Source organism: Urtica dioica, chromosome 2 (assembly GCF_054948205.1).
Source record: "Urtica dioica subsp. dioica isolate 48M chromosome 2, U.dioica_male_clone48M_v1_H2, whole genome shotgun sequence".
Taxonomy (NCBI): domain Eukaryota; kingdom Viridiplantae; phylum Streptophyta; class Magnoliopsida; order Rosales; family Urticaceae; genus Urtica; species Urtica dioica.
In genome coordinates, this window is record NC_142757.1 from 47,271,294 (window position 1) to 47,343,382 (window position 72,089).

Consider the following 72,089-nt stretch of genomic DNA (forward strand, 5'->3'; position numbering starts at 1 on the left):
AACATAATACATGCTAATGCCAAGGCAAATGGTAGATATCTTCAACTAGTTGGATCGAAAATTCCACCAATGACCACAGATCAGTCTGAAACGACCAGTAGAGAAGAATGAAGAGGCTGGAGGCAAGGAAACTAGAAAACGATGTCTGCAGGGCGGGCATGTGGAGGAGGACCGATGGCACGTGATTGGTCAGCTGGATCAGTGGGCAGCACAAACTTGAATGAATTTTGATTCTCTTCGCTTCTAGGTGGGTGATGAGATTCAAATATCAACAGAATAGGTGGTTTTGATTCAAAACCCTAAATCTGTGAATGAAGTTGGGAAATTTATGGACTTTATAGGAATTTTTAGTGAACAAATTTTCTGGTGATAAGGTCGGATTTTGAACCCAAAACTAGGATTGATAAACTAGGACTTAAGAAGGCTAATTTCGGAGGTGCTATGATACTATGTAAACATAGAAGATTAGAGAGGAAAAAAATGTTTTTTCTTATTCATCGTTCATGGGTATTTATACACATACAATTCTTTCATGTATAAGAAAGTAATAACTGCGTAATAATCTCCTAATAACTACATAATTATTCTCTGTAATAATCTCCTAATAACTACATAATATTCCATGACATCTACCAATAACTACGTAATCTCTGTAATATTCTGTAAGAGATATCGGTGCCTAGCGCCATAACATAATTCCCAGTTCTCGCACACTATTGAGATATCGAGAGTGTGCCAAGATCTTTCGTGGAGAACACAACATCAAATCTTCGAATAACAGTCTAACCACAGCGGGATCGCTGCTGAGAAACAGTGCATTGTAGTCGATGAAGAATTTATATCGATGTATCATGTGAAAAACTCAAGACAAAATCATAAATGTGCGCAAAACATCATATCATACGTATCTCGCATTGCCAAAAAAGTTCCGAGATTACTAGGATGTTGATAGACGAAGGTAGAGAAACTGTGACAGAAAAATCAAACAACGAGTATGTGAGGGGGATTAACGCATAATAAAGAAGTGAAAAGCCCGTCTCGACGATGTAATGATATCATCATTTCGAGTAGTCGTTATGTTCAGCTGTGTGTGGTGGTTAGCTGAGATGGGTAATACCGTGGGTAGAGAACAACATCATATTTTAATTCTGTGGTGTAAGTAGTTTTCAACTAAGACCATATATATTTTTAATCGTGTCAAGATGTATTTAGTGAAACGATCGATATAAATAACATAATACTTATAGTCATTGACTGAGATGACTAGAGAAGTTATATATCAGATAAAATAACATCTAAGGCTTTGTTTGGTGGAAATGAAGAAAATATGGGTGGATGGATTAAATAAGATGGAAAAGAAAGTAAAAGAAATTGGTAGATTATAATTTTCTCAAATGTTGATTGGTATAATAAGAGGAAAGATTATTATCCATCCGTTTGTTGTTCAGTATAAATATAAAAGGAAGATAATAATTAAATTTATATATTAAAATTACTTTTATACCCTTATATGGTTAAAGCTTAATATATATGAACTTATCTAGACAAAAACATATATATATATATATATATATAATACACACACACACACACATATATATATATATATATATATATATATAAGACCTATGAAGGCAATCGTGTACACTGTGATATAAAACATACAAATGAAGTACATATAATATTTACATATCAAGCGCGTAATCAGTGTTTAAACAAAAGCAAATATTTTAGAAGAATTCTAAATACTACAACTTCTTTGTAATTTCACATTCAAAAGATTAATAATCAAGCTATTTAGATGTCATATTTCTTCAAAAGCAAAATGCATTTTTCAAATAAACCAAAATAAACACTTGCCAACCACACTTTACTAAAAAGGTCTACGAAATTCTATAGTCATCACTTTCACAAAAGTGTTACTCCTTGTTGCTTTGAGACATTATCTTCATAAGAAGGTCAAGACGACGGTCACTTGGCACCGCAAAAAAGCTCGAATTTTGGAGGAATCCTTGATTAAAAATAGAAAAGCATCGAGTTGAATATGATCTGGAACTTCAATCTTCAATAGTTCCGCATAGACTTCCTCCTCTGAATAAATTTTTTGGTCGTCCCCTCTCTATTCATCAACTCTTTTTCAGCTATGACGTTACTTTTTCGGATTATGAGATTGTCTTCTTTCATCGCATCAACAACGCCACTTATACTTGATTGCGTAGCCTGCATGTGTTTATCAAATGAATCCATCATTGTAAATTTTCTTTTTGTACCTTTAGAGGAGTTTGGAGTTTGAAAGACTTGTTGATGAGGCTTTGGTTGATAGATATTAGTTGTGGTATTCTCATCAACCTCAAGATCGACAAATTGATTGCCTTCATCTTATCTTGTCATTTCTTAGCTCTCTCTTTGGCACTCATTGCATGTTCTCCGGTAGCTCTATCTTAGGAAAATTACTCTTATAGTTTGTCATAGTTTTGAATTGCACAATATCTCCACTTGTTTGCCTTAGGATTTTGCTACACATGCACAATAACATAATAAGTATTACTTTATAATCTCAATTTCACAACAATAACGACAACAATAAAAGATCATAAATTTAGGATTACCTCTATAAGAGCATTACAAACTTTAGATTCAGCCTCAAATAGCTTTGTCGTCGGGTTCCAAGAAAATCCACTTTAACTTTAAAAGGATCATGAATGCCATTGAAATTATTTTTTAATGTTTTGTTTCTATTTTTGAGGTGATCTTTATCAAACGGATAACTAAGCTCCTCTTGACAAATTTTGAGAACATTATTATATGTTGTTGTTGTGAAAAACCATCAATCATATTTACATTAACTTGTTGCTCCAACAAAGTATCGATAAATACAACATCCATATGTTCCGTCCATTTCATCGATTCCCTTTTTGTTTGCTCAACATCAAGGGCACTCTTTCTTTTTTTGGTCATGGCAATAATCTGATCACTAGACATTGCAAAAATAATATAAAAACATACAACAAAAATTATACGTCTCATTATATATCAATAAACCATCATAATACTCACTAACTCCAAAAGTAGAACAATATAATTAGAACATAATGCACATAATATCAAACAAAATAAAAGACACAAAAGACATCATATCAAACAAAAAAAAAAGTCATGAAAGACACAATATCAAACAGAACATGAATATGACCTAGCATATATATGCATAAAATTATTCCATAATCATTAAATAGTCTTGCCACATGACTTGTGCTATATTATCCCTCAAGGCAGCCCATTTTTGGGCATCTTTTCCATCATTGGGTACATTGAGGTATTCATCTTCTTCCGATTCCTGGTTCATGAGTTCTTAATCTACTTGTCTAAGTAATTCATCATCCGGATCTTCACACATTAGATAGTTGTGCAAGATAAAATAAGCTAGTACTATTTCTGTGAGTGTCTTGATAGGATAAAATAAGCGGTTCCACTCGATATGATAGGAAAGCGGTTTTTTAACACACCAAAATCTCTCTCTATGACATTGCGCAATGATGCGTGTCGAAGATTAAACAGCTCTTCTTGATTTTCAGGACCATGTTGCGAGTACTCTTTCAATTGATAGCGCACTCCTCTAAATGGGATAATAAGTCGACTCCGTAACATATAGCCCGCATCCACTAAAAAATATTTTCCTATATACAAAATAATTTTATCTTTATTTTTGTTAGCATATATAATATATATATTATATAATATATATATATATATATATATATATATATATATATATACACATACATAAATGTGTGTATCTACTTTGAGGAACCTTTGGGAATTATAAGTCTATCCTCTCTTGTTAAAGCATTTTTAATAATTCTTGAATCCGAAGCCATTCCTTCCCATCCAGGCAAAGCATAAGTGAACTTCATATCGAATCCACATGCCGCCATGATATTTTGTGTATGATATTCTTTTCTTCCCCGATATCGTGAAGCCTCATTTCGAGTTACTTTCACTCGGACGTGAATTCCATCAATTGCTCCAACGCAATCTTGAAATCAATACTTCATTTCTGACTAAAGTATTCATAGTAATCATATGAATTACCTAAATGATAATAAATAACTTAAAGTAAGGGTAGAATATAAAATTGTCAAGTATTTCCTTGGGTGTTTCTTCTCCGTCGGGTTGCTTCATAAAAGTATCTTCCAATGAAATGATTGCTTGCAACACTTCATGGAAATGCCTACTTATTGTCTCACCACTCCGACTGAAGAAAAATAATATTAGGCGGTTTTTGGCATTGTGTGATATTATGATGAGAAATTTCACCATTTTTTCCTCTACTATAGAGTTTGTTATCCTTGAGGCGACCCGATTGTCGAAGTAGATCACACAACTTAGCAAATGCAAAGGGACTCATTGGTATAATATCACGGCATTTTTCGTCAATGCTAAGCCGGTGTATAAGTTGATTCCTAGTAGTTTCACTATCGACACTACTATTAAGAAAGCTCGGGTCTACGTAATTGGAGCAGTAAAACAATTCCATCATGCATATTATTTCCACTATGTAACACACGAGTTGACTAGCAGCTATACGTTTTTGTCTTTCTCATTCATTCTTGAATCTTCTAATATTTTCTCGATATATCTTAATGATGTTCTCTACTAAATTCTCATCTTCATTGGTTGAGTTTTCTTGTCCTTCCATCTAAATAGGAAAATAAACTTGTAACCATAGTGCAATACTAAACACACAAAATTCAAACAACGGAAAATAAACCAATAACCACAAAAGTGATAGAAGTGAAATGCATAAGATTTTCAAAGTTTAGTTCCACCAAGCAAATAGAAACATTAGAGTTTGACTAAAACCTAGCTAAAATTTATATCCATAGGTGAATAAAAATTATTGCCTAAAGCACAAATAATTAGAACAAATGTACACACCAATAATAATAAAAATATGAACATTGTAAATAACAGAGACTATAATATTGCACATACATATGAGGTGAAAAAAAAATTACATACTTGTGAAGCAATGTATTAAGAAGAGTCTTGGAGAAATTAAAAAAACTTGCTACCGAAAAAGACTGTAACAAGAATATTACATAACATTAGATTTTTAAATAAATATGGATTAAAAGAAATAATATTTATAAAGAGAAATAACATTACTTGTGTATACAAGTTTTTGTCAACGGTGGAGAAAACAATTCACCATTGTTGTGAGATTTTTTTAGCATATTTTGTGTGTTAAGAGAGAGAGAAGGTAAATAGTCAATGGACTTATATCAATTGAATATTACGATTTTGCCATCAATAATATGGCTATTATTGTAAATCTTCAAAAAAACTTGTTATCTCATTTTTCAATCCGTCCAAGTTTGGAAAATGTGAGTCCCATTGATTCAAATCCTTCCAAGGATCCTTCTTATCCATCATCTCTTGTGTAACAAACACAAAAAATTATAAATCCATCCACTCAAGTTCTCTTATATTATTTCATCTTTCCTAAACCCCTCTTACCAAACAAAGTGTAAAGGACACGAAGAAGTAATAGCGGATGTGAAAATAGAAGTTTGTGACTTTTATTGATGTGACACAAATTACACGAGAATGAATTTTTTTTAATTAAGATGAAAAAAAATGATGAAAAAGTAACAACATAGGACCTATGAAACAAACAACATGGAAAAACGTAGATCTCAAATAAGTGCTCAAACTGTACGTAGCTTTTGTTCCCAGTTCGAAAACATGTACACAAAATCAGCGAACCCTTGTAAGCGTTAGATCCGACTCAACTTTAATTTTTTTTTTTTTTAATAACTTGTATGAGAGTTTTACCTTACCTTGTATTTAATTGCTCCGTGGAACTAAAAAAAACGTGAATTTTAGATCTTCAGTATTGGCAACAACATGAGTTGAAAATCTTAGCTCAAACATTCAGAGCAAAAACAATCTTGGCTCAAACAAACCAGAGAAATAAAAACCATCACAATTTATTACTTGTTCTCCAAATTATTCCAATCAAAACAACATAACAAATCATACTATTTCTTCGTCTTAAAGTAGAGTTTTCTCCTTCTCTCATTTTGAATATAACCCACACACAACAGCTTATAGATAATATATAAATATCATGAAATGATTTTTTTTTTGTCATAAATAAATTTTCAAGTATTGATCCATAGTGGTGTAGTTGACCTCTGGATAGAGTTGTGAAGCTTCTTCTCCGTCTTCTCCAATTTCAAAGTTGGTCAAACAACCTTCGTAAAATACATGATAAAAGTGCCCAACTCCCACTTGCTGTGCATAATCCAAATCTGAATAAAGAAAAGAGTTTTTTTATTTAAAAAAAGACCAATTTTGAAGATCGGATTTCTAAAAATATCGAATAATTTCCGAAATTTCCAAAATACTCATATTTTTTGATGATTTTGAAGTAAACGGAAAAAATGAGAAAATGCATGGTATTCTTGAAATTAATATGATTGAAACGGTATCATGAGAATTGACGTAAATAAAAATGGGTACTAGAGACATGTATAAATTTATCAGCCTTATATAAAGCAAAACATCAAAATAAAATTATTCTGTCTTTTGTTACCTTTAATGGAGTCAAGGAAGTCTTGGTCAGAAATTGTAATTTTTTCCAATTTATTTCCGGTCATGTTTTCCCATTTCTCGACCAATTGTCGCTGCGTTATTATGTTGCTTTGTGGTCTAAGGTACACCGTTTTGTTCAGTGTCCGAGGGTCGTCGATTGTTTTGATTGTGTATGTTGCCACGTCATCTTCGTCCATCAAAATTACTGCGGACATGAATACATGTACATGTTAATTCCATTTAGTGAATCCCCTAATTCTGATACAAACCAGATTAAAAGAAACCGGAATTTTGGCCTAACTACAACCAAACTTCCGTCTAGAACTAATACAAAAAACAAAACAAAAAAGACTACTTTCAGAGGGAAAAAATATTGAAACCGAAATTCCAATCCGTCATTGTTTCAACTTCCAAGAATCATTCCGTTCCAAAATTTAAAACATAAAATTTAGTTCCAAAATTTGAGACATCAGAACTAAGAATTTCATTATTATGTTCTGTATAGATCACGTTTAGGAGCAAAGTACCATTAAGTAGCAAATTTTCTAACTACAAAATACTATTTTTTTTTTCTAATGCGAGAATACTTTGTTTTCATTTCATGTTAAATATTTTTTTTATGTATGATAATCCTTACAATATGTAGTACAAAATTGTCTTTCTTATGAAAGGATTAACAAATTAAACCGATAATTTCAAGTTTTTTCAAAACCCCGTTTCCGTTTATGGCATCTAGCTAGGTAGAGCAATTATCCAAACTATATAATTAATTTCTTTTTTTTTTTATTATATTAATAGTAAAATTAATTGAGTATGGATGTACCTTTTGCATTGCCATCTCCATATATAAAAACTTTTTCCTTGGGAGGAAGAAGAGATTGCATTTGGCCGAGATTTCCGGCGAAATAACCAGCAAAGCAATTTGCGGAAATATAAGTGAAAGGGATATTGGCGTCTTCAATCGCTTTCCTAATTGTCATTTTCTCGTCAAATGTCACTTTTCCTGGTTCTAGGGCATGTCCCATTTTTGCCGGATCCATACCAAACTCCGACGGCAAAAAGCGCTACAAACAAATTTATTTTGCATAAGAATAATATATAATGATTAGCTGTTCATTTCTCCTTTTAGTTTGGCGAGATATAGATATTTCAAACATATATACTAGATCTACCAAAAAAACAAAATCATGATCTTGCACAAATTATTGACACTTTTTTAGCCATCGACTGTGATGATGATCAAGTACTACAGGTCCATAACTACATGTTTTATTCTATGTATGTATGTAATAAGTATTTGCATATAATCTAGATAATAGATTGTTGTCAGTTTCTTAGTTCCCGTCATCGGCCTAAATTGTATGTGCATTGTTTGTATACATATTGCTCTGTTAATAATAGCTTTTTTTTTCCGTCGCATTTTATATCATGTATTGATTTATTATATATAGATTGTTTTGGGGAATTTTTTTGGACGGGAGTGTTGATGGACTTGTGAGTTTTTGTACTAAAAAGTAAAGAACCAAGCTATTGCAATTTCGAATTATTCTGTGATGGATAAAAAAAAAAAAAGATAAAAAAAAAGTTCGAACAAAGGTATTTGACATTCCTTTTCAGGACCATCCTCTAAGTCATGTAGGTAATTTAGATTAAAATTTGAAGAATTTGTTGCAATTAGTCAATTTCTTATCTTATTTTAAGATTTTAGTCAAAGTTTTATTTTAATAAGAAAATAGACCATCAGCTCGAAGTAAATTAATTTAACAAAATCAATGAATTAATAAAAAAATTAGCGATATAAGCCACATAAACATAAGAGTTTTCGTTTTAGCCAACGTTTTATAAATGTTTCGTAAACTAGAAATTTACTTTGCGTTTTTTGTTATTTTAATGGCGTAAATAGATTTACGTGACTATTTACAAACAAATTACGAAACGTTTACTGCTTCAAAATTTATAACGTTTCATATGGCTAGATAGTCACTGGACTTTTAATTAAATTTATTTTGGTCAGACTGAAGTAAATTAAATTAACTAAAACAGTTAATTTAATTTATTTCGATTTAGTGGGCTATTTTTTTTTAATAAAATGCAATTTTAGTTATTTTTTTTAAAGGAGGGTGAGTTAATTGACTACTAATTGTCCTTTATAATTGTAGTCTAATTATATTAATTAAAAATTTTAAATTAAGATAAAACATATGACGAGAGACTAAAATTAAGTTATATATTTAATACTATAATTTTAATAAAATTATTAAATTAATTTCGAAAGATCAATATTATTTAAAGTAAATGTGGTCCCGAAATTAATTTAATAGGGTTTTTTTCTCTCTGAAACTTTTTCAGATCTAGATCCAGATCTAAGCCTTCCTTTCTTCCTCCAGGGCTGTTGCTACTGGCAGTGGATCTCAGCCACTCGCCGTCCAGCGTGCGGCTCCGGGGGAGGATAGACATGGACTTCGATGAACGTGTGACGTGGTCTTTGCGACCGGAAAACCCGAGAAGACGGTTTAGCGAGGTGTCTCCGGCGACTAGGGGGTATTGCGGATTGTGGCGGTGGTGCGATGTACAACGTCGGCGATGACGGTGTTGCGGCTTGCAGTATCGACGGCGATGTTGCGGCGTGCAGTGATAGTGCGACGTGCAACGTCTTCGGTGGTGGCGTGGCGGGGTCCTCTACAGGTGGTGCGAAGGTGTGTGTTTCTGTCGTTGGTGGTACGGAGTGAGTCGTCAGAGCCGGTGGTGCTTTGCAGGGTTCCGTCTTCGGAGGTGCAGAGCAGGTCTTCGGTTCCGTTCCCGGAGGGGTCACTGCCTAAAGTGTCTCCACTTTCAATGATCCAGCGTCGGTCTTTGTTAAAGATGGCGGGGGCTCGGCGACGGTCACCGAAAATGGAAGTGTGGGGACTTTCTCGTTTGTTCGATTGTCTCTCGCTTTCCGCGAGCAAACACGTAATACCAAAGTTGATTTCTAATTGTATTTCTGTTTTTTTTTTAGTTTACTGTTTTTTAAGACTCTGTTTGGTTTTGGTAATATGTATGTTTTGTTTTTTTTATTGGAGGCGGAATAGCCGTCCTTCACCATGCCAGTGTGGATTTCCTGTTAGATTCGTGTCTATGCAGGCTGAAGAGTCATCTTCTTCATGGTCATCGGACCGCGGTAGTTTGGATCTCTCCATCAACCATTGTAGGTTTATCGAAAGAGTCAAACGTGTGCTCAATTTTGAATGTGCTCTTTATTATTCCTTTTGTCGGAAGTATGCACAATATGAGCGAACACCTGTATTAGTGTTAGATTCATTCCGATCTAAGTCTGTATCGTGTAAGATGTTATTCGTCTGTATCGATGAGTGTTCTACCCGTTTTTTAATGAAAGCTTTGTGCAATTCTCAAAAAAAAAAAAAAAAAAAAAAAAAAAAGATCAATATTATTTGACATTTTCCTTGATGCCAAACGCTAAGCATAACTAACAATTTATTTCGTGCAGAAGGGACGTAATCTTTCTTTATTCAGCATTACAGGAAATGAATTAGTAATATACGTATTTTTTTTTTTAATGTAAGAGATATATGTTAGTGATGTTAATTCAGTTGGCATCCAACTCAATGACAATTATACTATTTATAATTATAGGCACCTAACCTCTACAAACTTTGGATCCATTAAATTAACAATCAAACAGAAACACCCAAAAAATTTAAAATTACGAAACAAACTATTCAACAAACCAAATTGAAGATATTCGATGGAATAATGAATCATTGAAACGCTTACGTTACAAAAGGGGAAAAAAAATCATAATTGTAACGCAACATACAATTAGGATAAAATACGATCAATAATGTGGAGATGGGACGAGGCTCCTTTTCAATTAAAAAACAAATAAATAAATAAAATTAACAGGGAACGCAAAAAGCTTGGCATGTGAAGAAAGTATATGGCCGCATTATAAGACCCCATTATTGTTGAACCTTTTTAATTTGGTTGTCAATAATATTTTACACAAAAAGCATATCGCTTTACAAATGGGTGTTCTTTAATTTGTATTATTATTAGGAAATAGAAACCAAAAACTGTCATTACGCAATCCAACATTGAAACGACCGATAAAGTATGTCAGATCTATATACTATTTTATTGTGATTTTACGTTAAATATAGTGTAAATATTTCACCAATTTTCATTTTATTTTACTAGTATTACATCATATTTTACTCTAAATAAATATACTAAGAATTAGATTAAGATTTTCATTTATTAGCGACTACTTACATGTCTAATTATATATATTATATCATTATAATTTATTTATTAATTATTATGTGTAATGTTTTCTATAAATTGAATATAAATTATTTAAAATTAACAATGAAAAAGTGAAAATTTGATAAAGATCAAATGCAACATCAAATAGGAAAAAAAAAACATAAGTATGGAGATCATATATAGCTGATAATTAAATTACTACTAATATACTCATTCAACAATTGAATTAAACTCAACAATAAAATAATAAAAAATACAAATAATCATAGTAAATATTATAAGTTGTAATGAAGAAAATAATTTATAAACGCACATTTTTTAATTAAAAACATATTAATTAAACTTGAATGAACAAAAACATATATCTTTAACTATGTATTATGAATTAGTTAGATCAAAATAATGGGTAAATATTTGATGTAGTTTTTTTTTACATAGAATTAACATTACACAAAATTTAGTGTAATATTATTTATTTGGTGCAGAAATTACACCGTTTATGAAGTTTTTATGTTATCATTGGAGAAACTTCATTTGGTAAAAAAATTACACCATGTATGAAATCTTATGTTATCATTGGAGAAACTCATCTTGATTTATGAAATTTTAGAGTTTTATTTTATTTTATTGAAGATAGTCTAAAAACATATCAATAATATGGTAAGTTTAAATGTATATATATTTTCCGATATTTTATATTTAAAGGTAAATTTTATATAAACAAATTTATATAAAATGGTCTAAGTTTTAAAACTAAATAATCATTAAGACAATGGTCAATATTTTTAAGATTTTTTAGGCAAAGTAGTTAATTTTTTATAGTCAAATAACTAAATTAGGTTAATCATATAAATAAAGATTTATGGACACATGATGCTTTTAAATTTTTTTAAACTTAAATATTTTACAAATTTTTAATAACTTCTAAGTTCTAACTATTTTTCTAAATTTACTATATGGATACATGATGCTCTTAATTAAAAGCAAATCATTCACAAGCACATCTTAAAAAAAAACACTCAATTTTAAAGAGCGCCAAAAATCATATAAATTTAAGACCAGAAAGTCTGACTTTCTTTACGACTAAAAAAAAACCTCATGCACAGTTTTGTGAGCAGAAAAAAAAATGATTGCATAAAAAATGAATTTTGATCCCCTAAATATTCCAATACACGGATAGAGTATCTTGGATTAGTCAACACAACAATAGTATAAAAAGAAGAGCAGAGCATATATAGCTTACCTTGACATTTCCGGCTTCTTTAATGGCTTCGACGAGCTCAAGCTGAAGCAGAATATTATGGCTCCGGAAATGAACGCCTGATATGGCACAGATAACGACGTCGGCGAGTTTCACGGCGGCGACGAGGCTTTGGCGGTCGGAAAACGAACCTTCGACGAGGTGGGCACCGAGCTTCTTGAAGGAGAAGAGAGTCTGAAGCTTGTCGATGTCGAGACCGATCTCTGCTCGCCGGAGAACGTAGGTTTCGTGACCTTGTTCTAGGCTTGCCATAACTATCCTCTTCCCTATGTACCCTGTACCACCAACCACCAGAACCTTGCTCTTACCCATCTTTTTTTTATTACTTTTTATTTGTTTGTGATCTTTCTAGGATTGGGAAAATGTTGTTGATTATATAGTGGCTTTTTTTTTTTTTTTTGGGTGGTGCTGCTGAGTAATATTAGAGGTTCCTTGGAAGGACCAAGGATGGGTTTAATTGTAGCGAAAGTCACTCTTGATATGTTTGTTGAAGGATATACTCGTAACTTCTTTCATGAGGAACGGAATGATATATATATATATATATATATATAGGACAAGTGTCATGGTTATATTTAAAAAAAAATTGAAAATGGGGTTGGTGTGAGGTTTTAGAAAATAGTATATTAAAATACAAGGAATAATTATGTCGCTGCCTTATAGATTATCACAACTCTTTTTTTAAAACAAAAAAAAAAAAAAAAAAACAAAAAACAAAAAACGTCACGTGAACGTTTTTATATACGTCCATGAGATTTACTAGTTGTCTTATATTTGTTTGTTACTTTATACCGTATAACTAAATTTATATCGTATAACTAAATGTTCTGTAAACTATTATTAGGGACTTTAAAAAAAATAAAAAAATAAAAAAGGAGCGCCACTTAAACTTTTTTATAATATCAAATATGTTGCAACTAATCAATTATCTATTTCTTTTTAAGATTTAGGTCAAGTTTCATTTTATTAAAAAATAGTCCATTACACCTAAATAAATTAATTAACTTAATCTGATTAATTAATTTACTTTGGTTTGGAAAATTATTTTCCGAAGTAAATTAAATTAACGTAATCAGTTAATTAATTTATTTCGGTCTGATGAACTATTTTTTTTAATAAAATGAAACTTTGACTATTTTATATGAACTATTTTTTTAATAAAATGAAACTTTGACTATTTTTTATAAAAGAAAGTGAGTTATTGGAAAGTAGTCCTACTTAATTGTCCCTTTATATGATTGCAAATACATCCGTGAGATTTACCCGCTTATATTTGTTTGTTACTTTATATCGTATAACTAAAAGTTCGTAAACTATTATTAGGGGCAGAATGAGAAACTAAGTTAATAGAGGGTCAAGTGTGTATGATGAAATTTTAGATGACAAAAATAATTATAAATTTAGGGGACTCAAAAATTGAAATTAAAAGAAGTTAACAGTTTTTTTAATTTGTCATACAATATTACCTAGTTAGATTCTTAATTATGTTAATACTATTAGAATAATATTGGGAAGAATTTGTTGCAACTTCCCTAATTTTTTTAATATTTGAGCCAAAATTTTATTTTGTTAAGAAAATAATCCATCAAATCGGAGTAAATTAAATTAATTAAAATATTTAATTTAATTTATTTCGACCTAATGAGCTATTTTCTTAATAAAATTAAATTTTGAGTATTTTTTAAAAGAAGGGTGGACTATTTTCTTAATATTTGTGGGAGCTTTATAGACAATTCGAAAAGAATTTTTTTTTCTTTTATTTCAAAGAAAACTAATAAACAAAATTAGGAGACAATATTGGAAGAACAACAATTACAAACAAAATTAAAACCGGACTTAAACCTTGACCAATACTACAAGATCATAGTAGATGACATTGATATCTGTAAGTCGTTTATTACTCTTTCATCGGGTTTTGGAAATATGGACAACGGCCACTCAGGATAATACAATGACGATGAGAAGGAAATAGAGGTAATATGCTTTAATCAATAATCAATCTTATACAGATTACAGATATGTCTTAATATTTTAAATTTGATAAGTGGCCTCATTTTAGCATTTGTCACAAATCAGCCACTTATTTAATTAGAAATCATCTTTATTATTTACTTTTCCGTCAAATTATAGAGGTAATATGAAAGGATGAAGTTTTAAAAGTGGTGTTTACGTACTTGCACTCGAATTTGAGGTCGTGAATTCATATCACGACTGAGACAATATTTCCCTTAAAAATTGGTATTAAAACTGTTTCTAAATAAAAGTGGTATATAATTACCACTTTTTACATATACAAACCACTATTTATAGATTTATACGATCTTGTTTGGTCTCACCTATATCAAAATAATCCTCTTCTATCAAGATTTTCACGTGGATATACCAAGTTTCAATATGGTGGTCTTTCATTCGTTGTAATTTTTTTTTTTTAGATTTAGTGATCATTAAACGAAAATCGATTGTTTAGTTAAACTATCATTGACTAGATTTGGTGATTTATTGACTATTTTACTAAACAAACATAGGGGTGTAATCTAGTGTAAATAGATTTTTTCATGTGCTATCAACTCGAATCGTTATATCTTTCAAACTCAAACCAATCCGATTGAAATGTACAACCAAATCAAACCAAACAAAAAACAATCGATTTGGTTTGAATTGATTTCTTTGGATTATTTTTCTAGACACACAACTTTATAATTTACATAGTACGAACGAGATCGATAAATGATAAGAGAGTATTTGTAAAAAGATCAAGTGATTTTCATTTTCTGATTGAAGAATTACAAAAGGAAAATAACAGTATTTATACTGTAGAGTTCCGTACTCAACAAAGAAGAAAGCCAATGTGGATTTATTACAAAAAAAAATATAAAAGGAAAAACGACGGAAAGTAATAAACGACATAAAACAAGTGAAGCGAATGATAAGAAACGACATAATAATCAGTCCTAATACGCCCCCGCAAGCTGGACTCATGGTGGTCGAAAGACATTCAAGAGGGAAAGCTTGGAAATCAAGAGGCAATGTTTATCAAGAAAATTGATGTGCGAACGCAATCAAACCAAAAAGAGATTGGCACTCGTGATTGAAAATACAAGGCTCTAGCTAAGTTGAGTATGTGCTGATGTTTTCTTTCTACTATAGAGTTTTGCTGCGGAGTTTCAACACACAAAAATTGATCTACAATTCCTTGTTTGTGGAAGAAATCGGCAAATAAGCTCTTTTGCATTATCTGGTCTGAAAGCTTTAATCACTTCATCAAACTGAGTCTTCACCATTGCTCAGAATCTCGGAATCAAGGCATGAACATCAGACTTAGCTCTCATAAGAAATATCAAACAAAACCTTGTGGGATCATCGACCAACGTGAGAAAGTACTTATAACCTTCATAAAATGACACATCATATGGTCCCCACGCATCACAACGAATTAAATCAAAAGCATGATCTGAGAGCCTATTATGAGCATGATCTGAGAGAAATTGCTCAAACTACCACCTTCTCACTAACTTTTTCCAATAATCCACCAAAACATAATTTTGGCCAAAAATACAAGTTGGCTCATTGTGAAAAACCAATTTTACCCTCCACTTGAAATTTTCTTTCAATCTCACACATACCTCTCCAAACTAATTAATAACATCATTTAATACCATTTTATTATATCTATAATTAATAACCTCATTTAATATCATTTGTTCATTTATCATTTAATATAACTTGTTCATCTCATCTCTCTCTCGTCATTCACTCTGCAGCTAAGAAAAAAAAACCTCAAAACCAAAAGAGAACCAAAACCCTAGATTTGAGCTCACTCAATCCTTACCAAAGTTGAGCTGACCCAAACCCTTGGATTTGAGCTCCGACACGCTCAAGGAAGCACGACCAAAGCTCATAGATCCGGTCACGACGAAGAACGTAGCTCCGACCAAGCACGTAGCTCCGATCCTCGTCCAAGGTTAGTTTTTTTTTTCAAACTTTTTCTTGGTTTTTGGGTGTGTTTATTATGGGTGTGTTTGAGATTGGCCAAAAAATTAGACTCTTTTTGTTCTGGGCAATTTTTATTGTTTTTAGGCGAAGTTCATCAGTTGTTGACATCAGATGTCAACAGTTGACGCAACACTGAGGTGGTGGTGGTGGTGGTAGGTCTTGTTCTTCTTCCTCCTCCTCCTCTTCTTCTTCATTTGGATTTTGGGATTCACGATAATGTTGCTCGAATACTTGAAATTCTTGAAAAGCCATTTCGGATGGCGGAATTTGAGCTTGATAGGCTTGCTCGAGATCCATTTCAGGGTAGTATGGCACTTGGGTGTTTGGAATTTCGGTGAATTCCGAATGGTTGAAAGTAGGAGCAACATAATTTGGATCGAAGGAGTATTGGGTGTTTGGGTCGGGGGCGTTTTGAGATAAGTGCAACCAATTTTCTTCAAAACGGTGCATTTGTTGACCTCGGGAAGCTCTTCCCCTTCGACCTCCTTGGTTGCGGGATGATGAGGCCATGAAAAAATGAAAGCGTTAGAGAGAATTTGAGATTAAAATCGAGATAGTGTGAGAGAATTTGAGAGAGTTTGAGAGAATTTGAGAGAGTTTGAAGGAAATGTGTGAAGAAAATGAATGAAATTGGGGGGGGGGGGGGGGGGGGGGGTTATTTATAGATTTTAGAAATAAGTGGGTAAAAAAAAAAAAAAAAAATTCGGCCGAAACTCTTTAACGGCTCTATTTTAAACGGTAAAAAAAAACGGCTCTTTTTTTTTTGCCGTTGGATCTTTGCCGTTGGATCAAAGATCCAACGGCCGAGAATAAAAAAAAAAAAATAACGGGACTAACGGGATCACCGGATCCCGTTAGCCAAAGTAACGGGACGGGAGTCCCGTCCGTCATCCTTAACGGGATGTCCCGTCCCGTTACTGTTCATACCGGTAGCGGGGATTCCGTCCCGTCCCGCTACCGGTAAGCCAGGTTTAGTTGTGACCCACGATTTTATGCTCAAAACTGAGTTACCAAGTTTATGCGTCCTTTATTAGCTTTACTATATGCATTAGTTGCTTGGCTGATTGGACTTGCATATTATAGTTACCTTTCAACTCGTTATTATGCCAAATTAGTTGAACAACCATCTTAGTATACATTTAGTAATTCTCAAAAAAAAAAAAAAAGACCAATTTACAATTCATTATTGGAGATGGAAAGGGAGTCAATTTCATTATTGGAGACGGGAAGGGAGTCGATATGGACATAGATACGTGGTTGGGAAATGGAGACGTGTTAATCAGGAATTTAGAGGAGGGGGAGTTCCACCTCGATGATGGCTCCTTTCTCAGGGATACCTTATGGAAATCAATGTGTGCTATGGATTCAAGTTCATTCATTATAAAAAAAAATTATTTGTTTTGAATACTAAAAAAATCCAATATCATGATTGTTCTCATGATCAAGTTATTGAGATAAAATAGGATAAATATGATGTATGTTACACTGATTATTGATCATTTTTAGATCAAAAGTTAAATTTTCCCTATCAGAAGTACTACCTAGCTAGGCCGTATAGTTTTATCAGTTTATCTTTTATGAAGCAATATTTTATGTTTAATTACTTGAAAAGACATTAGAATTGATATGCTAAATACATCTTGTTATAGCTCTGATATAACAATATATTAATAAAATTGAACATGGTCATGTACAAGGCCAGCCCAAGGGGTTATCTGGCCTAAGCAAAAATGAAAAAATTAGGATTTTTAAATACATATAAAATATATTATAAAATAATTGAGCCTTTTACATAATAGTTCCATTTCTGGTTTTTTTTTTTCTTCTAAAGTTCGGGGCCTTTTTTTATAGTCAAGAAAAATAATTGGACATTTTTGTCACTAAAAATTTGAGGCCCGGCCATGGCCTAATGGCCAGGTGGCCATAGTCATGCATGAAAGTCGGTCAATTAGAACTATAGGCGGATTTTTTTTTTTTTTTTTTTTTTTTACAATGTGTACAAAGTCTAAATGGTTAAAGAGTTAATTTTAATCAAGATATGTATTGCACGTAATAGAGAAACAACCAAAGGTAAAGAAACCGGTGATTATGAAATTAGGAGAAGTTTAACCAAAGTTTGCACCTTCGTCCCTATTACATGTTTTAGGTCCCCTTTAGTTTTATATAAAGGGTTGTTAGAGGTTGCCGTTTTATGATGTGAGTGTAATCTTACAACAGTATATAGGGGAAACTGACCATGGATTCGTTTTAGTTAAACTCTTGGTTGGTACCGAGATCTATGGGATGACTCGACTAATGGTTGTGCTTCGAGACTTGTCGCTCTCAAGCCGATTATACGCTCGTAGTCAAAGTGTTAACCTCTTGTTCGAGTTAAGTTCATCGATCTCAATGAGGTTGACTTTATCGACCACCCGATGACAAATTGGTTGTTGCCATAATATATTTAGTGCGTTTCTTAGAGTTAATTACCCACAATTCAGGTTGTAATTGTGTGATACAATCTTCGTCAAGTTTTGAATTTTTCTTTGAGCTTATTTTTATTTAATATTTTTATCAATACATTGAGCCTTAAAAAAAAGCAGCAGGATCTCTTCATCACTTCATATTTTTTCCTTGGAATAATTTAGGAACGGGTCGGAGAAAAGTGAGGTTTTATTATAAAAAAGGGAACAATACAATTATCTTTAGATGAAGTTAAATTTATTTGTGTATGGTTGAAATTTTGGGAACTATAATATTTTTCTTTCAGTGGTATAAATAGCACACAATTATTTTTGGGATTTGGACTTAAATATTAGTGAAATTGGAGATTTTTTTTAAAAAAAATTAACCGAAAGATTAATCACGACAAATATAATAGTTGCCCATATATATGTCTGTATAGTAATAAATCCACGATTCAATGACTTTCATGTCAATAAGTTCTGAATCTAATGATATATATATATATATATATATATATATATATATATATATATATATATATATGGGGCCACTAGTCTATTTGTCACTGTTTTGGTTGAAAAATTTCAATTTTACTAACATTTGAGTCCACCTCATAATTTTTCGACTACGCAGATTATCATTAATAGTTTGTTACTATTTAGTCTAAAATACATTATTCTGAGTTTCTGACATAGATACCCTTTGGAAGCTCTCGCTCCCGCCAAAGGTCAAACTCTTTGCGTGGCAGGTTTGTAAAGGGTGGATTCCGGTGAAGGAGTGGCTCTACCGTCGTAAGATCTCCGACTACTCTCGCTGCCATTTTTGTCGTGGCGGACCGAAAACGGTTACTCACGCGATTTGGGGGTGTCGGTGGGTTCGTAAGATTTGGAAACTTACTAGCTTCGGGGAGGTGATTAGAGATTCTCACGGGGAGGACGCCATTAGCATCTTCTCAAAAGCCATGGAGTCCGTTGAGATTAGTAATCTTGAGTTCTTTGTTATTTTGGTTTGAGAAATTTGGAACCATAGAAATAAAACCCTCTCCGAGAACACTAAGTGGTCCCCCGAGGCGCTTGTGGAGTGGTCCGGAGATTTTCTCGAGGCGTTTAGAGCAGCGAATAGGAGTCCTTATCCCATGGGCAGCAAGAATCCGTACGAGATTTGGCTGCCTCCGACTCCCGGCGTCATTGCGGTGAGTGTTGACGCAGCCATCGACAACAAAAGCAACCGATACGGGACCGGTTGTGTTCTTCGAGATCTTAAGGGGGTGGTTGTGGCGTCGGAAGTCTCGGCCAAGCCCATGGGTTCACGCCCCCTCTTGCCGAGGCGTCCGCCATCCTCCGGGGTCTCGCACTTGCTAAAGACTTCGATTGTTCCCGAGTGGTGGTTCAATCCGATTGTTTACAAGTGGTGCATGCGATCAAAAACGGAGCCTTGCCTACGACGGAGCTAGGCACCATCTTGGAGGACATTAAGGCGAGTTTACTTGACATTCATGATTCTAGTATTATTTTCATTCCTCGTTCTTGTGATAATGTTGCTCATAATTTGGCGCGGTTTGCTCTTATGTTAACTCGGAGGTGCGTTGGACGGGGCTTATCCCGTCATGTGCCATCCGTGGAGTTCTTAATGATATTCCCCTCGATATAACCACGGTTTTCCTCCGCCATATGTGAGGGCTTTAATATATTTGCTCGTGATTCCGTCCACGATTAATAATAAAAAAAAAATTAAAACTGTGTTTGTTAGCTGTTTTATATTTGAGTATTATAGCAAATTAGTCATTATAAAATATTGATTTTGCAATTTAGTCAACGTTTGGTTAATATTTCAATCTATCATATTTTGCAAAAATAGAGTCAATATCAAATAAGCTGCTTTATACTACCAACGTTGACTATGAATCTCATATAAAATGCCAGTATAAGCTCAAAATAAACGTAAAATATACATTTTTTTAATTTTGAAGGAGAATCAATGAGTATGATGAGACAATGAAGAAATCTTACATCATAAATCAAAATTAATTCGAAGCGGTTGTAGAGTATTTTAGTTATTGAGAGAGAGAGAGAATAAATCAGTAATTTAAGGATAGAATCAAGGAACCCAAAGTCAAATAAACATATTTGCTACTTTGAAAATTATTTAATTAAATACACATTCAAGATTATAATAGAGATTAAATTTGTAGTTGGATTATCAGTTATCACATAAGTAAAATTAGCTATTTTTTAAATAAAAAATTAAAAACTGTTAATTATTTATCAACTTAACGTTTCACGTGTTCTGGTTCATATATATTTTTGTTATGTTTTTATTTTATGGTCTATAGACTCTCTATACTCAATTCAACCCGAGTTTTCTTTTCTGACTTTAAATCAATTAAACCTATATTCTAGATAGTTAGGTGCATAAAGTCGTTAGCTAAGGTGAGATCTTATATAATAAAAAGGAATAATCATGAAGAAAGTGTTCTAGACTTCTAGTCTATGATTGACTATTTAGATATTTTAAAAGTCGTAACAACTACATATCGAATAGTTGGAGTGGTTAAGTTCAGCAGGACACTTGTTTAGAAGATAATAATTTCATTTCTTTATTTTTTTTATGGACTATAAGAAATTCATGCATTCACACAAATGTATGATTAGTTACGTTTGAATATTTAAAACACAAATTATATATAAAAAAAATTAAAAATTTAATAATGACATTTTACTATTTTTGGGGATTAAACTTACACCTTCATACTAGACAAGACATTATAAATGTGGGTAGTGTCACCCAACTGAGTCCCTGTGAGAATCTGTTTTTATTTCTTGAAATTTAAGTCACGAATGTGTCATTCCTTTTTTAGCTCCATATTGATAAAATGTCATCTTCATCATTAATATATAAGAAGATAAACTGCATTTGAAGAAAAATCCGGATCACAGTCACTCACTCGTGACTATGTTGCTGCAAATTCCTAAATTAATTTACTGTTGGTGTTGTTGCTGTTAAACTTGTGTGTTTGAGAATATAAAAACATTCATTTTAATATAAAAACTAATGTGAATTTTCTGGAAAATATCGAAAATTCGTTACAATACAAAACATTTTCATGTTGTTGTGTTAAACACTCATGTAATTCCTAAGACACACAATCAAACCTCCATGTTTTACCAATTTATTTAATTAGCCGAATTAATTCACACATAAAATATAAATTGTAAAAAACATGCTTTTAAAGCATGCACCGATTATTTTGACTTTGTCGAGCTGAAACCAATATTGTGCGCGACGATTGTATATTATTTGAAAGACAAAACCAGCTACGTACATACAAACCTTTTCAATAAAGAGGAAAGGTTTGTTCAATTTATTAACAAACTAACCCTAAAAAAATGTTGAGGAAATGAAGAGGATTTATTTTCATTAATGGACTGATTTATAACAAATAATTGAGTGCGCTCTACTCATTGTTTCTAAGATTTAAGAGCATATATGTAATCCTCATTGCGAGAGGTATAAAATAAATTATTGATTTGCCAAAATCAAAGATAAGTGAAAAGAAAAATTTATGTTCAAAATATCTTGAAAATGTCAAAAATGAAAAAACTTAGATGTGTCGTGGTTAGATGTATACATATATATATATATATATATATATATATATATATATATATATATATATATGTGAGACATGTAAGAGCTATGTAAACTTTGTTGTGCTTATATAAACTGAAAAAGTGTATAGATTGTTTCGTGATGTCTCTTAATAATGTTCTTAATAAGTTATGTAACAACGGTTAATTTACCAAATTAAATAATTAAAGCCTGTAAATCAAGAGACAATGAATTGGTACCCAATTCGGCAAATCGTACCTACGTATGGAGGGATGCAATCCCAATGGTAAAGAACTTCATCATCTATAGAATAAGTACAACTGGTCCAATTTAAATGATAATCTTTCAGATAATGTTCGTGCAATTGACAGAAACTCTGTCAATTGCACGAACAGCGACAATAAAGAACAAGACAAAATTAAACCACACAAAATACAAAGTGTTTTCGCTCAAGAACTCTCACAAAAACTTTAAGTGTGTAAAAAACACTCCTATGGAAAGACTTTCTCTTTTATAGGAATTGAAATCTAGCAATAGATTATAAGGGTTAGGATATCCCAATTTGATCGCCAAGTTTTGATTGGTGGAGAGAAAATCGGAAGAAATGGAGATGGAGAGGGAGAGACACGGAGATGAATTAAGCAATGAAAAAAAAAAAACAGATTGAGAGAGGTTGATCATTAAGAAAATCAAATGAAAATCAATAAACATTAACATCTAAACAAACTAAAAAACTGCTCATAGTAGTATATGATCTTTTTTTCACACGTAAGTCTAACATTCCAAAACAAACGGAATATACAATCGGGATTGATATTTTTCTTAGATTGCCACGTAATTAAGAAACCGTAGTTCTTATTGATGAGAACTGTAATTATTTGTAGTAATATGTTACTACGGTTTTTTTTGTTTTGTTTGAATAAACTAAAAAAAATGCAAAGTCATATATATAAAAGGTAAAGACTCCGTCGTCTGAACTACAGACATGTCGCCGTAGTCGTTTTAAAATAATTACGGTTTTCGTTGTGGTTGCTAAACGTTTTTCTGGTAGTATTATTTTGTTAATTTTTTTTTAAATGTTGGCTATTTCACAATCACAACATTACAAATGGCCTTATTCTTGTCTTGTTTATTCAGGTTGGGTCATGGTTAAAATTAAATGATACCCAAATGAAAATTTTGACAAACATTCATTCTATAAATATAGAATACAAAAATCATCACTGGCGCGTTAGCGGTGTGACACTGGCAATAGATCCCACTTATGTTCGACGTAAACAAGCATCTGAACAAGACCTCAGTGCTTCGTCCCGAGCTGACACTGATTTTGACCAAATTCTATCATTTCAGCCTTCGAAAAAAATAATTCGCTAAAATGTGACACTGCTAATTCCAGTGGCGATTATCATTATTCATAAATATATAGGGGTGTGCATGACATAATTTTCCGTCATTCAAGCCATTAAAAAATGGATTTTATTTAGAGTTTTCAACGAAAAACTGTTGTACGACGGTTATAACTACGGTTGTGAAGTTTGTGAAAGGGAACCAACGTCTTTTGAAGTTCCTTTTATACCAAAAATAAATAAATAAATAAAATAAAAACTTGTCTATAACCATTATCCATTCATTCTAATTCCTCAATGAATTGCATACAAATTATTAAAGAATAATGCAGATCGTAAGTGGATATCTCGTTTGAGTTCCCAATTTAGGAATATGACAATTAAATCACATAACAATCATGAAGCAGTCAAATTCAAAAATTTGATGAAACAGTCCATGTATGTTCTAGTCTAAACCTCATTTTTTTGCCCAGGAAAAGGTAACCTAAGAAATTATACAAACCTTGCCTCAGCACGTGAGCAAAGGTTTTTTTTTCATCAACATAAACGGGCATCCATAAATAAGGAAAGTGCATTTATTGGTAAAAGTAAAAAAAAAAAAATCACAAGGTAAGTGGTACAACCGTACAACCCTCTATAATTAACCATACATCAAACGTTGGGTTTTCTTAGAAAACTTACTAGGTCCATAAGTAGACGTGAAAATGTCGTATAGGAGCGGGATCTGAATGAGCGCGAACAATGCAATCGGAATTACGGCGAGTATAGCGGATGGAATGACGATCCACAAACCGTGATGAAACATGAGAGAAAGGCCGGCACAAAAAGCCGTCAACATGGCGACTATAGAAAAGAAGAGAGTAGAAAGGCCGAATATGAGCTTCTTGGGCAAAGAGGTGAGAAAATCCTCCTCCCCATAACGGGAAGTTAGGATTCCCAAAAACATGAGCACCGAAGAGGTCGCCGCGGACAAAGCCATGGAGTTCGATATCATGAAGACTCTGAACAACGTCTTCTCAGCGAACATGGGATATCCACGAGTCTGTTCGTTTCCTCCGGGGAACGTGAACGCCGCAGCAAACGTGACTGTGATGATGAGAGCGCCGACGACAGTGCAAGAGCTCGACGTGCCTTTCATCCATTGCTCTCCTGCGATCACCAAATTCTTGTGACTGTCTGTGAATATTTGGCGCGCTGTTAGGAAAACTACCTTGTCCACAGTTGAGCCCGGATGGTCCGCAGTGGTCACAGTAGTTGCCTCTTGGGATGCAAGCGCTTCTACTTTCTATCAAGTAAACGTGCAACGGTTAAAAACTCAGCTTTATCGGTACATCTTCAAACATATTAGGGAGCAAAATGATTTCATTTTGAAAAATAATGATAAATAAATTTTTTGAAAGTGATAGATTGCTTATATAAATCGTCAAAAATTTAATGATAGTGAAAAAAATTTGTGACAACATCACTTTAGCTATTCAGCTAAAAATTTGAAACATTGATTACTTTACCAATCAATTAATTTCAAATGACTACTATGTATAATTTTTCTAAAATTTAGAAAAGTTAACGATCCAACATTATCCAAAGCAATTGGCTAAAATTAAGGTCATGAATTACTCCTATCGCGATTGTCAAGGGTTTATTCCCTTATTGTCAATTTATTTTGAGATTGGAGACCATGATACTTCAAATAAACAAACTTATGTTACCTTAAACCACTTTAGTTCACTTTGCATTTGCAAAGCTGCTCCGGGTATGCGATTGAGCACCATAGGATTCGCAATTATAGCCGCTTTGTGCAAGATGTTGCTCTTGTTCTCATCACAATAGTTAGCCATTGCCACTTTTTCTCGGAGCCCGTACACTAGGTTGAATATCTCGGGCTGGCGGTGTATGATGGCGGTCTCGATCACTTTTCTTGAGACAAAAGGACCCCAAACTAATTCCGGATTAGCCTTCATGATTCGGGTTATGAACTCAATGTTCCCGTGGTACGCGGCCTGAACCATGGCGCTGCTCATCCCCGCGTTCTTTAGTCTTTTCCTGTCCGACATCCCTTCTATCACTCGGCAAACGTGCTCTAGGATTTCCCTCGTCTGTTCGCCCACCACTTTCAATTTGTATATGCTCTTTATATCTGTGTACGCATATTTTTAGCCACTAACTTTGAGTGAAAAAAGAATCATAGAATGAGACACAGATTGGTGAAGGCACTACAACAAGTTATAGACTCATAAGATAAGGTGTTGAGCTATAGCTACAAACTTGTGACTATTTTCTATTTCCCCTCCATAAGATAAGGTGGGTCAGAATATAGACCCGACAAATGGCGGGGGATATTATAGCCGCGAGTTAGCAGTTACAGTCGCGGGTATCTGAAATAACAACGAGGCTTCAGCAACGACTTTTATCGAGGCTGAAGTCACGGTTAAAGCATATTTTGCCGCAATTTTTGGGCTTTGGGCTTCAGCTGCGACAAATGTCACGGCTAAAGACCTCATTTATTGCAGTGAGAAGTCTTGTATGCGTACCTAGAGGTCGGAGAAGAACTGAAACCGCCCATCCCAGCATTCCAAAGCACTACATTCAAAATGTTGATTGGCATAAGATGTTTGTATCATTTTCTAGTAGTTTAATTCACATGAAAATGGCAGTCTTTTTACTATTTTTTTTTTTTTTGTACATTTGCTTTTACTTGTTAAAAAAAAAAATTATGTTCCAACTGAATGATCATAGATACAAATTTTATGAATACAGATTTTCGTAGTGGAAGTAAACTGATAGACAAGAGAAACCAAATCTGCTGTTTGAATTCAAATTATTTCTTCTGAGTTACTAATATAGTACAGGTTTTAAGTTTTAACTGCTAAATGACCATTACAAGTGAATAAAACATACCAAATCGCCATTAAAAAAAGTCCAGTGGCTATCTAGCCATATGAAACGTTAGTCAACATTTCGTTAATTTTTTATAAATAGCCGCGTAAATTTATATACGCAGAGTAAATTTCTAGTAAATATGTGTAAATAACGTTAGTTACGTCATATTTTTGACTATTTACAAAAAATTTACAAAACGTTAACTAAAATGTAAATTAGCAAGTATATGAAATTGGCAGATTTTCTGCCTCCACGTTACAATTTTTTTAGTGTAAACTGTGACACAAAAAGAGTAAAATTCTTTAGATAATACAGTGTAAACTTTACCTTCCTCCCAGCGACGGAGAAAGAATCGATAGCTTTATCAGCATTCATAGCTTCTTTGTCACTTTGATTGTCCTCTAGATTTTCAATTTCCACCGATACGTGATTAATGACCCCACTGGATATGTGAATCCCTATGTAGTAAAACAAGTATTATAAACACCTAAAAAAAAAAAATCCAACAAATAACAAAGAGAAGAGGAAGTTTATATACGCTCATATATCCATCTCCGCCAGAATATCAAGGTTGATGCATTGTCAGTAAACAGTTTGGAAGAGGCCAACGCCCACAACGGCGATTTTCCCGGATCATCCACTGTGACCACCAACTGCGGGGCTACCCGTAGCAAACTCAAAGCGACATCTAATTTTTTTTCAATACAAAAAAAAAACAAAAAAAACAGTCTTTGGGTTGATTAGAAGATCCTTTCAATCGGCTATAATCCATTACTTGAACGAACTAGATCTTGTGGAATCATATTGAATATTCAAGTAATTAGCTAACTATCCAAATTTGCTAATTAGCCAATATTTGTTAAATTTTTAGTTAATAGTCAATATTTGGTAAGTTTTTGGTAAATAATCAACAGTAAATGAGCGTAAATAGGTATTTACATGCAAGAAAAAAAATCAATAACTATAAATAAACATTTATAACTGCTCGAATTATTAGCCACTTTAATTAATAATGTAAGTGCGATAGGGTATTTCAGTCAATTTATTTGTGTAAATAATTGGTCATGGCTATTTACTACAAATTTACCACAAATTGGCAAAATGGCAAAACTTAAATGTAAATATGGCTATATATCTAACGGACCATTGAATATTTGACGATACATTATGTACTTTGCTAAAAAAAAATAGATCATTGTTTTCTAACCACACATTGTCTTAACCGAATTCAATTTGCATACCGTAGTGTTTGGAGTAAATAGCCTGGGAAAGAAGGGCGGCGCAGTGGATGCCATCGTCGACGTTAATTAAGGTCTTGATGGGCGTGACGGAATAGAGAAAGGGGACCATATTCCTGCGGCTGCTGACCATGGCGTAGCGGACGGGGAGGCCCTCCGGGCGCATGATGGTGGCGAGCTTCCCGTGTCGTCGGACGAGGCACCGGGCGATGGGGAGGCTCCCTATCTCGATGGCCGCGGCTAGAGGCGTCAACTCGTCCACGCGCCTCGTCTCCATCTGCTCGTCCGTCATCCGACCCACTAGCTTCTCCACGATGTGGAGGTGGCCCTCGCTCACCGCCACGTGGAGGGCGTTCTTTCCCGAATACGAGATCTTGGCCTCGATTGCCTCCGGGTTCTCGTCCAGGATTGCCCGCGTCTTGTCCCAGTCCCCGCGTTTCACGGCCTGGAGCATCTTCCAATGCAGCACTGCTAAAAAACACCGTGCTTCGTGATGGATTGGTCTCGAGACGAAACTATTCTTAACATTGTAAATTAAGTCAACCGGTTAAAATTAATCGGTCGATTAATTTAACTTTGCTTTGTTAGTTATTTTAATCTAGACTTAGAATTTGTCTTTGTTAAGAAAAAGAAAGAAAAAAAAAACGTGTGTTAGTCGTTAATGTTACTTTGTTGTGGCATTTGAAACATGGGTAAGTGGTTTTATTAGTAGTGGACTTAGTGGTTTAGTAGATCCTCTTTTTTCTCCTAATTTAGGGGTTAGTTATTAGTGGTTAACGTATTTATTATGTTGTTGCTATATATATATATATATATATATATATATATATATATATATATTTCAGAGTCTGTATTAACATCTCTCACTTCAAAAAAAACGTGAATTGAATAGAAAATTATTTCAGACTCTATTTTCTTTTCTTTTCCATGTACATGTTGTTTTTCTTTCTTTATTTTTTGATGTATTGTTAGGGACCATTTCCAACACTTTTTAGTCAAAATTAACCGGCGAATTATGTTAACCGGTTACGGTTAACCAACCGCCAAGAAAATGAAATATTGAAAGTAATAGTTAATCGGTTAACCGTTCTAAAATAGTTAACCGTTGAAATTAAATGGTCAAAGGTTTAACCGATTGACCAATTTGTCCAGGACGTCCCACGTCGAATCGGGATGTACCTTCCTTATAAAAGTTTGAGGCGAAACACTATAATACTTTTACACGATAAATTACTTGGTGATGGTATTTTGAACTTACTTGATTCCGTTTGTCTATCCTCGGCCCTCGGCCTCGTGGGTTTCTTGTTGTACTCAGCTTGCAGAGCAGCCCAAGCCTGCCTCGCTGAGCTTATGTCCTTTATCACAAGAAACGGCTCTGTCGCGCAAGATATGAGAATGGCGTGACGAGCCAACGCATTTTTCTGCTCCGACAAGAGTTCAGCTTTGCCGTCTTTGACGTCGGAGTCAACGACGGTGTCCCAAAGATCCCGACCCTGCAAGTAAGACTGCAACTGAATACTCCACTTCTCGTAGTTGCTTTTTCCGTCCAAAAGCTCGTTGACGATCGAAGTAGGTGTTTCCATTATATTCGCTCGCCAGATCAAGTGAGAGAGCTGAAAATCTTACTAGCACTGCTTATATTGTCAAGGACGCTATATAGAAACTATAATTTGTTTTATTTACTTGACCCGTATAGTTAGGCCATGCTATTATTTTCGTCAATGCTTTTAAATTGAAATAACGATGTTAATACGCTTCTCGAGGTGGGTGAAACTCTATTATAAAAGAAGCTATATTTTGTTTTATTTACTTGACCCGAATACTTAGGCCAAGTTATAAAGATCGTCCACTCTTTTATAATGATAATACGTTCCTCGGGATGTGTGAATGAAACTGGGTTTTCTTTCCACGTGATTTCTTTTGGAGTCTTGAGTTAAGTGTAAACTGTAAACGTATAATTCGTCTTATATTTGGAGAGAGAAGAAAATTTAGGAAAAAAAGAAAGGGATGGGTAAAAGACAATACTGAGAGAGCGACAGAGTAATTATGGTGCTTACTTAATTTAATACAAAATTTACTTTGTTTTTTGTTTTTTTTACATAAAGTTGACTTTGAGATTATATACATCTTTTATATAAAAGAGATTTGTAAACGACCAGTCTACTTATAGAAGAGATTTTTAAATTATAATCTAACTATCAATTTATTTAGGCAAATAATTCATATTTCTCATACTTTCAAAATTGTTCTTGATTTTATAAAACTTCATTCTTATTTGTTTGTTAATTCCAAATTTTTTTTTCAGTTATTCATCATCGGATTTGAATCATGGAAATCTTTTGTCAAATTGGAGACAGATATTTTCTTTTTCGAATGGTAAATAACATTTACTATCGAATGGCCGGATCGTAAATATTATTTACGATTAAAATTATCTTGCGATTTGCAACCAGGATATTCGACGACTCATTTGGAATAAATGGCTTAGGATCGTCGATTTCATACATGTTCTTCTATTGTTCTTATATTATCTGTTGTCTACATTAGTCATTTAATCCTTCTTAGTTTCTGTTTGACTAGTGTAGGTGTTTAGGTTCTTTGGTTTCATAAAACTTCGTTCTTATTTGTTTGTTAACTCCAAATTTTTTTTCCAGTATTTCATCATCGGATTTGAATAATAGAATCGTTCGCAAAATCGGAGACATGTATTTTTGTGTTTCGAATGGTAAATAATATTTACTATCGAATGGTCGGACTATAAATATTATTTACCATTAAAGTTTCAGAGTTTCGGTTATGCTGCTCTATGGGTTAGTCGAATTGGAAATAATATTTACCGTATTTTATAGTCAATCTAAGAGAGAATTGATCGGAGATGCGGGATAGGGTTTAGATTATGGTGTTCTATGGTTAGTCGAATTGGAAATAATATTTATTTACCATTTTTCCCAAGTTCTGAGAACGGAGACGTCTTCGTCGGCTTCGGAAGTGGCGAAATCAGAAAATTGGTGGCGGAAAAGGATTGAAGGATTCGAAATCGACGGAGAGTTCGGATGCAATATCAGAGGATTGAAGGATCGGAGTCGTAAGCGAAAATTTTTGTGTGTATTTGATGAAAGGTAAGATAGGAATATATTGGTAGTGGATTGGGCTAGTTACCTAATTTAAGTGATAATTGGTTAGAATTTTAAAGGACATGGTCAATTAGATACCTAGTCGGCCCCATATAAAATCGTATTTATTAAACAATATATATATATATATATATATATATATATATATATATAAATAATAGTAATAATAACAAAAAAATCTAGGAAATATATAACAAAAACATCTTCAGTTTTAGTTAAATATTGTATTATTACTCCGTGGTTTACATTTTATTATTATAAAACCCCAATTTTAATTTACTGACACAATTCTCTCATTTGTTTTTCTTTCTATCACAAAAAACCTTCACTATTTATGTGATTTTCAATTCCCATGATATTTTCACATTTAAAAACTAAACAACCATATAACTTTCAACTTTTAAATTTTTTGTAGATAAATATTTTACAATAATACAAATTATTTAATTAACAAACTCTAATTTTTGCTGACTTTATTCATAAATAATTTTAAAATATAAAAGTCAAATACTATAAATCGAAAAATTCCTATGTTCCTGTCATGAATAATTGTTGGTGTAGAAGTTCTTTTTTTTAGAGGAAATGGCGGCAAAAAAATCCAATGTTTACGGTTGTAACACTTAAGTACTCATGTTATCACGGGAAAAATACCCAAAGTCAGGAATTTGTTCCTCCGTTAGTACCCGAGCCGTTAAATTGGATGAAATGGTATGTGTCACCATCTCAAAATAAAAAATTAATTTTAATTATGTTTAAATTAAAAAAATGCTCTCTATTTATTTATGGTGTGACTTTATCATACATATTAGAATTAAGCTCTAGCAACAACTATTAACGTCTAATATATATATCTATATATATATATATATATATATATTTAACACGTCTAATATAATAAATATTTATGACTTTGAAAAATTAATGATAGTGAAACGCAAGTAATGACAAAATAAGATTTTGTTTTTTTTATTCTTTTACATATATGCACTTAAATACCTGTAAATATATCAGTCTAGCCTCATGTAAAAAAACAAAAACAAAAAATCTTATTTTGTCATTACTTGCGTTTTACTGTCATTAATTCTTCAAAGTCTTAAATGTTTATTATATTAGACATGTTAAATATATATATATTAGACATTAATAGTTGTTGCTACAGCTTTATTTTTTAATTTAAACATAATTAAAATTATTTTTGATATTTTTAAATTTGGAGATGGTGACACGTGTCATTTCATCAAATTTAACGGCTCGGGTACTACGGTTGAACGAATTCTTGACCTTTGGTATTTTTCCAGTTACTTTTAAAGAATAAGTATTTAAATGTTACAACCCGTAAACATTGGGTTTTTTTGCCGTCATTTCTTCTATTTTTAAATAAGTGTTTTTGGGCCTCGAAGATTAGAGTTCGTAGCCCGAATCTACTGAACTGAGCGTGATCGGCCCATCCCATTCTTTGCTGTAGTGAGGTCACTTTGAGGTTAGCTTGCCAAATGTCCGAGCTATATCATTCTAGCTCAGCTCAGACCATTTAACAAATTGCTCAATATATATATATATATATATGAAGATGAAGACCGATCAAACACTTCTTCATCAACCGCCCCACTCATTCCAAATCGAAGAGAGACATGCGCCGCGAGCTCCGCAACACATGGAGCTAGGAGAATCGATTTTTTAGACTAAAAATAGACAATGGATGTGACAAAATTCGACACTTATTGTACATGTTATATGTTTTTCTCTCTTTTCCAACCTTCAAAATTATTGTCTTCTGTTCCTCAACTGTATCGAGCTCATGAGCTCCACCCGCAAAGGGTATTTTATTCCGATCCAAATAGAAAATTTCAATTTTACATTAAATTCATTTATATTGTGATTATATATTTCGCTTCTTCTTTTCAAATCATCGAGGGGATATGACATAAATTAGTTTGAGGTGAAGAACTAATTAAAACCGGATTTTCATTATTGAAAAGTTGAGACTGTTTATTTCTCACATCAATAGTTTAGTGCCGGTTGTGGAACACATCAGGCTCTGTGTCGTTGAAAAGCTCGATTTAACTCCTCGAAAGAGTAACAAAAGATATATACATATACACACATTGCTACTTGATCAAAAAAAAAAAAAATATACACACATTGCTAAACACGCCATGATGAATAACACCACTACGACCACAAAACTGAGCTCATAGATGTCTTCCAAGATGAAAAATATATCAGACGCTCTTCTTAGAAGAAAGCCCACCATTTGCAATTGAGCAGAGATCTCACATGTCATCCTGAGAATTTGGCTGCATCATGGCAAGCCAGGCTAAACAGGAATCTCGCATCAATACAATCCACGTTTTGACGAGCTCGGCGTGGAACACTTAAAATTTAAGGCAGGCATAAAGAATGCTCCCTAGGAAATTATTTGAATTTTTCAGAGATACTAGTGTCACCTGGAGCTAGAATCTAGAATATGATCCCCCTTCTCCATGATAGAGTCTATGGTATAATGTCTTGAAAGAGAGAAGATATTAAAAAAATAAATAAACATGGATGTCTTTGTGTGTTTTGGTCGTGGCTATGGAAGGATATTGATAGCCTTCCAAAACTGGTGTCCTCAAACCCATCAATCATATAAACAGGTCAACGTATCTCATCAAGGTTGAAACTATATCTTCTCTCATTGAGTCGCATACCAATGAGTGACATTTAAGCAATAAGAATAAAGTACGTATTTAAGTAATTTAAATTACAATTAATTGAGTAACTAAGCCAAAAAAAATTCGGAGACTTGCTAAATAACCAATCTTTCGTAAATTTTAAGTAAATAGTCATTATAGTCATATGATGTTATTTGGACGTTTTTACCATTCCATTTATGTCATTGGAGTCTGATGATCATTTATAATTAGTAACAGATATTTACAACTATTAATGTCTTTTTGACTTTGTTAATAAAATCTCGTGACTATTTACTTAAATTTATCAAATGTTGGTTCTATGGTAAAACTTGAGTTTTTATATGATTATATATCTTGAGAGCCCTTCGAATTATCATGTAAGATATAACAAAATCATGTGTGTTTTCTCTAGCCTTGACGAAACGCTATGTCATCTAAGGGACTCATAGCCAAGACTTAATTCTGTTGATGTTGTCATCAAATATATTTTTACATTTCATTCATCCTATTTAATTCGTTAAAGACTAAGAGGAAAATAATATGTATAAAATCAAAGATTTCTAATTAAATGCCACAACCATATTCTCAAATATAGTCTATGATATTTATTTCATTTAGCATTTTAAACCTCAAAAATTATACTTTGACGACTCGAAAATGTTAGTAAAAAAATACTGATTTTTGCACTAAGTGACTTTTTTTGTTACATTTCTCAAAGTGAACTATATTCAACATTTGAATATTATTATTCTAATTTACCCAATTCAACATATCAAATTGTTTAGCCTGATAGAGAGATCTTATGGACCATGTGAAGAATGCTTAAGACTGAATTATTAGACAAAGAAAATTCACAAATTTTGTTATATTAGAAATGAACATGAAAAAAGTTTGTGGTATTGTACAATTCCTAATATCCTAAGACTGAAGTGGATGTGGTATGGTACTATTCATGTTGTTTCGAAGGCCGAGGTGATATTTGGGATCTAGGCTAGTAATAAAATTGGAAAAATTTCGTAATATGCATCAAATTCGTATTGAAGGAGATAACAAGACATTGCTCGATAGCGTAAGAGAGAATTTTTAAAAGAAAAAAAATAGTTATCCAATTATTTATTGGGTAATCTAGCAACGTAGCCAATTTCAAACATGATTTTAATTATATATCCAACGTTTGATAAATTTTATAATCTAGTCATTTACATAAATAAACGGTTAAAAAATATCGGAAATATCCTTACGTAACATAAATCATAGAAATCAATTGCTAATCAACGTTTCAGTCAGTCAAAACTTATCGCGTGTAAAATAAATAAAATCAAATGAAATTAACCTAAGAAAACTTGATATCGCAACTAAATAGACTTTAAAAAAAAAATATTATGAAATAAATTAAGTTAACGTGTACTAAATCTGTATTATTTGACTGTGATCAATACGTTGCCTACGTGTTTATGTTCAGCCGATTTTAATAAAGGTTAATGTATTAAATGAAACGTCGGTTAGATTGCAATATTAACGTTTCAAGCGATTTATTTCGCGTAATTTTTTTTATTTTTTATTTGATTTTAGTTTTGCTATTTGTATTTACAAACTCCTAGATTACTCTCTTGAAAATTGGCGATTGATATTCACGAGTGGCTTGCTGTTTTTGGTCGTATACACTCTCTCTCTAAAGAAGCCATCAATGGAAGAGTACCCGGAGGAGATCCGGAGTCCGCCGGTGAGCCTTGTGGCGGTTGCCGGAGGCGGCGATCTTCAGCCTGCGATTTCTGCGCACCTGCACTCTCTCCAGCCTCCGATCAACTCTCTCGCTCTCCCCAATCTCTCCGACATCTCTCTCCTCCTCTCCGGTCACCGCTCTGACACAGAGCAGCCGAAAAATCCGGACGGGATTCTCCGCCGCGATTGGCTCCTCAAGCACCGCACCAAGATTCCCTCCGTCGCTGCCGCGTTCTTGTCCTCCGAGTCCGTCTCCGGCGACCCCGCCCAGTGGCTACGACTCTGCTCCGATCTCGACTCTCTCAAGTAATCTAAAACAAGAAATCAATTACGTTCGATTGATTGTATGCTGTTGTGTCGTGGTTACGAATTATGATAGATCACGAATGTCGATTTCTCATAGGAGTTAAGACTCTATTTCGGAGAGATTAGCTCGCAAATGCTCGATTTAAATTGACCTAGCTCAGCATTCAGACTGACTAATTTCAGTTCAATTCGTTTCAGAGTTCGCATTTCGAGTTAAATGTTTGATTTTTTCCTTGAATTATAATGAACTCCGTGAGATGATCGAATTTGAAGATAGAACCGAAAGGGTTGACCCATGTCTGTGATGTTTGCTCTTTGTTTTCATTGGGGGTTTGAATGAAATGTCTTAACTTATGCATTTGGTTGAATTGCAGAGCGGTGATTAGTGCGAAGAACATTAAATTGGTGATTGTGGTTGTGCATTCTCATTCCAAGGGTCAGTTTATGTATTTACTTATTTATATTTCTCGTCATTTTGCTGATGCTGTTAGGAGTACAATTTCATGAAATGGGAAACTGCGTTGATACAGATGACATAACGGAAGATCGAATGCTGGCACTGCGGAAGCGGGCTGAAATTGATCCCAAGTATTTCATTACCTTTTCTCAAAACGATGAGAATGAGATTAAACAGTCTCTGCAAAGGCATGCCATTTTGTTGGTATATCAATTTATTTTTGTTCAAAAGAGAAATGTAATGATAGAGAAACGTCTTATCCGGTTTTACTCTGTTTATTTGGTGCAGGCTGGGAAGCATTTTTGCAGAGCTTGCGAGCACGTATTATAAGGACGAAGGTCGGAGGATTAAGTCGCGGATTGAGAAGAAAACAGTCGGATCAATTGAATTGCATGTTCGCTATTGCTTCAAGGTTAGCATTTTTTCGTTCCAGATTAATATTTTTGTGCGCTCAATAAATTTAGTGAAGAAATATTAGATAAAACCACTGAATTAGGAGTACATTGATATTCGCTCAACTTTTCTGATGCTAATAACGATGTCTATTTCTGCAAAAACGTATAGATTGCAGTGTATGCCGAGTTTCGAAGAGACTGGGCTGAAGCTCTCAAATTCTATGAGGAAGCCTATCTGGCACTGCGTGAGGTATATGTTCACTCTTCACTGTTTTCAGTTTTACGATCTTTATCTGTAAACACGGTTTTGTTTATTTATTTAGATGTTATGCTGAACTTTTAGCCAACTTTCCTTCTAGGCCTAGATGAAAGTTAGCTTGACAACTGTTTCAAGTTTTAACAAATACTCTTTCTGGATAATGAAAATAAAATAAAAACTGTTTTTACCAATCTCTGTTGTTCTTGTCCATGTTAATGTTGTGTACAGATGATTGGGACATCAACTAGGTTACCTCCAATCCAACGGTTACTTGAGATAAAAACTATTGCAGAGCAACTTCACTTCAAGATATCAACATTGTTACTACATGGTGGAAAAATTGCTGAGGCAGTTGTGTGGTTTCGCAAGCACAATGCTTCCTACAGTAAGCTGATAGGAGCTACAGAAGCTATTTTTCTCCATTGGGAGTGGATGAGCAGACAGTATTTGGTATTTGCGGAGTTGCTTGAGACAAGTTCTGCTTCCGCTCAGAACATTTCATCTCTTCCTCTTGACAGTGGAGAGAGATCGTTGACCGAGTGGGAATGTCGCCCAGCCAACTACTATCAAGTAAGTATTAACATGTATGTATTGAATCGCTCTACATTCACAAATCTGTGTCTTCTTTGGCCAGCAACATGTAACTTGCTTTCGGGGGGAAAAAGGAATTTTATCCATTTCCATTTAATATGGTTGATAGTTATTAAAATCGTTTAGAGTTTGTATTATAACATAGTATGTTAATATTGGAACAGTTAGCCGCTCATTACTTGAAGGAGAAAAGATCTTCGTTAGAAATCGCAGTCTCAATGTCAGAAGCATTTAATGGGACTGACAGCAGTGCTGACTCTGTAGAGCCTTCAACGTATGTGGGTCAGTTTGCTCGACTGATTGAGGAAGGAGATGCACTCATCACTCAACCGTAAGCTTTAGTTAATGATATCTTGGATCTTTAATATCTTTTTTACTGAAATATGTTGGAACTGGGTTTGCTGTCTTTCAGCATCACGGACGAAGAGTACATTCATTACGCAATTTCTGAAGGGAAAAGATTCCAAGATTCCTTTGAAATCATCGCCTTGCTCAAGAAGTCTCATGAATCTTTTAGCAGCCTAAAAGTCCAAAGGATCAGCGCTTTCTGTGAAATTGAGATGGCCAGAGAATACTACAGCGTGGGCGATTTCAGCAACGCAAAACAACTCTTCGATGGTGTTGCTACTCTGTACAGGCAAGAAGGATGGGCAACTTTGTTGTGGGACGTCTTGGGTTATTTGCGAGAGTGCTCAAGGAAACAAGGTGTAGCGAAAGATTTTATCGAATACTCTCTTGAAATGGCTGCGCTACCTGTATCATCTGATACAATCGGCCGTTCTTCTGGAAAAGAAACGGGCCCGGCGGGGTCTGCTAGTCTTCAACAAAAGGAAGCGATACACAGAGAAGTGTTTGGGCTTATTGGAGGAGAGTCGGAGCTCAAAGTGTCTGGAGACCATCCGATTCATCTTGAGATTGATCTTATCAGTCCCCTTAGAGTTGTTCTTCTCGCTTCTGTTGCTTTCCATGAACAAGTAATCAAGCCCGGTTTGTCCACCCCAATGACGCTCTCCCTTCTATCTCAACTACCCATTAACGTTGAGGTTGACCAACTCGAAGTCCAGTTCAACCAGTCTGCGTGTAACTTCACTGTTGTCAATTCTCAACGAGCGTCTTCACTGTCTGATGGTAAAAATGGCCTTGAAGTACAAACTGCTCCTTCGTTGACCCTTTCTTCGAATAAGTGGCTAAGGTTAACGTATGATATCAAATCTGGTAAATCTCCATTTTTTTTGTTATATCTTATTGTTGTTTTTGGTTGACATATAATGAATTTGATAACCTTGTTCATTGATTCAGATCAAAGTGGGAAGCTTGAATGTGTGTTCGTTATCGCCAAAATAAAGCCCCACTTTACAATCTGTTGCATAGCTGAAAGTCCAGCGTCAATGGGCGATTTGCCTCTTTGGAAGTTCGAAGACCGAGTCCAGACTAACCCCACCAAAGACCTCGCTCTTGCATTCACCGGACAGAGAGCCATCCAAGTCGAGGAACCGGATGCACAAGTGGGTCTCGAATTAGGTGCCATCGGCCCCGCTTTTGTTGGAGAGAGCTTTATCGTACCCGTCACCTTAACCGCTTTGGGCCATTGTGTCCATTCTGGCGAATTAAAGATCAATTTGGTGGACGTCGGAGGCGGTGGCTTGTACAGTCCGAGGGAATCCGAACCCATTTCCATGGATAACCCTCACGTCGAGCTTCTCGGCATATCAGGATCGGACGGCGAAGATGAGTATGGTCCGAGCGCCGATCGAATCAAGAAAGTACGAGAATCGTTCGGGTTGGTTTCCGTACCGTTTCTCAAACCAGGCGAGTCGTGGTCTTGCAGGCTGGAAATCAAGTGGCACACGCCGAAACCCGTGATGCTCTACGTGTCGCTGGGCTATTCCCCGGAGAGCGACGAGTCAACCGCTCACAAACTCAACGTCCACAAGAGCTTGCAGATCGAAGGGAAAACGGCCCTATCGATAAGCCACCGTTTCATGCTTCCATTCCGGCGGGACGCGTTTCTACCCTCGAGAATGAAACCCGTCTCCGACCCCGATCATCGTCCGGCTCTACCTTCGAACGAGGAAACCATACTCATTGTCAGCACCAAAAATTGCACCGACGTACCGTTGCAATTACTGTCCGTCTCGATCGAACCCGACGATCACGGCTGCGAAAGCTCCTTCTCTCTGAAACCCGATGGCGAAAACTTAGATCCCGATGCTGTCGCTGTCGCTGCCGTGGTCGTACCGGGAGAAGAGTTCAAGAAAGTTTTCGGCGTCACACCAAAACCGAATGTCTCCAAGCTCAGGCTAGGAAGCGTGTGTATACGTTGGAAGAGGGATTCTGGGTCAGCCCGATCTCCGGTCTCGACCAAACAAACGATTCCCGACACGAATCTCGAGCCATCCCCGTTGGTCGTGAGCCTGGAATGCCCGCCCTACGCCGTATCGGGAGTCCCGTTTATGTATCACGTCAAGATCCGGAACGAAACCCCGTTGCTTCAGGATCTCAAGCTGTTGCTCGCGGACGCGCAGGGTTTCGTATCGTCCGGGTCCCACAACGATACGATCCACGTCCTCCCTAGATCGGAAATCCGTCTCGGCTACAAGCTCGTCCCGCTTGCCTCGGGCCCGCAGCAGCTCCCGAGGTTCACTCTGACTTCGGCAAGATACTCGGCCGCGTTTCAGCCTTCGAACGCTGCTTCGACCGTTTTCGTGTTCCCTTCGGAGCCGCGATTCGATGCCACTGCTGGTTTGGCTGGCAAAAGGGTCGAGCCCGTTGCAGCTGAATGAACTGTTTTAATGGGTTTTCTGCAGCGAAATTTACTGTTGCGCGAGTGAAGAAAGAATCGCTTGGTTTTTTCGAAGACGAGTTTTTGTAGCAAAATTATATGTATGGGAATGAGGTGTGAGAGTATAATTACTAATAATTGCTATACAGTAATATACACACACACAGAAACTAGAAGGGCAATGGGCTTCACTGAGGTGATGGCAATTAATTAGCCTAAAATAACAGTGGTTATAAATTACTATTATGTTAACTTTATTATTATTATTGGTTTATTATTATTACTTTTTAAAGAAACAATATTAGAAGTTTTTTTTTTTTTTTTTTTTTCGTGAAGGGACAAAAAGTTGATTCACTTCATATCAACGTTCTCTTATGTAGTAGCCTATTTTTGTGTTCTTTTCTTTTGGACCGATCTCTTATTGTTGTTGTGATTATGAAGATCATGGAGTATTCTATCACTTTTGTCCCAAGGATTTAAATATGGTTTTTGATGCCGTTTCGAGCTTCCTGATTTATGGAAAATCGACACGCCGACGGAAAATCGAACGGAAAAATGTGGAAAATGACAAATAAAATACCGTTTTCGATGGAAAACCGACGTGCCGATGGAAAACCGAACGGAAATAATGTTCCCTAATATATTAAAAAGATAATACACACACACACACACATATATATATATATATATATATATATATGTATCTTTTGAATTTTTAAACTTGAAAAATATATTCCATATAATATCTATAGATTCAGTACGTATTTATATATGTATTTGTGTTTATTTTTTTTTTTTGTTGAGAGTAATATGTATAATAATGTTTTGGGTTTAATATCTATAATAATTTTTATGGGTTTAATTGTAAAAGTGATTATTTCATTGGTCGTTATGCTTTTATGGTGGTTTAATATTAAAAAAAGCCAATTACTTTTATTTAGTTATTTATATTTGCTCTTATTTATTAGACTCGAGTACATATTTTTGGTATTGTTGTAAGTCACAACTTGTATTTGGTATTTAAAGCTAAAAATTGGGTATCAAATTTGGCATTTGAATGTTAATGAACTGCATTTATTTTGCACAATATCTTATGATCTTTAATAGTATTAATATTTTATTTCTTAAATACGATAAGTAAAGTGCATTAATTTTAAATGGTAATATTTGATATGTCATTCATTATGCAATAATTGGCAAGTTTTCATTAAATGCAATGTGTCAGGTTTGATATTGACGTTTACACTTTATATTTAAAAAAAAAAAACCAAAGAAAACTCTAACTTTCTCTCTCTTCTTCAGTCATCTTCATACACCACGCCACCATCACCATCTTCATCTCTTCTTCTTCAATACTCAGCCAATTTTAAAATCCAAAACTCGTCCAGATTCACGCCGAAACTCGTCTCATGTTGCCGAAAAATTGTGGAAACCCTCAGTACGTCCGATTATCGACGAGGACGAGCGAAACTCGAAGAAAGTCGCCGAAAAATTGTCTTCTTCTCGCTTGCTTGTTCTGGTCCGAAACTCGCCAAATCGTCGCCGTTTTTTTCCAATTTTCTGAAAATTTCGTCGAGTGAATGAAGTTTTTACTCATTAAGCTGACCGAAACGACCGGTCATTTTAAGTGGAAACAGCGTGTCGTTTTCGGCGATTGCAGAACAACAAATAGAGGAAAAACGACTTCAAAGGTACCGTCGGCCGTTTACTCATCGGAAACGACATTGCCGGCGATTATCGGAGAAAATCGCCGGCATTTGAATCTTTGCTTTGTACACAAGAGTCGTTTCTTTGTTTTGTGAAGGGACAAAAAAGTTGATTGACTTCAAGTCAACGTTCACTTATGTAGTAGCTTTTTTTTTTCTTGGACCGATCTCTTATTGTTATGATTATGAAGATCATGGATTATTCAATCACTTTGTACACAAGAGTCGTTTCTTTCTTTTGTGAAGGGACAAAAAGTTGATTGGCTTCAAGTCAACGTTCACTTCTGTAGTAGCCTTTTTTCTTTTCTTTTGGACCCGTCTCTTATTGTTATTATGAAGATCATGGAGTACTCAATCACTTTGTACTTGATACTTGGAATTCGATAGTTAATATATTAATTCGCGGGTTATAAGATCATGGAGTACGCAATCACTTTGTACTTGATACTTGGAATTCGATAATATATATATATTAATTCACGGGTCATAAGATATGAATTCTTGCAATTAAAAAAAAAAAAAAAGTTTGTGTCTTCTATATTTTCCAAATTGATCAAAGTTCAATATATGTACCTGTGATATTGCTCTGTTTTCTACAACAAATGAAAGACACTCACACACACACACACACACACATACATATATATATATATACATATATATATATATATATATATATATATATATATATATATATATTGGAAATGGCCTTAGTATTTTTATTTTAAAAAACTTATTCAAAATATAATGTGCCTACTATTGTAATTGGAAAAATAACTTTTGAAAATTGTGAAACAATCATTTATTTTTGTTTACAATTTTTTTTTTCAAAAATTTGTTTATTGGGTTTCATTTAATTTTATTTATTATTTATAATTTTATTAATAAGAAAATAATTGTTTATAGTAAAAAAAAGTAATAATTGTTTTAAACGTTGGCTATATTTTGAAATATTACATCATCTTTGTAATTTTTCCTATAATTTTTATTTTTAAGTTTGAAACTAAGTAAGTAAAATGTAAAATTTGGACCATCTTCGATGCCATCATCAGATTGATACAAGTTTTGACCCAAAAGTGGTGCAATTCTTTCAACATTTTGAAAATACCCTCCCAATCACAATTCTTTATGTCTTGCACTTCGATTTTTAACGTACCAGATTTCATTGCATATATTCTACTATTTCGATACACATAACTCCAATTTATTTCCAAATTAGAAGTAACGTAAGTAAAAGGTAATACTAAATAATATTAATATTGTAATCAACCAAAAATGTTGAACTTTATATTGTGCTGGAATATATATCAACCAGGAACACTGAAACATCTGGCAAAGTTTAGATTCTGACAACGACCTCACAAACATGATATAGGTCGAAGTTTCCTCCCACAAAAGTTATAAATTTATATTTTTTTTCTTAGACTATTAAATTATTGTTATATATTTATTTTTTTAATTAATGAACTCATACTTTAATTTAGTTAAATATTATATGGATTACTTTTTTATTTTCAATTTTATTTATTGATCATTTTAAAAGGTGTTAAAAAATACTTATTATAAATTAAATTAAGGGCATCGTAGCAAAATAGCCACTTTGAAACTATAGATTTTGTTTTTAGCCTATGTTTCGTAACTTTTAGGGAAATAGCCAACGTGCTTAAGTGTCAATAATTAATAGACTAATTTGCTCTTTTACTTAATCAAATGGAAATAATGAATATATTTATATTAAATAATAGGCAATAATAATATAAAATAACAGACAATTTCAAAATTGTTATACGTGGCGCGCTAATCTAGAACGGCTCACCAAGATTGGCGTTACTGTTAGCAACCTGTCAACACAGATAATAAACGTAAATTACTGGAAATTATCTCATTCTCCACATTTAAGTAATTTGAATGGAAATAACTGTAAATAAATCATCTGTACCTCTAAATTTTTCCAAAAACAGACATTCGAAAATCTTCACTGTTAAAAAAAAATTAACAGTGCGAGTCTGGTCACCTCTAACCAAGCTGGAAATAAATGAAAATAACTGTAAATAAATCATCTGTACCTCTACATTTTTCCAAAAACAGACATTAAAAAATCTTCACTGTTAAAAAAAATTAACAGTGAGAATATCCACCACGCACCCGAAATGTTCTCCGCAACCAACTCCTTGGCCTCCTCCGAAAACCCGCCCCGGCTCAGAAAATCTACCACGCACCTGAAATGTTCGACACAAGGTTCGACCCCGTCGAGCCTCATCGACCCGAAGATCTCCCGAGCCTCTTCAACCAAACCTCAGTGCCTGCAGGCCACAGACCCCGGCACTGTTTGGCTGGACCGCCTCCTGTCCAACGTCGGCTCCTCCATGGATGGTCGTCCAACGCCGGCGCGCGCCTCCTCAGGCGCGGTCACGACCAGGCCGCATGCTTCGCCGGCGCGACCAGCAAGCAATCAAACAGCGCCACCCGGTCGGGTGGGTCCTCCCCGACGCCGGGATCGGCCCAGGTGGCGTCACCCATGGCCGGTGAATCTCCCCCGGTGCCGATCTCGCCGGGCGCAGCCACGCTCGGGTTGGAGAGAGAGAGATAGAGAGAGAGAGAGAGAGAGAGAGAGAGAGAGAGAGAGAGAGAGAGAGAACGTGGATACGCCCAGATCCGGATTTGTGGAGTGGCTGGAGAGAGAGAGAGAGAGAGAGAGAGAGAGAGAGAGAGAGAGAGAGAGAGAGAGAGAGATAGAGTGAGAGAGAGAGAGAACGTGGATACTAGGTTCAAAAGCAAAATAACTATCTCCTACGTATTAGGAACTATTAACGCACAAAAAAAGGAAAAAAAAAATATGCTAATTAAAAAACTGCCTTAATTATTGAGGACAAAAAAGTAAAACATTGTTTGTCACCTATTACGTTTGGCTATTTCCCTAAAAAACTCCAAACATAGGTTAGATCCCAAACCTAACGTTTTAGGTGGCCTAGTTGCTTATAAAACTCTTAAATTAAGGTATATAATAATAATAACAAAATCCTAACTTACATAGCTGTTTCATACTACTTGATCAAAATCAATAATAGTTAGAAAAAGAAGAAAAAATCGTACACTAATATTTCCAATTCTATTATTTAGAGTAGTTTATAAAAAAAAAAAAAAAAAAAAAAATAGAACATCGATTACAAGAAATCTTACCCTTGCTTTTAGGATGCCCTTGAACCAATCCCGGGGTTATGGACCAACATTTTGAGGTTGGACATCTCAAAAAAAAAAAAAAAAAAGTTTGAAATTCAACATCCATAAAAAGTTTTTATAGCAAATATAGACGTAAAAGAAGTTGGTTGGGCTAATCTGGAAGATGCGGCTATCTAGCTATTTTTTTTAAAAAATTGATCTTAATAAAATAGTCTAACTTTCAAAAGTTGAAACAAAATCACCCAAAATTAAAAAAAAAAAAAAAAAAAAAAAAAAAAAACCTTCAAAAATACCATAGTGTTATACCACACCATGCAGATGACAGTAGTTGCCATATCGATAAACATTCAAATCGCTGATACTCTTCTCGAAGAACAAGTCAACGATGTAATTCCGATTGTCTGTGACGAATGGCTCTCCAGAATCTCTGGCTGTTCGGAGCCGTACACCGCAGCCAGAGGAGGTAAAGAGGTGGCGGAGCCTTTCAGCGGTGTAGCTCTAGCAGACCGGGATTCTCGTTGGGCATGGTGAGGCCTGAGGCTCCAATGTGGTCGATGAGCTTAGAATCGTCGACGACGACGATGAATCTCCGGCAGACCGATACGACCATCTTTTCCTGAAGGAGAGAGCCGCTGCGACCTTTGGCGCCATCGATGGAAATGTCGAAGTTCGGAAGGGAATTGAGGTCGGAGAGAGGGATTCCTATGGCTAGGACTTGACAGTGAGTGGGGTGGCGGTCTTTAGATCGCTGTCGGAGATCGAAGGTCAGCGATCTAGAGACTGTTGCCGTCGATTTTCGTCACCATTGATTTTCGTCATAGGAATCCCTCTCTCCGGAGTGGGCTTGACGGTCTTTAGATCGCCGTCGGAGATCGAAGGTCAGCGATCTAGAGACCGTCGCCGTCGATTTTCGTCATCATCCTCTTCGATTTTCATATCCATAGTCGTCAATCTCTGTAGCTAATATCGTCGTCGATCGCCATCACAACCACCATCAATGTCTTCTTCTTCTTCTTCTTCTTCTTGGAAGTCTTCGGTTTGAGTGTTTTTGTTATAGAAGAATGAATTAATTATTTTGAAATCAGGATTACATATTTTGACACTTCGTTGCCTTCTCGCTGTAGATGACTAGACTTCAATATTTTATTGCCTGTTTAGATGAAGGATTTAAGTTCTTTGGATGTCCAGTTTTCTAGATTATATTTTATTATTATTATTATTAGAAGAAGAATTTGTTGAAACTAGTCAATACCCTATATTCTTTTAAGAAGTCAAAGTTTCATTTTAATAATAAAATATTCTACCGGACCAAAGTAAATTAAATTAACTAAAACATTTAATTTAATAGTTTATTTCAGCCCGGTGAACTATTTTCTTAATCAAATAAAATTTTGACTATTTTTTTTTAAAATATGGTGGATTATTGCGAATGGGCTACTGACCTAATTGTCTCATATTATTATTACTATCGTCATCTTGGCTTTTTTTTTTTTATAACTGTATGGAGCTTCTATTAAAAATAGGGCAAAACACCCATAAATACATGAGAATAATATTTTAGTACAAAGAACGCCATAGATCTAAGTCGAAATGAGTCTAACTCTAAGTACATGTTGCGATTTTTCCGTACGCAAGTGCACGTAGTCGCTCAAGTAGTAGAGTTCGTAAGTACGAGTCGATCCCACGAGAAAAATGTTTAATTAAATTGACAAGATTACTAGCACGAATTGAACCCGATGATTTGATGATTATGATGGTTATCAAAACGAACGAAAATTAAAAACAATTAAAATACGAAAGATTACGATAGTGAGAAAGCAAGAACTATGGCTTCACAAGTTATTCCTATGGTTTGGATTCGGGAATTACGCACAAAACACACACTCTTATGTTTGCTAATCACGCTCACGATAATGGTAATCTAAGATTTCTCTCGAACATCTAAGAATCTAAACCTATGCCGGGATATCTTCTCTCGATCTCAACCCCTAAAAACAATGGCTAGCATTAAAAAACAAGAACGTTCACACGACTCCGAAACAGCCTAGCTATGTCTAGCCTAGGAATGTATCCCGGTAAATTAATCCTTGTGCACGACTAACCTAATCTCTTCCGAGCATTAAGCAATCCTAATATCATGAACACGGTAGCTAATCGAATTCAAGCATTACACCCGGAATCAAAATAAACAAACATGATAGAGCATATGAATATTAATTTGACATGATTGAATCCATAACCATATTCCTAACTTGCTACACCATAGCCCTTAATTAATTTAGTGCATGATTGAACGGGAAATAAACGGCGATGAATATAAAACAATCATGAATAAAACTGAATTAGATTAATAAAAACGGGAGTTCCAAAGATTCAGAGAATAGAGATAAAAACTGTGAATGATGAAAACGAGAATTGTGGCGACGATGATCCTCTCTGAACGCTTCTTCTCTCCCGGGATTTTTGCGGCCGAATGAAAACAAAAACTAAAAACAAAAGCAAAGATATGTTTCTGAATAAACTAAAGTGTTTTTGTAGGTTTCCTACGTTTTTCGGAGCTCATATGAGCCGTCGGATGTGATCCGACGGCTTGGATTACAATTAAAACGCGCAACAAATAAGTTGGAATCGTGTCCTGTGCGCCGCACACCCCATCCTGTGCGCCGCACAGGTCTTTCTGAGCAGCCTGTGCGCCGCACACCCAACGCACAGGCGAACGCACAGGGTCTTCAAATGGCTGTGCGCCGCACAGGGACCGCACAGGGCAAACGCACAAGACTCTGTAAGTTTGTGCGTTGCCTCGAAGGTCCGATTCACCTTGAACGACCTATCTTGAGCTCCGTGTGTCGGAATCGAGATCCGAAAGATGTTCTGAACTCCTTGTGATTGCCCCGTCGTCCTCGAATACTCTATTTGTCATTTTGAACCTCCAAACTCTGAAAATTAAGGAAAAACACTCCAAAACACATCAAAATGCTCTCGAACCAACTTATTTTCACGTCCGAGAGTGTAAACAAACACGTTTATAACGCGCTTATCAATACACATAGCTCATTTTATGCATGTTTCCGAAATGGAAAACCAAAGAGCACATCAAATAATGAGCACACATAAGGATTTTTCAAAATACTCATAATTGTTGATAGAAAGATCCAATAAATTGTGGTCCGATAACCATGAAGAAGATGATTCATGTATAGATAAAAACTTAACCGGAAACTCAAGTCAGAATAGTAGAAGATAGCTAATCTGTTTCAAATCCGAACCAAACGATTCAACACATAACAACAAATTAAAAGGTACATAAACATAAAAAAATCAAATTAAAAGGCATGATTCAACACATAATAACAAATTAAAAGGAATCGGAAAGGATCTAATATACAACCGAGAGATAGATCCCCCGAGGACCAACATCGCAATAACTCGCTGAAAGGTGGTCCACGAAACAATGACGGCGACTTAGCCAAATAACATTGGTCCGAGAGCACAAAAGTGTATAGTAGAGGAGTCACGGAAAGTGTGTTTGAGGAGTCACGTCTCGCCGTCAATGGTAAATGAGTAGACACTCAAAAATCCTTTCCGACACCGCGACAGTATTGACCGAAGTCGAAGGATTCCGAGCTAGATCTTCATGGAAGAAAATCCAAAAAGAAACCGCAATGGGCCTGAGTGACAATAACCTTAAAAGGGAAGCGCTTAAGATTGTGACGACAAAGTATAGAAGCATAGGAATGGAAAAAAAAAACTTTCCAATCAATCTCCACCCCGAAAAATGAGACATGACCTCAAAGGGACGGGGCTACACCTTTAATGGAAAATGGCAAATGAAAGAGATTAGGGTTAGAGAGAAAACTAGAGGATAGAGTTTGTAATTTTTGTTTTATATTTCTCATGTCAAACTTTTTTTAAATAATATTTTATGATGTTATTCATATTATTTATAAGTTTATAGTCACATTTATATATTTCTAACCTTTTATTCATCTTTATTTCTTTATTTTTTCATTTGTAAAAAATAGCCCATGATTACAAAAAAAATTCAAAATTATCCCTTAATATCACATTTATTTTAATTTTGATTAATTATGTAAATCAAGATTCCGTATAGATTTGTTTGGATCCTTGATTTCACATATAAATTATGAAATTCATAAAATTTTGGAATAAAATTTCGTCTAATGCTCAAGATTGCCTTAAAGGCTTAAACACACATTTTACTTTGTGAGATGGGCCAAGGGATCCACTTAAACAAAATACAAATAATAGAAACCTCATTACCTTAAAAATTTACATTCATTAGAGTTATCAATATATCATATCGTACATGAAGATTCTCATTCAAGAAGTTACTTAAATAGATTTGAAAAAGAAAAAGAAAATATATATATATATATTTGAAATTAAATGCGAGACTTCTTTTTTTTTTTAAATTTTTTATAAAGAGTTTCTCGAATAAAAATATTGATAAATGCTAAAAAAAACTTAGCTTACAAGAATAGTGCAAAGAAAATTAAAAAACTTATACATGAAAAGAAGAAAAGAGACCACAAACAAGCATAAATACAACAAAATAACATGCGAGAACAAGTTCGGGGTGATAGAAATCTCATTGTATCGAATTTGGTGACGGTATCTTAGTTGAAAGGTAAAAAAAAAAAAAAAGATAAATTTTATTTTTTTAGACCTAAAGTAGTAAAAATTATGAATAGTCATTGTTTGTAATATATCAAAATTGAGTTTTTTTTTTTGTTTTTTTTTTCACGTTTTTGGACAAAAAATGCTCTTTCAAATACTTTCTCTCAATTCTCTATCTTTAAAATCTCTACGTTCTCACTCTTTCGATGACCTTCAAAATGGAATTAATTTTTTTTTAAAATCATTTATTCTTAAATTTTTGAACTCCCTTGATAAATATTAAATTTCATTGAAATTAATCGGAATTAATCAAAATTAAGGGCACCACCAATTTCTTTGAGCAACACCAATTACAAAAGTAGTTGCTGCTGCCATGAATTCCAACTAATTTTAATTAAATCGAAGGACTTCTGATGAAATTCAATATATTTTTCAATGATAAAAACGAAAACAAAATCATTTCGCAAATCTAAGGTCGCCAGAGGAGTGAATAAGCAAAAGTGTTAGAGATAGAAAATAGTATATATGTAATAAAATGAAACAGTGTTTGGAGGAACATTTTTGTTAAAAAAATACGACAAAAAATGTAATTTTGTGCAATAGAAAAAGTAATTTTGTTAAAAAAATACGACAAAAAATGTAATTTTGTTAAAAAAATACGACAAAAACAGTGTTTGCTTATTATAAGTCTCATTCATAATTTTGTGCAATAGAAAAAGTATTATGAATGATATGGTTTGTTTATTATAACTTAACATGTAATTGATTAGTTTATGTAGAAAAGATGAAGAAAGAGAGAATCGGAAATGAGAGAAATAGTGATCCGAGATTCTGAATATATTTTCTTATTTTGATATGAAATTGTATCACCTATTTATACATATGGTAGATACATGAGAGTAGTCTAGATACATGTGAAGTAATAAAGACGTGTAATAAATATGCCTAGTAAATAGATAATAATAAATATTACACAGAGAACAAGACATATAAAATAACATGAGAAATAAATGCGACAATTTCCCATGTGAAATGAATGCTGAGTGGTGTGAGTTCTCAAAGGCACACTAGTCAGGAAGAGGGGGCGAAATAACGAGGATGAGGGGAAGCTTAACTCGGACGAGGTGGCGAAGTGTCAAGAGAAGGCCGAACTGCCGAGCTGGATTTCAACAGTTTACTATATATTTCTCTCTATTACTATTGGTGGAGCACCTATTATTATTATTATTATTATCATTTTTATTTTTATTTATTGTTTTACTTTTTTCACCTCCATTTTTCTTAAAAATATGTGTAGTAGAAGAAGTGAAAGCATAATCTTCTTCTCAAAAGCTGTACTATCCCATCCCATTTACTCTCTCCATATCTCTCTCTCTATTTTTTTTTTTTTTTGACCTTTAATTGTTGGGAAAATATCTAGAGTACCCCTCGTGTTTAATCGAAATGCGAAATTTATCCCATCTATTTCTAGAAATATCAGACATATGCCTTCAGTTTAATATAAATGACATATACATCCTCTCAAAAAATATTATATTACAAATATCACCATTTTCGTTTATTTTTTACAAAAAAATAATTTGAACTCCTCAAAATACACTTAATAGAATAAATATTTATTTACTATTTTAATAAAAAAAAATCAAAATCTCTCTTTTATATATAAAAAAAAAACCTTAACTTTTTATAAAGAAATTTTTTTAATTTAATTTTTTGTATATAGAATAGAAGATAAAAAATTATTTCATTAAGGGTATTTAGGGGATTTCAAATTATTTTTTTGTAAAAAATAAACGAAAATGATGATATTTGTAATATAACATTTTTTAGGGGATGTATATATCATTTATATTAAACTTGAGGGATATATCTGATATTTCTAAAAATAGAGGGGATAAATCTCGCATTTCGATTAAATACAAGGGATACTCGTGATATTTTCCTTAATTGTTAGTGTTCAAGGTTTTATTACTTCGGTTCTTTTAGCAAATAGAAATTTCTCACTATTTTTGTATAAAGGGAAGGGTCAAACGAGACGTGTGAAGTTTGAACATACCATATGGTATTAAAAAAAACTATTTAGTGAAAATTTATCGCAGAGCCTTGAAAAACAGTCGAGACTGGACGTTCGCTTCTTCAACTGTATGATTAATCTGTTGTCGTATCATTGAAATGCAACGTTTTTTTTTTATCTATTGCTCGAACCCAGACTCGCTAAAATGCTCTCTTTCTTCTCTGCTTTCTCTGTAGACACTCATTGTTCGTCTGAATTCTCGCTCCGCGACGACCATGGTGTTGCTCGCTCCGGTGATTTTTAGCTTCCGAGGTACGCAATGCACGAGCGAGCCGAGGATTTAGGGTTTTGGTGTTTCTAATGTCTCTTGCTATTTTAAGCTTCGAGTATGTTCGCAGGGTTTTGAGAAGTCATTTATTAATATAAAGATTGCATTTTACACTTCTGCTCTGATGGTTTTAACTTGAGATTGAGGGAATTCTCATATTTCTTTTCTTTCTTTCTTGAATTTTCCAATTTTTTTTTTTTTTTTTGCTATAAATTCGAACTTCTGTGACAGAGTAATGATCGGTTTTTGGTACTAAACTCGGCGATTAAGACGAAAGGGTTTGAGGAATTAACGGGGTTTATTATATAATGGGGGAGATTTTGCACAGAAGCTCGTCTAAAGGTGAGTCCTCGGTTGTAGAGGAGAATATGACTTGAATTTTTTTGGTATTTTTTTTCGCTGAGCTCTTGTTAATTTACTTCAGTAACACCGAGACTAATTTGTATGTGTTTAGGTGAATTGAAGCGCTGTGTTATGCTTAGCAAAGATGGCAAAGCTATATGTCGAGCACGGGTTGATAACGCACCGGTCCAAGTGTAAGCACTCATTACTTTTCTCTCCATGTTTATTTGGGAAGATTTTCACTTTTCTTGGTGTTACTGTATTCATTCTTGTCTTTGTTAGTAATAATATGTGACCCTAGAGTAAAAAAAAAATTCGTGATATCACTCACCATGTCTTCTTGTAGTAAAACCTTCCTATGGGTGAAGTATGTTTCACGAAGTTTTCCGAAGAGCATTCTCTTAGCCAGGAAGAATTTATTTTAGCCTTAAGGATATACATTTCTTGATCTCACCTTTAGCATTTCGTATGTCTTTGCGTGACCCTAAAATAGGATGTGCCAATATTTGTAGTATTTCATCTCTCTTTTCGTTCTATATATAAAAGAAAATGAACTTGAATTGTTATAAAATAGTTGAGATTAAAATAGGATGTGCCAATATTTCTAATAACTTGTTAGCCTTAAGTTATTAGATTTTTCTCACAATTGTTACTTGAATTTCCTTCTATGAAAATGAACAGGCCCTATAGTTGGAGTTTGGATGACACGGTGAAAATAACAAAGTTACCTTTTCTCGCTGAGTTGCAACAGTTTACTCTGTCTCAGGCTGCTGAGAGCTCTCGCGACGAGAAAGAGTGGCATAGATTTTTGAATTTTCTCAGAAGACATGACCAGGTTACAAAATTAGAAGCTTATTTTTGTGTTCTTTCTTGCTTTCATGTGTTTATCTGGCGTTCTTTGATTAATTTTCATAATTTTATAAACGCTACTGCAAAGCTCTTTCCTCGACTCATTCCTAAAACTGATATTTCTTTTAGGTAGGAATTGTGAGGTCCGAATGCGTTGAGCTTTACATACTTCCTCCAGATACAATCGATTCCAATAAGGCTATAGCTGCATACAGAGTAGTAAAGTCGCAAAACTCCAAATGTTCTTTAATTCCTTCCCAACCAAGTAAGCTTGCTTTTTTTTTTTTTGCTTGTTTATTAGTGACAAGTTCTAAAGCCATCTCGTTGAACAGCTGTAATTCCACATAATCGTAGAAATTTTCTTCGGATTACAAGCTTAAACTTTATATGACCTAAAATTTTCATTTGGTTACACTTGAATGCTTATACTATAAGAACCACTTCAAAACATCGACTATCAAAAAGTAATAATGTTGATGAGTTTTCTGGCAGTGCAGACGTTGAAGTAAAGGAACAAGATACCGTCACCAATGGGGGTATTCGCATCAATGATAAAAACGTTACGCAAACCTTGGAAGACCCTCGTTGCATGTCAAAAAGTGAAGATTGTAGTAGGAGGCCAGAGTCTTGTGGTCCCAAGCAGAGTGGAATTATAGCAAGAAATTATGCGAGAGCAGACCCAAGTTATTTGAAGACACTTGGCCAGGCTCATTCAGGATGGTTATTTGGTGCAATAGCCGAGCTTGTTGACAATTCCAGAGATGCTAAAGCAACTAAGTTAGTTGATACCCATTTGCACTTTCATCTTCTTCTGAATCTTGTTTTGTTTAATGTCAGTGAATATGCTTTCACTTGATGGTTTGAATTGCTAATGTTTTTTTTTGCTTTTTTCAGTTTCATAAATGAAGTCACTCCATTGTTATTCAATAGATTTACTGATTGTACCGGTGGATTCTGCAGATTGGAGATATCCATTGAAATGATATACTCCAAAATTGCTGGGAAAACTATTCCTATGCTGTCTGTAATTGATGATGGACATGGGATGACACATGAGGATGTTGTGAGAATGACAAGTCTAGGCCACAAAGCACCTGATGAAGATGACACGGATCGCATTGGAAGATTTGGTGTTGGATTTAAGGTACGAGGCAGTAAGTATTGGACATTTTCTTTCTCAGACACGTGTTTCTTATGTCTCAACATAAACGTCATTTGCTATGTGGTAATAATTTACATGATTACATTTTTGTATTCAATAATCATCTAAAAGTAAGAATCAGTGGCGTAATTCTTCAAAACAAACATTTGTGCCTTGACTTACTTCAAGTTATGTCATAAAAATGTAGACGTAAGTTGGATTTGGGTTTGTGATAATTTTACTGTATCTCTTAAGTATAAGGTTGATACATCATTTTTACTTGAATTTTTTCATTTTGTCCCATATTAGTGCCCTCATATTTTTGCTGAAAATCTAATTTAATCATTTTATATACTCTTAGACTGGTGCAATGAGGCTTGGCAAGGATGCTTTGGTTCTTACCCAGACTGCTGATTCCAGATCAATTGCTTTTCTTTCACAGTCGCTGAACGATGGAAAAGATGTATGTCAGTGTACCTTATTTTCATATAATTTGCTTGGTAGTCAACAATATATGCCACTTCATGACTGTTTCTCACAATGCAGAATCTTGAGATTCCTATCGTAAGCTTCCACAGAGAAGGCCATGTCATGGAAGTAGATACAACTGTGCAGTCCGAAGCTTTGGCAAAGTACAATTTAAAGGCCATTAAAGAGTTTTCACCATTCAACAAGTATCTGATTGGTGAAAAGGCAGCCCTATTTCACGAGCATACGGGAACTCAGATATACATATGGAACTTGGATGAGTGGGGTTCTGATTATAGTCTGATGTGGCAGGAGAAGAGCTCTTTCAGCCTAGGAGACATATGCGTTCGTTCTAAAAGGATCCGATCTCGTCCAGGCCAAATTAGCACAAAGGTTTTGCAAATTTGCTTTTTGTGATCCAATTTGTGTCTGGGGCTTATAATTATTTGTTTTAGGTCCCTTTGGATTACTCACTTCGAACTTACCTTGAAGTTATCTTCTTAGTTCCAAGAATTCAGATACACGTCCAAGGTTCACGAGTAAGCGATAACCTTCTGATTTACTTCTTGCAGTAAGGTATTTAACACCATTCTTGGGTTCGTTTTGATTATTTGGATATGAAATCTTACCAGGTTAAAACACGACCACTTGAGAAATCTCTTCATAAAACTGTTGTTGAAGCTGGAGTCATAATGGGTAAGCGCATACAATTGACTCTTGGGCGATGCCAGTTGGAATGGGATAAAGCAAACTGTGGAATTTTCTTATATTGGCGCGGTCGTCTAATAGAGGTATGATACTGCATAATCTTACTGCATATACATATACATATACATATACATATATATATATATATATATATATATATATATATCAAAAGAAATAAGAATTTTATTGATTATCAAAAATTGTACGGCAATAAACATTGGAGATAATTCAATTCCATTCCTCTCATATGCCTATTCCTGAATGAATGAGCAGATAAAAATTTGGAGATTGTTCACTTTCGCGCAGTAAAGCAGAAATGTTCTAGTTGATATCAATGAGGATATGGTTTTACGAAAGTAAGAATATGATCATTTAACTTTTACAGGCTTACAAGAGAGTCGGTGGAATGATTCACAGTGGAACTGTGGGTCGTGGTGTGATTGGTGTTGTTGATGTTACAGATTTAATGGTAAACCGTTTTCCCTTTTTTGCAAATATTAATATCAATTATCGATTCTATACCAAGCCCATACAGAATGATGGAAGTAGCATTTGTAAATATGCTAATTTTTATTTGGCCTATTAATTTGAGTCGAGGCTTCAACATGACAAATATCTATACTTGTGTTTGTCAAGTGTCTTGAGACACTCAAATGAAATGTAGCGTATGCAAATATGCAATTGTATACCTCTTTGTCCTCTACCGTGTGACTGGAAATTAAAGTCATAGAACCCATTTGGATTTGAGTTTATAGATATTTTTAATTATAAGATTCTCTTTTATCCAAAAAAAAAAAAAAAAAATTATAAGATTTTCTCCATTTGGCTATGAAATCATTCACTCTGTTTACCTTTTTCTAGTCTTATCTGTTGTCATTTGAGACACAAATGAAACGTGGCTTATGCTAATATGAGACACAAATGAAACGTGGCTTATGCTAATATGCAATGTATTAGCATCACAACCTCTATGTTATGACTGGAGATAGAAGTCATAGAACCCTTTTGGATTTGAGTTTATATATTTTTTTGTTATAAGATTCTCTCTATTTGGATATGAAATCACACTCTGTTTACCTTTTTCTAATTTCATCTATTGTCTATGTTAGAATGACGGAAAAGGCGGGGTATGGGTGCTTAATAACAAGCAAGGATTTCAGGATTGCGAGTCATATGCCAAATTGGAAAAGTGGCTAGGTCTTAAATCAGATATATACTGGGACAATAATTTTGATCGATTGCAGCCGGTACAGTACTCGAGTTACTTGTGAAAAAAAGAAATTTTTCCTCACTATTTGGCCATCATTTTTATACGTTTTTAAACCAAGTGTTTGTGCTTTATTGTTTTCTATCTTGGGTTCCATTTCATTTGGTTGGAGTATATATATGTTTGGTTGTTGATTTGTTTTTTTTTTTTGTTTTTTTGTTTCTGTTTGGCAGCTACACTGCTATCTTTTTTTTAATTTCTGGAGCACTTGTCAGTTTTGAAATAGTCTATGCTTCTTTATATGAAATGTGAAATATGAGTAGATTTCTATGCTTTCAGTTTACTTGCATGTATTTTTATTTATTTAATTTTTTTCGCATTTCATTTGAGACTTTACTCTATTATTTTGAAAATTAATATTTACTCCTATTATAAAAAATATCAAGTGCAAGATAGGCTTGTGTGTATGCTTTCTTTATCAGAGTCAAATTACAATAAGCTTGAATGTTCAATTATTGATGTCATGTCTGCGTTCGATTTAATTTTGGAACAATTATACTTCAAGGGAGAGATTATCTCCACATAACTGCTGGTCTTAGATGAATCTTCTCCTCTTTAATTCCTCATAATTGTCTCTACAAAACAATATTTAGCTATATTTGTGCTCATGGATTGTCTGCTTCAATTTTTTTATTTTTTTTTTATTTTTTTTGTCTCCAGACAGCAACAAACCTGTTATACAAACCCGATCATGACTGGGTTCAGTGCAATAAGTGCAGGAAGTGGAGGATGTTGAGCTCTGATTTTAATATCGATGATTTACCTGACGAATGGTAATCTTTGAACCATATAGTTGAATATGATATGTTAGCGTGTGAGATGATTTGCATTTGTAATATGTTAAGCTTTGGGATATATCACAATCTTTGAAGGTAGAGTTTAGTGGGAGAAGGGTATATCCTACGAAATGCTTGCGAATGAATCGTATGGCTGACTAATACTCAACTACGGGAATACACTTGCATTTTGTTACACCTTAAAATTTTGAACTTTTTATCTGGCAGGTTTTGCTACATGGAACCTTATAGCGGATGTTGTGAAATCCCCGAAGAAAAAGTTAAAGGCGGATTAATTACGTTGTCTACAAAGCGTACTAGATACGAGTACAGCGAGTCGAGCGACAGTAAGTTCATTATATCTGCTGAATCTCATACTAGGCTGAAGCTAATCGTAAATAAACAATAATAATAATATAGAAAGTGGCCGAAGAAATAAACTCAACCTCGGAAAGAAATAAATGCTCATATATTCAAGTCATTTTCTTTAACATTCATATAACCAGCTGATTTATTCTGAGCTAAAATATTTCAGTACTTTACCGGCTGAGAAAAGTGTATTTCTCGCCATTTCTCTTACATTCATGCTTGCTTTAATCTTTCTTACAGACTAAACTCAAATCACGAACATTAATATCACCACATTTATCGCATGTTCTTTTCCTGTCCAACTGCGTAGGAGAGGAAAATGTCTCTGATCCGAGCACGGATAACGACATGTCTTCGCAGTCTATACCATTAGTAGGGCTGAGAAAGGCACGGACAAGGGCCTGCAAGAAGAAGCCTCGCTGAGGCTTTCACGTTCTCATCTTTGGCTGTACAGTCTCACGGTCAGTCGAGTGATATCATTACAAACTACACTCGCGATATGATTCCCAGTACATAATATTACTAGGCCAAATTTTTTGAATTTTTCACAAGGTAAAAATGATAGTATAGGACCATAACCTTTTGAGGTCATTAGTCTAACTTCATTTCCTAGGCATCCGAGTGGCATAGAGCTTAGTTTAATCCAAGGGTGACACAATTTTCAATCTTAAGGTGTTATGAAAGGTTATTGTACATAATGAATGTCTCAAGCTTGAGATGTGCTTGGATTTTCTGGACAATATCTTCATATTTGGGTCACCAATATATGTCATTAAATAAGGTAAGTATTTTTCATATCAAGTGGAATATTTACATCGGAGAGCGAAAATGCACATTCGGTGGATTCTTTTGTAACCTTGTTTGCCCCTCCAAAAGATAGATGAAATGTGTCCATCTCAAAGCAACATAGATAAGAAAGACGAAGGTTTGGAAAGAGAAATTTCATTACCTAGATTTACACTATTATAGTAGGCTTCATGAATTTATAGACAACTTATTTACTAAAGTTGGCCGATTATGATACCTGCTGTTGTAATTATTTTATTAAAAAAAATAACCCACCATGCGTGCACTAAATTAATTTACTGCGGACTTGATGGACTATTGAGCTATTGGCCTAATTGTCCCTTGATAGATTCCATTTTCCATTAATGTGAACTTCTTTCCTTACGATATTGAACTTAAACTTGATCACTTGCAGGGTAATTTTGACATTGAACTTAATCTTCACTTTGTCTCACTCCTAACAGAAACTTCTACCTAAGCTCCTAACTTGCAGGGTAATCTTTACTCCAACTAATGTGAACTTCTTTCCTTTTGACATTGAACTTAAGGTAATCATTAAGTTCAGTTAAGATAAAAAGCAGTACAACATCTAGCAGCATACTTCGATACTGGCCTATGTTTTAAGATTTTAAATAGAGTAGCCATTTTTTATTATGCGACAATTAATTCAAAATTTGCATTGCAATTTTATCCTCTATAGCATTAACCGACATATCTTTATAACTTGTTATTAACATATATTAACCAATAAAAACCTTCAAAATTGAGGGTTTTAAGTTTTGAATGAATGTTTTTATAGTTAGTTGATTTGATTTGTTTCCATGTAGGAGTATTTTCCTTGATTTTGGAAGTAAAATAACCAATAAAACATATATTAGTCATTGATTGATATTTTTCGTCCCAAAGTTCTCTTATTTCGTTGCACTCTCTCCCATGTTTGTAAAATAGTATAAACTGATACTAACCATTATTAACATTTAAAATTTTTGGATCCGAAGTTTCAAAGGAGTTAATTTTTTTAGTTTATTTGATTTGTTTCCGTGAAGAAGTTGTTTTCTTAAAATTTTTTTACGGAATTTTGAAATTTTGGAATTTAAATTAGGTGGTTTATTTTTGTTATCTTAATTTTAATTGGTAGTTAATAACGACAATTCTATAAAAAAAAAAAATCTCATTTATTTTTGTTATAGTCATTTTGCAATACATAACAAACATGAGTTAATTTGCAAAATAGAAGTTTTAATATGGTTAGTTAATAGAACAACAAAACAAAGGCATCTATCATCTAGTTATCTTTCTCATACTCCTTGCTCTCTCCGGCCAGCCTTCCGTCCAAGTTAGAATCAAATCATGACACCATATATGTGAATCAATCCTCATCCTCGGGGCGTGATGGACTGACAAAGCAAAAGGAGAAGTCATCATACCCTGTCCATGTATGTCGATTCTGCCGCACATGAGTAACATAGCTTTGCAAGCTTTTCATACTTAGCATTGAAGATTGAAGTGACATAGGTTTAGTGTTCTCGGGTAAACCAAGTAATTTTGCATTTATCGGATAAAGACATTTCTACATATTGACATGTGTACATTATGGTAAATGCAGACTAAAAAGTTGAACAATATTGAATGTACACAATAGTAAATTCACAATAAAATATTAAACAAGGTCGGGTTAGACGAATATATTTATACAAATAAATAATTTAAAAGGACTAGTATTTTATATATGCTAATCTAGTAACTCGGAGAGAAAATGAAAAGATTGTATTGTGAATCTTAGTGTTTCAATACAGTCTACAAAGTGTATATATTGGCACTATGAAGCCAACATTGTCACACCACATCACTGCGCTTTCCTTAAATTCCTCCATCAGGCTTTGAACGCGACACTACCTTTTCCTTCCTTGAGCACCAACTTACAAGGCACCTACTCAGATACACACAAAACCCTGAAGCGGACCTTCTATTGTCCAAAGCACCTGCCCAATCTGCTTATGTATATCCTACTATGTCCAGTATTCCACTTGTTCTTGCTGCTGTGAACTCAATACCTCTATCCAATGAACCTCTAAGATATCTGAGAATACGTTTACATGCACTCCAATGCTCAACTATTGGAGCCTTGAGAAACTCACTCAACTTGTTCACTGGAAATGCAATATCTGATCTTGATAGAGTCAAGTACGGAAGTACTCCCACAGTGCTTCTATACAACTAAGGATTATTAAACTTCATTCCTTCGGTTGATAGCTTCTTGTCCTAGCACATGGGTGTAGGACTAGTGAGCAGAACCCATACTGGTTTTGGACAGTAGATCAAGAGTGTATTTTCTCTGAGTGAGATAGTATCCCCTTGAACTCTTGATAGCTTTAAAACCAAGGACGAAGCTAACTTGACCCAAGTCTTTCAAAGAGAATCGAGCATGAGTAAACCAGACAACTAAGCTCATAAGGATCACCACGAGTGATAACAATATTGTCCATATACACCAAGATGAGTATGAGATCAGCACCACTGCCCTTGTAGAAGAAAGAAGAATCATAGGTGGAACTGCGAAATTTTAGACCTTCAAGAGCACCTTTGAGTTGTTCAGACCAGGCTCTAGGGGCTTGACGAAGTCCATAAATTGCCTTCTTTAGCAAACACACATGCTCAAGGCGAGAGGCATCTGCAAATCCCATAGGTTGCTCCATATGCACTGTTTCATGTAACACTCCATTTAAGATCACATTGTTCACATCCACTTGCTTGATTTTCCAGCCAAATTGAGAAGATAGTGAAGAGAACACGAATGGTGGAGTGTTTGGCCATATAACTGAAGGTATCGAAGAAGTCGACACCTTTAGTTTGTTGGAATTCCCTCACAACAAGCCTAGACTTGTATTTGTCTATTGATCCATCTGCTTTAAATTTTGTCATGTACATATACTTATTAGTAATAAGATGCATATCTTTTGATCTAGGTACTAGGACCCATGTCTCATTTTTCATTAGTGCATCATATTCCTGCTTCATAGAAAGTTTCCACTCATGATCATAGATGGCTTCTTGTACAGTTTGTGGTTCACTAGGCATTTGGATTGCTAGGAATTCAACTAGAAGTGCTTTGGGTTTGTACACACATGCCTTGGACAGACTTGTCATTGAATGATTGTTTGTGATAGGTAATGCAAGTGGTAGTGAGATGTAGATATTTGAAGTAGGAATGGGTTCATGACTAGCACTATTTGATTGAGAGTTGTTTGACTCAGAATTAGGCATTGGCACAAAAACACCTGGACTCTGACTAGATTGCCAACGACTGGACTACCTTGGTCTTAAAGGTACTGAATCTGTAAAGAGGATTTGGTGGACGTGAGAATGGGATAGACCACTGAGATTGAACATAAGACACAAGAGAGTTAGATTGTTTGAGAAACATATTTTTTTGAATAAGGGAATTCATTCTCTACAAATTTTACATCTCTAACAATATACAAACGAACAGAGGGAGATAAACATCGATGACCCTTGTGATGACCACTTGGTCCTAGATAGACACATGTTATGGACCTAAGTTGAAGCACATTGGTGTATATCGCTTCGAACATGCTTCTCAAAACTGTACCCTCGGAAGTGTTGGAGAAAGGGCGGGCCATAGCAGACTCTTACAGAAACCTGGACGAGGACGAAGCACCGCCCGATACGAGCTCATACCAAGATCTCAAGCAGTTGGAAGCTATATTGTGAACTAACTGTAAACAGAGACATAATTTACGTCCATAATGAAGGTTCATATGCTTATATCGGAATGTAGTTCTCGTGTCCCTATCTCCTCAACGTTGGAACTGTTTATCCACTTCTCTAGGTAGAAAATTACACATCATGAGTTCAGAATACGCATCACTGACCGAGCTATTCCAAATACATGCAAACAACATACATACAACAAATAAACCACTAGGTAGTTCTAAATTGTATCGAAATTCATTCGTTTGAAAAGAAGCAAACTGTAGAAAGTTAGAAACAAGAAAAATATTCAAGTCTCCACTAAGGACATTGCTTTGACTTTTAAAGTTTTGAAAATATAAAAAATAACCTTTTTTCCTTTTGCCTGGAATCTGGATAATTGCTAGTCAAAACTCAAAACACCCATGTAATGAAGTCAATTTACAGGGTGGTTACCTTTGTTGCAACTGGCAATACAACTAAGAGTTGGAGATGAAAGCACATTTATGATAGATATACTGCAGTAAAGAACGAATCCCACCATAAGTGTATAGGAAGTTGAGCTTGAGACATGAGAGCAAGACCTGTTTCTACTATGCGTTGATGTTTTCGTTCAGAGATGCCATTTTGTTGATGAATACGAGGACAAGAGAGAGTGTGTTTGATCCCTAAGTTTTGTAACACAGATGATAGTGATCTAAACTCGCCACCCCAGTCAGAGTGGAATGCTTTGATCTTTAGTGAAAACTAACGCTCTACAAAGTTATTGAAGTTGAGGAATGTGTTTAGAGTGTCAGATTTTTGTTTCAAATGAAAGATCCAGGTACAACGAGTAAGATCATCAACAAAAATGAAATAGTATCGATATCCATCTCTAGATACATGTGGAGATGGTCCCCACAGATCCGAGTGGATGAGGTCAAGAACATTTTTGGATTTTGTTACAGAATTTGAGTAGGGTGCTTGTTGCATTTTGCCTAAAACACACGAGGAACATAGACCGGTTTGTTTAATATCATGAATAGAGAATGGACATACACGAGAAAACCAGCTAGACAGGAAAGTCAAAACCCTTAGAACTGATAATGGTCTAGAGTTTTGCAGTGAGGAGTTCAATAGTTTCTGTGTCAAGCTAGGTATCCAAAGACATAGGACTGTTAGATTGACTCCTCAACAGAATGGGGTAGCTGAGAGGATGAATAGAACTCTTCTAGACAAAGCTAGGTGCATGTTGTTCAGCTCTGGTCTTTCTAAAGCCTTTTGGGGAGAAGCCATAGTCACTGCAGCCTATCTAGTGAATAGGTGTCCCTCTAATGCCTTGGAGTTCAAAACCCCAGAAGAAGTTTGGTCCAACAAACCCCCTGACCTTAGTAACCTTAAGACTTTTGGCTGTGCTGCTTATGCACACCAAAGCATAGGTAAGCTTGAACCTAGATCCCTCAAGTGTATCTTCTTAGGTTATCCCCAAGGGGTCAAGGGATATAGGTTATGGGTGAGAGATGGCTCAGGGTTCAAGACCATTATCAGTAGGGATGTGGTATTTAATGAACTTGAGTTTCCTTGTTTCAGACAAAATATTGAGACAGGTTCAGCAGCTTCAGAGACCAACACCACAAGAACCAGGGAAACTGTCATTGAGCTTCAGACAGGAACTGATGTCCCTAGCCAGGTGGAGCCTAGTGTTGATGAGGTGGATCAGGTGGAGCAGCAGGACAACTCATGCACCTCAATTCCAGATTCCAGTCAAGATCACCAGGACAGAGAATCTGAAGATCATGATCAGAGAAGTCAAGACCTGGATTGTCAAGCAGATGGTCATGCCTCATCACACTCATATCAGCTTGTCAGAGATAGAAGCAATCGTGTCCCTAAGCCTACCCAAAGATATGGATACCATGTCTACTCAGAGCTTCTTGCATATGCCTTCACCTCAGCTCTTGAAATTGAGTTGAAGGAACCTTTGTACTACAAAGAAGCTGTGAGTGGTACTGAGTCAAAGCTTTGGATCAAAGCCATGAAAGAGGAAATGGAGTCTCTATACAGGAATCACACCTGGATAACTGTTGACAGACCAAAGCATCAGAAACCAGTTTCTTGCAGATGGCTCTATAAGATCAAGGAAAGAACCAGCCCTAGTGAACCTGTGAGATACAAGGCCAGGCTGGTTGCAAAGGGATTCACTCAGGTGGATGGCATTGATTACACATAGATTTTTTCTCATGTAGTCAAGTACAAGACCATCAGGATCATGCTTGCAGTTGTTGCTCAGTTCAACCTGGAACTTCATCAGATGGATGTAAAGACAGCTTTCTTGCATGGAGACTTGGAAGAAGTTATCTACATGGAGCAGCCAGAGGGGTTTGAAGTTCATAAAGATAAGGATCAGGTGTGTTTGCTTAAGAAATCCTTATATGGGCTCAAGCAGTCACCCAGGCAGTGGTACAAGCGTTTTGATACCTTCATGCTTAAGCAAGATTTCAATCGAAGCTCCTATGATCCTTGCTTGTACTTCAAGGGTCATGATGTCCTCAATTGTGTGTTTCTGCTGCTATATGTGGATGACATGCTAATTGTCATCAAATCCATGAGTAAGGTCTCAGCCTTGAAACAACTCTTGAGCACAGAGTTTGATATGAAGGATCTCGGTGAAGCTAAGAAGATTCTTGGGATAAGCATCATCCGAGATAGAACAAATGAGAGCCTAGTCATGTCTCAACAAGGCTACTTGGAAAAACTCATTGACAGGTTCTCTATGAGGGGCTCAAAACCTGTTAGACAGCCTCTTGGTTCACATTTCCAGCTGTCTAGTGCTCAGTGTCCCAGTACCTTGTCTGACAAGGAATACATGAGCAAAGTGCCCTACTCAAGTGCAGTGGGATCAGTGATGTACTCTATGATCTGCACAAGACCTGACCTTGTTCATGCAATCAGTACCCTAAGCCGGTTCATGTCAAATCCAGGCAAAGAACACTGGCTGGCCATGAAGTGGTTGTTGAGATATATTTCAGCCATAAGCAATGTTGGCCTGAGGTATTTGAAGACAGGTACACATTTGGAAGTTGAAGGCTACGTGGATTCAGACTATGCTGGTGACAGAGACACAAGAAAGTCCACAACTGCCTATTTCTTCTTGATATGTGGAAATTGTATCAGCTGGAAGTCTCAGTTACAACCTGTGGTGACTTTATCTACAACTGAGGCTGAATATATAGCTGCTACTGAGGCAGTGAAAGAAGGAATCTGGCTGAAAGGAATGCTCAGAGAATTGAAGCTGTATGAGGGCTCTGTGAATATCTATTCAGACAGTCAGAGTGCCTTGCATCTGTGCAAAAATCCTGTGTTTCATGACAGGACAAAGCATGTGGATATCAAATATCACTTCATCAGGGAAAGGGTATCAGATGGAGAGATTGTCATGAACAAGGTAAGCACAGATGACAACCCTGCTGATGTTGGCACGAAGGTGGTAACTCTAAGCAAGTTTAAGCATTGTCTTAAACTGCTGAGAGTTCTTGCCATGTAAGCCAGGGGTTGTTTTCGAACAATGATTTCAGAATTGAAAGGGAAAGGTTTTCACTAAGGTTTTTTGAGCAAGGCTGGTGTCTGAAGCTGAAGGTGGAGATTGTTGAAGGTTCAGCTCCAACTGTTGCCTTGCAGTACACGTCACCAAGATCAGATCAGGGGCGTCTACAGCGTCCAGGTACATCTCCAAGCTGAAGATCAAGCTCAAGTCACTTGCAGACGTGGTCTTCTGAGTGGTCAAGATTAAAAGGTCATCGACGGCTATGATTCATGCTAGGGGATCTAGACGATTATTTTCTGTTATTATGTATCTACCCGGGTTTGTGTACTTGTGCTGATGTAATAAATAGAGATAGCTATAGAGTGAGAGAGAGATCGAAAAATTCATTGTAAAAAAAATGTATTGAGTGAGATTCTCTGAAAAGCCAAGTTCTTGAGAGATTGTGAGTTTTTTCGTTGTTGCTCTCGTTGAAGAGTTGTAATCGGATTGATTGTTTGTTGCTTGAAGATTAGTGCAAATTGAACGCCCTTGATCTGAAGGAGTTCGCGGGGATGTAGACTCGTTAATGCCGAACCTCGATAAAAATCCGGTGTTCTTCGTTCCTTTTATTTCTCTGTTGATTTCTGGTTTAATTTGTGTGTGTTGTGTGGTTGCGTGATATTCAAGTTATCTCGAATTTGTATCTGAGTAGTGGTCGATCTTTATGACATTAACAAAAGTAATTAATAAATTTTTACCATATTTGTCTTTGCTTTTGATGTTTGTCATAGGAAAACAAAATACAGGCTAAGATATTGGATTTAGCCAGATACTTTTTTTTAAAAAACAAGCTCTAATGCATCATCTACTAAACAACTTTGATTTTAATAACATGCCCTAAACTAAACTCTTTTAATTATTTAGATATATAATGTGGACTATTTTTGAAGTTTTTGAAAGTTGTTTGTTAAGAAACTATTTTTATTCATATAGATTTTGCAGTTATGTATACTATGTAGAAAAAGTATCAAAATATAATAGTTGGTTCTGACAAGTATATTTGTCTTTTGTAATTTTTCTAAACATTACTTATCTTAATTTAATAACATTCTTATTATCTATGTTAATTAATTAATTTATTTATTTGACTCATTCATATTTTACTTCTCACTATCTCTTTAATGTCTCTCAATTTTCATTGATAACAAACTATGTGAATCATGCCTCATCAATTATATATAACTACATAATTTCTTAATCATAAAACTATCTTTTATCAATGATTTTTAAATACTCATACCAAATTTGTATATTACATTTTTATCGTATTAAATCATACGTGCGTAGCGCGTAGCCGAAAGTAGTATAACAAAAAGCAATTAACGCTTGACGTGAACCAATTAATGTCCACGTAACAACTTTTGTTGATGAGAATAATTAATGTCCACGGGAAACAATTAACGCATACTTACTCTGAAAATATTTTTTGTCGAACACTTGTATTATTATTTGATAGTATCAATTTTTTTTTTAAAACTCAATAAATGCCTATTTTGATATAGGGCAATTAGGTCAATAACCTAATAGTCCATCATGCTTTTAAAAAAATAGTCAAGTTTCTTTTTATTAGAAAAGTAACTTAGCAAACCGAAGTTAATTAAATTAACTGTCGATCTGGTGGATTATTTTTCTAATAAAATAAAACTTGGACTAGATCCTTAAAATGAGGTAAATAATTGACTATTTGCAACAAATACTTATTTTGAAAATTCTCTTTAGGCCTTAAAATTTGTTAAGCCGGCCTAACACACATACCAAACACATATAATTTAAAATAAATAATAATGTATCAACCCGATATGATTTTCGAAACCCCTTTTAACGATTAACTTCTTATAAATTTATGACATGGTTTGAAACCTAATTTGATATGGAAACTTTATCCAAATTAGTTAGATTTTGTTACGTACAGTTACCAAAATATTTCTTAGTATTTTCTTACATAACTTTATCTACGATATAATAAATCTAAGGAAATTTTGATAATTCATGTGCATATTTTAAAAAATATATGAAAATTACCGGTTAGTAGGATTTCTCCACGTGAATTTTTACCTCTTTCACTTTTATGGAGAGACCATGCTACATTTATTAGTCTTGGGTTCAGTTTAGCAAATCCGAGTCTCTCACTCGACATGTTCTCCTTTTCTCAGAGCTATAAGGTGAGAATCAACCATGAATTTTTAACGCCATTTTCTAAGTTTATGAACGCTTCTAAAATTGTATAAGTTTAAAATTATTTATTAAACTTACAAAAAAAAAAAACAGAATAAAAATATTTAAAGCAGATTTTCCGAAAAACCAAAAATAATTAATTTTAAGTATTAAAAAAAGAGGAAATGGCGGCATAAGTGCCCAAAGTTTTCGGGTTTTTACACTTATGTACCCAAACTTTTTTTTTTTCGCGGCATAAGTATCCAATGTCGCTTCTCCGTCACGCTTTTAGTGTTTTGGACGTTAAATGTTGTTTTGGACGTTAAATGTAAACGGAGAACCACATGTCTTCATCCTACAATGTCTGAGTTAATATATGAGAGTAAATTATAACAAATTGAAAAATAAAAAAAATCAGCTCTGAACGAGATCATCCTGATGAACGACAACCTCACGGCGTGCATTCCCGCCGAGATCGGGAAACTGAAACTCGCCACCGTATTCGACGTCAGCTTCAACGGCCTCCAGGGGAACCTTCCGGAAGAGATCGAAAACATGAAGAGCGTTGAGCAGCTCAACGTCGCTCACAACAAGCTCACCGGGAAGGTTCCGAGCGCAATCTGCTCTCTCCCTTCGCTTCTGAACTTCACTTACTCGTTCAACTACTTCATCGGCGAAGCGCCGTCGTGCTTGGGGAAGGGGAAGATGAACTGCGTCGTCGGGAGGAAGGATCGGAGGTCCGATCGAGAGTGCTCTTCGGAGGATTCTCGTCCTGTCGACTGCTCGAAGCTCGGCTGCGGCGGCGGAGAGTCTCCGTCTCCGTCTCCGCCGACGTCGAAGTGGTCTCCGTCGAATCGGTGGAGATCTCCTCCGCCGCCGACTAAGAAGGTGTCTCCGTCGACTCATCTTGCTCCGCCGCCGCCGAGAAGTTCCGCTTCTTCGCCGCATTACAACCGCAGAAGTCCACCGCCGCCCAAGAGTTCGGCTTCCTCACCAAGCTACAATCATAGAAGCCCACCACGTAACCACTACTCTCCCGAACCGACCTATCACAGCCCACCACCTAAGCAATACTCTCCTGAGCCGACCAATCACAGCCCGCCTCCACCACCAATGCAGTACTCTCCAGAACCATCTTACAAAACCCCGCCTCCTCCGCAGCCGACCTATCACAGCAACGCCACCGCAAGAAAGAGAGCTGATTTTTTTTATTTTTCAATTTGTTATAATTTACTCTCATATATTAACTCAGGCATTGTAGGATGAAGACACGTGACTCGCCGTTTATATTTAACGTCCAAAACAACATTTAACGTCCAAAACACTAAAAGCGTTACGGAGAAGCGATATTGGATACTTATGCCGCGAAAAAAAAAGTTTGGGTACATAAGTGTAAAAATCCGAAAACTTTGGGCACTTATGCCGCCATTTCCTCTTAAAAAAAATTAAACTATACACGGACATAGAGAATCCGCAGAACCATGTGTGTGCGGAGGAAAATTTCCATGGTTGGGATTGGGAATGGATTTTTTCCTTTTAAGTCATCAGATCACGAAATCCGCACTTTTACAAAATTTCAAAATAAAATCGTATAACCTTTTTCCTACTTCGTATCCAAACCTATGGATGTACATTATAAATTAATGAATTAATGACATTTTTAGTCCCTAGACTATGTCATGTGTAACAACTTGGTCCTTCGGCGAAAAAAGCTGTAGCATCGATACCTGGTGAATGTGAGAAAATCACGTTTGATCATTCTGTCAAATTTATCGTCTATTTAGACAGAACTATGCTGACGTGGCTTGATCGACTAGGGTAGTTAAGTAATTTTATATTTCAAGCGATTAAATGGAAGATACATTTTTCCCAAAATATTCAAATTGAACGACAAAGAAATTGACACTACAACATTTACAACATTTAGCGACGATTATTTCGTCGCTAATTGTATAGCGACGATAAGACATTCTTTAGCGACGATTTTATCGTCGCTAAATGTTTTCGTCTTAATTACATTAGAGGGATTTTTCCCTCTTTAAAATTCGAAATTAATTCAACGTTATTAGCGACGAAAATATCATCGCTAAATGTATTTTGAAATAATTAGCGACTAATTTATCGTCGCTAATTATTTTCCCGCGAACTTAGCGACGACAAAAAAGAATTAGCGACGATAAAGTCGTCGCTAATTATCTTTGCCGCCAAACTTTAATATTTCTCGCACCAAAGAATTAGCGACGATAATATCGTCGCTAAAAGGGTTATTAGCGACGATATATTAGCGACGATTTAGTCGTCGCTAATAGTGTCGTCGCTAAATGTGTTATTTCTTGTAGTGTGAACGACAACGAAAATCTTAATTGGCGGCTGTGAAAACCCTAATGGCGAAGACGAAGTCGCCGGCGACGAAGATGCCGTCTGTGGCATTTAATGGAGGAGCAACGTCGAGTCGAAATACAACCCCAGTGCAGTCGGGGTGTTACGGTGAGAATGAACTCTCAAAAGTTTTTGGTTAGTTTTAGAAACATGAAAATGATTTTTGGATACCACGGGGACCACTTTTTTTTTGTTGTCGTTGGAATGGGGTTTAGCCATATTTTTTGGTCGGGATTTGTTTGGGACCACGCGAATAAGTTGTTTATGGTCGGATATTATTTGGGGATAACTGGGACCACGCGAATAACTTGTTTTTGGTCGGTTATTTTCTGGGACCACTTGTTTGTTTATACCTTCTTTGTTTTGTATGGGACCACTGGTGTTTTATTGTCCCCTGATGCATATTATTTATTTATTGAATATTCTTGTTTATTTTTGTGAAGTAATGGACTGATTTTTGTCCTCTGATTGTTTTGTATATTGATAGAGGCGTTGGTCAACAACTTTACGTTACAAGTCCACCATGGTGGGTCAATGGTATTTGATACTGATGGAACCAGATACGTTGGAGGTGGCATAAGTCCTCAAGAATTCACAGATTTAGACAAGATGTCTATCTTTGAATTAAATGGGATTTTGAATGACCTGAGTTACTCATCTGCTCCAACATATTTCTTGAAGTCAGGTACGAGCGATTGGATGAATTTTGTTGAAAATGATGAGTGCTTGATTGAAGATATGGCTGAGATATTGAAGACACAGTGGGAGGTACACTTGTTCTGTTCTCACCCACTTGACATGACTGAGAATGAGGAGCTATTACGTGCCGGTGATGAGCTAATACCTGCCGTGGAAGAAGAACAGCCAACGCTTGAGGTTGACGCTAACAATGAGGTTAATGATGATGAGATGAGCGGTATAGACACAGATGAAGAACCTACAAAACAACCCGGTGAGGCTGAGTTCGTGTTCGAGTTGAGCGAGGAGGACATTCAAGTTGATGGAGCAGCAGTGGATCTTGGGCTTACTGGACTACGGGACAAAGGAAAGCGTATTCTCGATGAGGATTTTGATCAGGACAGTGAGAGTGAAGACGATATTGACGCTGACTTTGGAGGGTTCGACACAGATTCAGAAGAAGAGTGTGAAAAAGAAGATGACAAGTTCTGGAACAAGCGAAACCCGAAGAGGAAACTGCCACGATTTCAAGAGTTTAGAGAGGAAGGTGATATGGGTAATGTGACCCTGAAATTAGGATTGTCCTTCAATAGCTCGGAAGTCTTCAAGGAGGCAGTGAAAGAATACGTTATCCGCCAGGGTAAGGACATTTATTTAAAAAAAAAATGACAGCAGACGGGTACGAGCTGAGTGTCATGACAAAGGCTGCAAATGGGTTTGTTACGCATCAAACTTGGGGACTAGGAATGGTGTTTTCATCATTAAAACATACATCGCTGAACACACGTGTCCAAGGGTCAACAAAAACATATTTGTTACCTCGGCATGGCTTGCGAAGAAGTATATGCAATCTTTCAAAGACAGTGAATCATGGTCCGCCCCGGACTTCATGAATCGGGTTCAAAAGGATTATGTCCTTGAATGTAACAAGATGAAGGCGTATAGAGCAAAAAGGCTTGCGACAAAGGCCATTGAAGGCTGTAATAAAGAGCAGTACGCGGCATTGTGGGACTACACAGCGGAGTTGAAGCGGTCAAACCCGGGATCCACTGTTGAAATTGAAGCAGAATCTGG

The 72,089-nt window shown here is 35.0% G+C and overlaps 4 protein-coding genes across 7 annotated transcripts; 2 read left to right on the top strand and 2 right to left on the bottom strand.

Annotated features, from left to right (window-relative positions):
• Window positions 1–5,975: 5,975 nt before the first annotated feature.
• LOC149405095 (isoflavone reductase homolog) lies at window positions 5,976–12,650 on the bottom strand. The gene is made up of 4 exons (XM_089606824.1): window positions 12,110–12,650; window positions 7,424–7,664; window positions 6,602–6,805; window positions 5,976–6,317 (listed from the first exon to the last, which is right to left on the bottom strand). The coding sequence occupies exons 1-4, from the start codon at window positions 12,437–12,439 to the stop codon at window positions 6,154–6,156; spliced, it is 939 nt and encodes a 312-aa protein (XP_089462950.1). The 5' UTR covers window positions 12,440–12,650; the 3' UTR covers window positions 5,976–6,153.
• An 11,138-nt stretch (window positions 12,651–23,788) lies between these two features.
• Window positions 23,789–29,275, bottom strand: LOC149405096 (uncharacterized). 2 transcript variants are annotated; one of them, XM_089606687.1, is made up of 7 exons: window positions 28,897–29,275; window positions 27,642–28,106; window positions 26,939–27,088; window positions 26,728–26,858; window positions 26,052–26,100; window positions 25,230–25,657; window positions 23,789–24,805 (listed from the first exon to the last, which is right to left on the bottom strand). In XM_089606687.1, exons 1-7 carry the CDS (start codon window positions 29,219–29,221, stop codon window positions 24,161–24,163), a joined length of 2,193 nt encoding a protein of 730 aa, XP_089462813.1. In that variant the 5' UTR covers window positions 29,222–29,275; the 3' UTR covers window positions 23,789–24,160. The 2 variants fall into 2 exon arrangements, with proteins under 2 accessions (XP_089462813.1, XP_089462812.1); XM_089606686.1 differs by having other exon boundaries at window positions 27,642–28,109.
• A 5,790-nt stretch (window positions 29,276–35,065) lies between these two features.
• Window positions 35,066–40,361, top strand: LOC149405097 (trafficking protein particle complex subunit-like protein). 2 transcript variants are annotated; one of them, XM_089606825.1, is made up of 9 exons: window positions 35,066–35,475; window positions 35,850–35,911; window positions 36,006–36,120; window positions 36,221–36,344; window positions 36,497–36,577; window positions 36,815–37,156; window positions 37,342–37,508; window positions 37,590–38,392; window positions 38,477–40,361. In XM_089606825.1, exons 1-9 carry the CDS (start codon window positions 35,135–35,137, stop codon window positions 39,958–39,960), a joined length of 3,519 nt encoding a protein of 1,172 aa, XP_089462951.1. In that variant the 5' UTR covers window positions 35,066–35,134; the 3' UTR covers window positions 39,961–40,361. The 2 variants fall into 2 exon arrangements, with proteins under 2 accessions (XP_089462951.1, XP_089462952.1); XM_089606826.1 differs by having other exon boundaries at window positions 35,254–35,475; window positions 36,006–36,136.
• Window positions 40,362–51,533: 11,172 nt separating this feature from the next.
• On the top strand, window positions 51,534–58,525 carry LOC149405098 (uncharacterized). 2 transcript variants are annotated; one of them, XM_089601536.1, is made up of 17 exons: window positions 51,534–51,625; window positions 51,734–51,809; window positions 52,057–52,167; window positions 52,280–52,361; window positions 52,849–53,002; window positions 53,146–53,281; window positions 53,514–53,793; window positions 53,977–54,160; window positions 54,519–54,620; window positions 54,704–55,018; window positions 55,081–55,164; window positions 55,258–55,416; window positions 55,719–55,802; window positions 56,443–56,580; window positions 57,261–57,373; window positions 57,605–57,723; window positions 58,056–58,525. In XM_089601536.1, exons 3-17 carry the CDS (start codon window positions 52,134–52,136, stop codon window positions 58,166–58,168), a joined length of 2,097 nt encoding a protein of 698 aa, XP_089457662.1. In that variant the 5' UTR covers window positions 51,534–51,625; window positions 51,734–51,809; window positions 52,057–52,133; the 3' UTR covers window positions 58,169–58,525. The 2 variants fall into 2 exon arrangements, with proteins under 2 accessions (XP_089457662.1, XP_089457670.1); XM_089601544.1 differs by lacking the exons at window positions 51,534–51,625; window positions 51,734–51,809; window positions 52,057–52,167; window positions 52,280–52,361 and having other exon boundaries at window positions 52,866–53,002; window positions 53,509–53,793.
• The last annotated feature ends 13,564 nt before the right edge of the window (window positions 58,526–72,089 follow it).

Bases quoted from the DNA above. Each gene is read 5' to 3' on its own strand.
- LOC149405097 (XM_089606825.1), top strand. From the start codon at position 35,135: ATGGAAGAGTACCCGGAGGAGATCCGGAGTCCGCCGGTGAGCCTTGTG. The intron at 35,912-36,005 runs GTCAGTTTATGT...GCGTTGATACAG, and splicing joins TGTGCATTCTCATTCCAAGG to ATGACATAACGGAAGATCGA. The intron at 36,578-36,814 runs GTATATGTTCAC...TGTTGTGTACAG, and splicing joins CCTATCTGGCACTGCGTGAG to ATGATTGGGACATCAACTAG.
- LOC149405096 (XM_089606686.1), bottom strand. From the start codon at position 29,221: ATGGAAACACCTACTTCGATCGTCAACGAGCTTTTGGACGGAAAAAGC. The intron at 26,859-26,938 runs GTATATAAACTT...TTTACTACATAG, and splicing joins GCGGAGATGGATATATGAGC to GGATTCACATATCCAGTGGG. The intron at 24,806-25,229 runs GTAACATAAGTT...TTTACTTGATAG, and splicing joins GTGAACTAAAGTGGTTTAAG to AAAGTAGAAGCGCTTGCATC.
- LOC149405098 (XM_089601536.1), top strand. From the start codon at position 52,134: ATGGGGGAGATTTTGCACAGAAGCTCGTCTAAAG. The intron at 55,417-55,718 runs GTATGATACTGC...TAACTTTTACAG, and splicing joins GGCGCGGTCGTCTAATAGAG to GCTTACAAGAGAGTCGGTGG. The intron at 57,724-58,055 runs GTAAGTTCATTA...CCAACTGCGTAG, and splicing joins GTACAGCGAGTCGAGCGACA to GAGAGGAAAATGTCTCTGAT.
- LOC149405095 (XM_089606824.1), bottom strand. From the start codon at position 12,439: ATGGGTAAGAGCAAGGTTCTGGTGGTTGGTGGTACAGGGTACATAGGG. The intron at 7,665-12,109 runs GTAAGCTATATA...ATTTGTTTGTAG, and splicing joins AAGAAGCCGGAAATGTCAAG to CGCTTTTTGCCGTCGGAGTT. The intron at 6,806-7,423 runs GTACATCCATAC...TCATGTCCGCAG, and splicing joins TGGAGATGGCAATGCAAAAG to TAATTTTGATGGACGAAGAT.